The sequence below is a fragment of the Aulonocara stuartgranti genome (assembly GCF_965226115.1).
Source record: "Aulonocara stuartgranti genome assembly, chromosome: 7".
Lineage (NCBI taxonomy): Eukaryota > Metazoa > Chordata > Actinopteri > Cichliformes > Cichlidae > Aulonocara > Aulonocara stuartgranti.
Genome location: NC_138945.1, coordinates 49756572 through 49828660, shown reverse-complemented (window position 1 = coordinate 49828660; position 72089 = coordinate 49756572). Strand labels below are relative to the sequence as shown.

Below are 72089 nucleotides of genomic sequence, written 5' to 3'. Positions count from 1 at the left end.
TGATTCAATGCAGAGAGGTCTATTAATACATAGTGAGTGAGAAAGGTGACTGGAAAGGAAAAACTCAATGCATCATGGGAATCCCCCGGCAGCCTACATCTATTGCAGCATAACTAAGGGAGGATTCAGGGTCACCTGGTCCAGCCCTAACTATATGCTTTAGAAAAAAGGAAAGTTTTAAGCCTAATCTTAAAAGTAGAGATAGTGTCTGTCTCCCGAATCCAAACTGGAAGCTGGTTCCACAGAAGAGGGGCCTGAAAACTGAAGGCTCTCCCTCCCATTCTACTTTTAAATACTCTAGGAACAACAAGTAGGCCTGCAGAGCGAGAGCGGAGCGCTCTAATAGGGTGATATGGTACTACAAGGTCATTAAGATAAGATGGGGCCTGATTATTTAAGACCTTGTATGTGAGGAGCAGGATTTTGAATTCAATTCTGGATTTAACAGGAAGCCAATGAAGGGAAGCCAAAACAGGAGAAATATGCTCTCTCTTTCTAGTCCCTGTCAGGACTCTTGCTGCAGCATTTTGGATTAGCTGAAGGCTTTTCAGTTAGTTTTTTGGACATCCTGATAATAATGAATTACAGTAGTCCAGCCTGGAAGTAATAAATGCATGAACTAGTTTTTCAGCGTCACTCTGAGACAGGATATTTCTAATTTTAGAGATGTTGCGCAAATGGAAGAAAGCAGTCTTACATATTTGTTTAATATGTGCGTTGAAGGACATGTCCTGGTCAAAAATGACTCCAAGGTTCCTCACCGCGTTACTGGAGGCCAAGGTAATGCCATCCAGAGTAAGAATCTGATTAGATACCATATTTCTAAGATTTTCAGGGCCGAGTACAATAACCTCAGTTTTATCTGAATTAAGAAGCAGAAAGTTAGCGGCCATCCAGGTCTTTATGTCTTTAAGACATTCCTGCAGTTTAACTAATTGGTGTGTGTTATCTGGCTTCATGGACAGATAGAGCTGGGTGTCATCTGCATAGCAGTGAAAATGTATGCTATGTCTTCTAATGATACTGCCTAAGGGAAGCATGTATAATGTAAACAGAATTGGTCCTAGCACTGAACCCTGTGGAACTCCATAATTAACCTCAGTGTGTGAAGAGGACTGTCCATTTACATGCACGAATTGGAGTCTATTAGATAGATATGATACAAACCACTGCAGCGCAGTACTTGTAATACCTACAGCATGTTCTAATCGCTCTAATAGGATATTATGATCAACAGTATCGAACGCTGCACTGAGGTCTAGCAGGACAAGCACAGAGATGAGTCCACTGTCAGAGGCCATAAGAAGATCATTTGTAACCTTCACTAAAGCTGTTTCTGTGCTGTGCTGAGCTCTGAAACCTGACTGAAACTCTTCAAATAAACCATTCCTCTGCAGATGATCTGTTAGCTGTTTGACAACTACTCTTTCAAGGATTTTTGATATGAAAGGAAGGTTGGAGATTGGCCTATAATTAGCTAAGACTGCTGGGTCTAGAGATGGCTTTTTGAGTAAAGGTTTAACTACAGCCAGCTTGAAGGCCTGTGGTACATAGCCGATTATTAGAGATAGGTTGATCATATTTAAGATCGAAGAATTAATTAATGGCAGGACTTCTTTGAGCAGTTTTGTAGGAATGGGGTCTAAAAGACACGTTGATGGTTTGGAGGAAGTAATTATTGAAGTTAACTCAGAAAGATCAATTGGAGAAAAAGAGTCTAACTTAATATCAATGGTACTAAGAGTAACTGTAGATAATATTACATCTGTGGGATGATTATTGGTAATTTTTTCTCTAATGATAAAAATTTTATTTGTGAAGAAGTTCATGAAGTCATTACTAGTTAACGTTAAAGGGATGGTTGGCTCAAAAGAGCTCTGACTTTTTGTCAGCCTGGCTACAGTGCTGAAGAGAAACCTAGGGTTGTTCTTATTTTCTTCAATCAGTGATGAATAGTAAGATGTTCTGGCTTTGCGGAGGGCTTTCTTATAAAGCAGCAAACTATTTCTCCAGGCTAAATGATGATCCTCTAGATTTGTGACACGCCATTTCCTCTCCAGATTACGAGTCATCTGCTTTAGGGTACGTGTTTGAGAATTATACCACGGAGTCAGGTACTTCTGATTTGAGGCCTTAGTTTTCACAGGAGCTACAGTATCCAGAGTCGTACGTAGTGAGGAGGTGAAATTATTAACAAGATAATCGACCTCTGTTGGGGTAGCGTTCAGATAGCAGCTTTGCTCTGTGTTGGCACAGGGCATTGGAGATGATAACAGTGGGTGGATTATATTCTTAAACTTAGTTACCGTGCTTTCAGAAAGACATCTACTTTGATAAAGTCTACTCTTCACCGCTGTGTAATCAATTATTGTAAAAGTAAATGTTATCAGGAAATGATCAGACAGGAGAGGGTTTTCAGGAAACACTGTTAAATGTTCAGGTTCGATGCCATATGTTAAAACAAGATCTAGAGTGTGATTAAAGTGGTGGGTGGGTTCTTTTACATTTTGAGAGAAACCAATTGAGTCTAATAACAGATTAAATGCCATGTTGAGGCTGTCATCTGATGACACAATATACTTCTAGACCAACTGCATTGAGTTCAGGAGACCAGTAGCATATACAAACACCATCATGGATGAAGAGATCCCTTCCAAATCACAACCTGGGAAGTTCACCTTCGATATCAATGTTTGTGAATGGACTTGGAAAGATTGTCTGAGTTTAATATTTGCCACACGCGGAGTTATAACAGCAATTGAGGAGACTGAGAAAAAAATAAGACAATGAACACATCACAACCATGAACTGCAGTAGATTGTGGCAAAGGCAGACAGAGGTGGAGAGGTGAAGGGAGAAGAAAACATGGAACAATTAAGGCTGTTTTTAGTGTGGTCACACATTAATATTGGGTTAAGGATTGTCCTAAAAAGCAGGAATCTCAGGCCGACTGACTCGGGGTGGAGTTTGAGAAAGGGAAGGGTCCTCAGCATCGCAACAAAAGGTTAAAGATAAAAAATAAGACACGCACACAGATAATTGCATTAGCCCACCTACTGTCACACACAGCCAATGAAAGCTACTCATAAACATGGCAATTTCTCTCATTACTGTTAAAAATATACACACACACTTGCTACCAAATACTGAGTTCATCAGCTGCTGACAGAGACCTGCCACAGTTTACTCTCCAGATTACAGGACATCAGCTTGAGTTTTTAGTAGACTCTGGCGCTACTGTAAGGACACATGAATGTAGATTGTCGTAGCTGACATATGGTGCCTCAAGTGGCCTGTCTGAGTAAGGCAAGAGAAAATCAAAAAGGACAGAACCCACGCACGTTCTCTGGGGTGTGTGTATTTGTGAAGAAGAGGAGAGAAGTAGCTGTCTCCCGCATGTTGTCAGGGCCAGCCACATTAAGAAAGCCTCACAGTTCGACTGAGCCCAAAAGGGGTACCAGAGAGGTCAGTGAAACAGAAGTCTCGAGAGTTTTGCTCCTTGCGTGAAGCTTGGCTTTGTGTAGCCGCGAGCCACAACGGGTGACGCTGCGGACCATAATCAAAGTAGATAACGTGGGGACAGGGCGTTGGAGCGAGAGCAAACTTTAGCTGCACTTTTCTTTTAGGCCCACCACCGTTTCTAGTTGGATTAGGCTGAGTTTGGCCGTTAATTGAACGTTTGGTGCAGGGCAGCATGTAAGCATGTAGTAAGTACCAGGGTCAATTGTACTAGGGGGGTCACGGACCCACATCCTATCACCCTCAGTCGTTCAGGGCAACTTGTACATACCCACACCCCTACATAGCGGGAGCTGGTAGCACCTACACTACCAATCAGTGATCAGTTAATAAATTAAGTGGTTAATATATTTTGATGCATGCTCAATCATCCAGGTAAGTAAATAAGTAAAGGCGCTGTCAATTGGTGTTCGCTCTCTCTGCGGTAGAGTATCACTTCCTTTTCCTGCTCAAACACAGTGGTGTTTTTGAGTAGCTTACCTGCTTAGCAATTTAATTAAAAACTTTTAGATACCTTTTTTTTCATAGTATAATCTTCGCGTGCTTCATCCGAAGCACACTTTCTGTGTACTCACTACCTAATTTAAAGCCAAAGTATTCACTCACTGTGAAGTCGCTAGCACCATGGCTACTTCACCTGTCCCTCCTGCACTTTCTTGCTCATTGTGTCAGATGTTTAGTTACTCCTCAGCCTCTGTAGCCAGATGGGCTACTCGCCTTCCGTTTTTTTTTCTTCTCTCATTCTCTCTCTCTCGCTCGCTCTACCACCCTTGCTCTCTTTCCGCTGCACTCGCTCCTTGTATCAGGTGATTGGGTTAATTGGGAACCCACCTGCACATTGATTGCAGGGTGGCGCTAGCCCGTATAAAGCTAAGCCGATGTTTTGTTGGATTAATCCCTCCTGAGCTTCTGGTGCGATACAGCAGTAAATGCTGGCGTACTGCGACAGACTGATCAGCAAGAGCCGATTATATGACAGCTACAGGTATGCTCTCGCTTAACCTCAGATTCCCTCCGAATACTGGAATTGGTGTTAATATACTTTTCCGGCCTGTTGTAGCGCAGCAGTCTGTTTAAATCTGCCATTCGGGCTGTGCAATGCTCCTGGTACCTTCCAGCGCCTAATGCAGAGGATGTTCGGGGATCAGCAGTGCCAGTCATTACTGCTGTACCTAGACGACATCATTGTGTTCTCCTCGTCTGTCTCTCAGCACCTGCAACGGCTAGAGATGGTGATGGCAAGGCTGCAGCAACAGGGGCTCAAGGCTAAGTTAGAAAAGTGTGCCTTTTTCCAGCAGAAGGTTAACTACTTGGGCCATGTAATCTCCTGTGAGGGTGTCTCGACCGATCCAGCCAAGGTTGACGCAGTAGCCAAATGGCAGTGTCCTCGTTCCGTGTCAGAGTTGCGATCCTTTTTGGGTTTCGCCAGCTATTACCGGCGCTTTGTGGAGGGGTTCGCCGCATTGGCGGCTCCCCTGCATCAAGTGGTGGCTAAATCGGCTGGCACAAAGACAAAGAAGGGCTCGGGACAGAGTTTGAGTGCTATTTGGACCCCTCAGTGTGAGGAGAGCTTTGAGGCCCTGAAAGCAAAGCTTGTGTCTGCACCTGTGCTAGCATATGCTGACTTTACGCGCCCATTTATCTTGGAGATTGACGCCAGCCACAGTGGTTTAGGTGCAGTTCTCTCCCAAGATGTAGAAGGTGTCGTTAGGCCAGTGGCTTATGCTAGTCGAGGTCTTCGGCCACATGAGCGCAATATGGACAATTACAGCTCCATGAAGCTGGAGTTTCTTGCGCTCAAGTGGGCCATGGCCGAGAAGTTCCGGGAGTACCTGCTGGGGCAGAAGTGTGTGGTTTACACCGATAATAATCCACTCAGTTACCTCTCTTCAGCTAAGCTGGGTGCCACCGAGCAGAGGTGGGCCTCCCAGCTGGCGGCATTCGATTTTGAGATCAAGTATCGCTCAGGTCGCAGTAATAGGAATGCTGATGCTCTCTCTCGACAGTATGAGACGAGCTCCAGCTTGGCCGAGGGTGTGTTGCCTGGGACTTGTGTCCCGACTTCACTTCAGCAGGCTCAGTGTCCAGCCGTTTCGCCTTCCGTTACTCAGTTGGAGATTGGGGCCTTTCCATCTCACTCCCTGGAGGATATTCGTGCTTTGCAGGAGGCTGACCCCCTCCTCAAGGATTTCTTGGTATACTGAAGGAGGCACACCCCGCCCTCTTCGGAGGAAAGGAGTCAGGTCCCCAAACCAGTCATGGTTCTGCTGCGTCAGTGGGATCGTCTGGTGGAGAAGGATGGCATCCTTTTTCGCCGTATCTTGCGTCCAGGTGGAGGTGAGGAAGCCCTCCAACTTGTTCTTCCAGAGGCTCTAAAGCCTGAGACCTTGAGGCAGCTGCACCAGGACCATGGGCACCAAGGTATTGAGCGTACCACTGAACTGGTCAGGCAGCGTTGCTATTGGCCCGGGATGTCCTCTGACATCAAGCAATGGGTTCAGCGTTGTGAACGCTGTCAGGTCGCAAAGGACTCAGAGTTGGGGTCTCATAGTTATATGGGTCATCTGTTGGCGTCTAGGCCAAATGAAATCCTGGCCATAGACTTCACGGTGTTGGAACCTTCCCGTAGTGGAGTTGAAAACGTCTTGGTTATGACTGACGTTTTTAGCAAATACACTGTTGCAGTCCCTACCCGGGACCAGCGGGCCTCTACTGTGCCCCAGGCCCTGTTAACAGAGTGGTTTTTTAAGTTTGGCATTCCAAGCCGCCTCCACTCTGACCAGGGTAGAAATTTTGAGAGTTTGGTGATGCAACAGTTATGCGAGTTGTATCGGGTAGCCAAGTCCCGTACAACCCCTTACCACCCAGCGGGTAATGGGCAGTGCGAACGGTTTAACCGAACCCTCCATAACCTCCTCCGGACTCTGCCATCATCTCGGAAACGCGACTGGGCTGCATGCTTACCGCATGTGCTCTTTTGCTATAATAGCACGCCGCATCAGGGCACTGGAGAGTCACCGTTTTTCTTGATGTTTGGCAGGGATCCTAGGCTGCCTATTGATTTCCTTCTAGGCCGCGTTCAGGACCCAGTGCCTGGAGAGGTACAGGACTGGGTGGCCGAGCACCAAGCCAGGTTAATGGTGGCTTTTGAGGGAGCTCGGGCACGGTTGTCGCTGGCCGCTGACCGTCGTAAGGAGCGGCATGACCAGAGAGTCCACCCTGTTCCTTTAAAGGTCGGTCAGCTGGTGTATCTTCGAGATCACAGCGCCCGGGGCCGGCACAAGATCCAGGACCTTTGGAGCTCTGTGGTCTATCAGGTGTTGAGGGCACCCCAAGAGAACGGGGCTGTTTATACCATTGCCCCCGTGGGAGACTTGGAGAAGGTTCGACATGTCCATCGTGACATGTTAAAGGCACAGGTCAGCCTAGGGCCGCCTACACCTGGTCCACCGGTTCCACCCCCACCTGTACCTGCTGACTCAGAGCAGACCTCTCTGAGTGACGACGAGTTGTGGCTCCTTGTCCCTGAGGTACCCTCACACCCTGTAGCACCTGTGGTGTCACTTCCCGATGCCTCTAGAGTTCCATCGGTGGAGCTCAGGTCCACTCCCAGTGTGATTGTAGCACCCTCGACCTCTGCTCCCCCAGGTTCTTCCTCAGGCTCTGTTGAACAGTCTGAGGTGAGTGGGCCACATTTGCGGAGAACAGCACGTTCAACAGCTGGTCAGCACTCAAATGTTTATCACTTGCCACGTCCTGTTGAATCCGCGTCAGTTGCTAATGCTCAGCTTGCCATATTCAGGCCATGGTGTTAGGTTCCTTGAGTTATTGTCGGGGCGCCAATACAAAAAAGGGGGGGTAGATGTAGCCAGATGGGCTACTCGCCTTCCGTTTTTTTTTCTTCTCTCATTCTCTCTCTCTCGCTCACTCTACCACCCTCGCTCTCTTTCCGCTGCACTCGCTCCTTGTATCAGGTGATTGGGTTAATTGGGAACCCACCTGCACATTGATTGCAGGGTGGCGCTAGCCCGTATAAAGCTAAGCCGATGTTTTGTTGGATTAATCCCTCCTGAGCTTCTGGTGCGATACAGCAGTAAATGCTGGCGTACTGCGACAGACTGATCAGCAAGAGCCGATTATATGACAGCTACAGGTATGCTCTCGCTTAACCTCAGATTCCCTCCGAATACTGGAATTGGTGTTAATATACTTTTCCGGCCTGTTGTAGCGCAGCAGTCTGTTTAATTCTGCCATTGCGGAGAGAGGTGTTCGTGGTATCTCCACCAATGAGAGTATAGTGCCTCCGGTCCTGGGGTAAGCCGTTAGAACTACTTTTATTAGCATTCATAGCTATAAGAGTTTAAGGTTACATTTATCTGTTTCAGGGCTTCACTGCTGTACTCACCTCTCCATGGTAAATTGCCCAACCTAAATTGGAAGAGTGGACTGCCTTCTCAGCTGCTGTTGTGAACTCCTCCTTGGTGGAGTCTGCTGTCTTGTCTTGTTTTGTCTTATCTTGTTTTTATTAAGTAGGCTTACCTTTTTTTGGGTTCGCCTGGTGTTCTATTTTACCCTGGACTGTTGCTCGTACCCACGCTTCTGTGATCGGGCTGAAGTGATTCCCTGCCCGAGTGTCGTGCTGGGACTCTAAATCGCCTGGGTGGCCGGTCTCAGCCGGTGGGGAGCCAGACCGGCCTACGCCTGAGAATAATTATTACCAGCACGAGTGGTAGTTTGACCCGTGGGGAATAAGCCTTTCCTCTGTGTGTGTGCGCGTGTTTGTGATTTCTTTTATTAAAGTTATTAAAGTGTGTTTTAGTCTTTTTATGATTTGTAGCGAGCCTGACGCTCAGTGTCCTTTTATTCTTTTAACATACTTTTCTGTGTTTTATTTCAGTGAAGGAGGACGAGCCAGTGGCCCTGGGACCTCAGGTGGTGGGTCGTTTTCACACTTTCTTTTGTACAGCACTGGGTGGTCTGAAGTGATTCTTTTGGTGTGATTTTCTTTTGGTTCCACGGCTGCTGGTAAGTCCAAGTTCCACGGTTGTTTATGTTTACTGTAGGACACTGTCAATAATGATGCTACATCTTGACTTTTAATATTTTATTTATAAAATATTATTTATAATATTTTATTCATTTCTATAAATAAAACTGTTTTAATATTGGAAGCCAACCTGCCTCAGTGTGCATCCTTGAATCTGTGCGGTCTTCTTTTATTCCTTTTCTTTATTTTTCTTAAATATATTTCCTGGGGGTGTAATTCCCCTAGGTGGCGTTGTCAAGTTTATTTATTTTGTTCATAACCCCGCCGACCACTTGGTCACACCTCCTTTAGCAGTAATGATACTTGTAACAAATGTAGCATATTTGCAGCTCTGGAGGCCAGGATTACTGAATTGGAGACTCAGCTTTGCACCCTTCATTCACCCGTAGCTAGTCATGCCCCTGTAGCTGGTGCAGCCGAAGATAGCGTAGGCCAGTGTTTCCCAACCACTGTGCCCCGGCACATAGGTGTGCCATGGGAAATTATTTAATTTTAATGAACTGGTCCAAAAATAAAATTTAATAATTACTACAAATGATAAAATCATTGTTGGGCATCTGTGCTTTCAATGCAGTGACTTGTAGAGTAATTACTCTTTTATGTCAGTGGGTGGCAGTGGGTAGCGCAATATCACCTTGTTAAGTTAAGACACAGTAAGTGATGCGCGTGGTACGTGGCAACTGCAAGACGTACAACAAAGATGGATAAATATTTGAAAACAAAAACTGCAGACTCCGAACTGGGCCCTGGACAAAATTCTAATCCAGAAGAGCCTAGTACGAGCGGTAGTCAAAAGAAAGCAAAAACAGTGAGCTCGAGGCAATACAGCAAAAGTTACCTTTCGTTCGGATTTACTTTCACTGGACTGCACCAACTCAGTTATGTTTGGTGTGTGGAGAAAAGCTCTCAAACAGTGCTTTTGGTCCCAAGCAAGCTTAAATGCCATCTCCACACAAAACATCCCTCACTTCAAAACAAGAACAGACTATTTTGTTCACCTGCGTGAACACGCTGAGAAACAGGTAACTTTAATGAGAAAAAACACAAAGGTGTCTGAAAGAGCTCTCAAAGCTGAACTTTTAGCCAAATCCAAAAAAAACACACATACCGTAGCAGAGACATTAATACTACCTGCCTGCAAAGCCATTGTGAATAAGATGCTGGGCCCGGACACGGTTAAAGAAATAGCCAAAGTCCCGCTCTCACAAAACAATTGCCAGACGTATTGATGACATGTCTGCAGACATCGAAAGTGTGGTTTTGGAGAAGATACGCTTCAGTGGGAAGTTTTCATTGCAACTTGATGAGTCTACGGACATTAGTGGACATTCCCAATTCTTGGCCAATGTGTGTTTTGTGGATGGGGACTCCATCAGAGAAAACCTTCTGTTTTGCAAGGCACTGCCAGAAAAAACAACATGAGAGGAAATTGTTTGGGTAACATCCGAATATCTTGAACAAGGAGGACTTAAGTGGGAAAACTGTATGAGTGTCTGCACTAATGGAGCAGCAGCCATGGTCGGGCGCACCAAAGGTTTCTTAGCAGAGTGAAAGCAATACACCCAGATGTTATTGTTACGCACTGTTTTCTGCACCGTGGGGAGCTTGTTGCCAAAACTTTACCAGCAGACCTAGCTCCTGTGTTGAATGATGTCGTGCGCATGGTAAACTTCGTCAAGACAAGACCTCTGAAAAGAAAACTAAAAACGGAGAGATTTAGAGCTGTTGAGGAAGAGCTTCGTGTATGCCTTTCTTCAATTCCTGCCAGAATATCATCTTTGTGTTCATCTAGACAGGCCCAGGTTTCACACTGAGTATAAACAAACTGAGAGATTAACTTGCCATTATATGTACTATATTAGGCTACAATGTGTCATTTTGGAGTAAGTTTGGTTGGTGGTGTGCCACAGGATATATTTAATCTATAAAATATGCCGCAACTTAAAGGTTGAAAAACACTGGTGTAGGCTCTGCTAGCTGTTTCCCGGCAGATCCCAAGCAGCTGGGGAAAGAGGGCAACTGGGTGACGGTGAGGAGGAAGCATAGTCTTAAAAAGAAGCCCCAGGTACACCACCAACCTGTTCATCTGTCTAACCGTTTTTCCCCACTCGGCGACACACCCGCCGGGAGTCAAACTCTGGTAATTGGTGATTCTGTTCTGAGTGTGTGAAGCTAGAGACACTGGCAACCATAGTCAATTGTCTTCCAGGGGCCAGAGCAGGTGACATTGAGGGAAATTTAAAACTGCTGGCTAAGGGTAAACGTGAATTCAGTAAAATCATAATTCACGTCGGCAGCAATGGCACCCGGTTACGCCAATCAGAGGTCACTAAAATCAATATTGAATCGGTGTGTACCTTTGCAAAAACAATGTCGGACTAGTTTTCTCTGGTCCCCTCCCCAATCAGACCAGGAATGACATGTTTAGCCACATGTTCTCTTTAAATTGCTGGCTGTCTGAGTGGTGTCCAAAAAACAATGTGGACTTCATAGATAACTGGCAAACCTTCTGGAGGAAACCTGGTCTTGTTAGGAGAGACAGCATCCATCCCACTTTGGATGGAGCAGCTTTCATTTCTAGAAATATGGACAAATTTATTAACCCCCCCCCCCCCAAAAAAAAAAATTAGACTATCCAGAGTTGGGACCAGGAAGCAGAGTCGCAGATTTACACGCCTCTCTGCAGCTTCTCACCTCCTGTTACACCCCCCCCCCCCCCCAAAAAAAAACAAAACCCCAAAAAAAAACCATTTACACTGACACTATGTCAGCTCACAATCAGACAGAAAACAAACTAAAAACCAGCAATAAACAACTTAAACATAAAAAATCACAAAGAAAGAGCAATACAGTTTACACATCTGAACCAAAGAGTAAAACAGTGAAATTTGGATTATTAAACATTAGGTCTCTGTTAGTACATGACTTAATAATTGATCAACAAATTGATTGACTTTGACTTACAGAAACCTGGTTGCAGCAGGATGATTATGTTGGTTTAAATGTATCATTCTAACTACCAGAAATCTCGAAGCACAATTCAATTCAATTTTATTTATATAGCGCCAAATCACAACAACAGTCGCCTCAAGGGGCTTTATATTGTACAATAGATCGTACAATAATAGGTATAGAGAAAAACCCAACAGTCATATGACCCCCTATGAGCAAGCACTTTGGCGACAGTGGGAAGGAAAAACTCCCTTTTATCAGGAAGAAACCTTCGGCAGAACGAGGCTCAGGGAGGGGCGGCCATCTGCTGCAACCGGTTGGGGTGAGAGAAGGAAGACAGGATGAAAGACATGCTGTGGAAGAGAGACAGCGATTAATAACAGATATGATTCAATGCAGAGAGGTCTATTAACACATAGTGAGTGAGAAAGGTGACTGGAAAGGAAAAACTCAATGCATCATGGGAACTCCCCGGCAGCCTACGTCTATTGCAGCATAACTAAGGGTGGATTCAGGGTCACCACAATAATTGATTACACAGCAGTGGAGAGTAGACTTTATCAAAGTAGATGTCTTTCTGAAAGCACCGTAACTAAGCTTAAGAATATAATCCACCCACTGTTATCATCTTCAATGCCCTGTACCAACATAGAGCAGAGCGGCTACCTGAACACTACTCCAACAGAGGTCGATTATCTTGTTAATAATTTTACCTCCTCACTACGTACGACTCTGGATACTGTAGCTCCAGTGAAAACTACGGCCTCAAATCAGAAGTACCTGACTCTGTGGTATAATTCTCAAACACGCAGATAACTCGTAAGCTGGAGAGGAAATGGCGTGTCACAAATTTAGAAGATCATCATTTAGCCTGGAGAAGTAGTTTGTTGCTTTATAAGAAAGCCCTCCGCAAAGCCAGAACATCTTACTATTCATCACTGATTGAAGAAAATAAGAACAACCCCAGGTTTCTCTTCAGCACTGTAGCCAGGCTGACAAAAAGTCAGAGCTCTTTTGAGCCAACCATCCCTTTAACGTTAACTAGTAATGACTTCATGAACCTCTTCACAAATAAAAGTTTTATCATTAGAGAAAAAATTACCAATAATCATCCCATAGATATAATATTATCTACAGCTACTTAGTATCATTAATATTCATTTAGACTCTTTTTCTCTAATTGATCTTTCTGAGTTAACTTCAGTAATTACTTCCTCAAAACCATCAACGTGTCTTTTAGACCCCATTCCTACAAAACTGCTCAAAGAAGTCCTACACATTAACTAATGCTTTAATCTTAAATATGATCAACCTATCTCTAATAATTGGCTATGTACCACAGGCCTTCAAATTGGCAGTAGTTAAACCGTTACTTAAAAAGCCATCTCTAGACCCAGCAGACTTAGTTAATTGTAGGCCAATCTCTAACCTTCCTTTTATGTCAAAATTTTTTGAAAGAGTAGTTGTCAAACACCTAACAGATCATTTGCAGAGGAATGGCTTATTTGAAGAGTTTTAGGCAGGTTTCAGAGCTCATCACAGCACAGAAACTGTGATGAGCTCTGGATCCCGCCACTGGATCCCGGGCAGGCCGCCTGGGGAGCAGCGCCGCCGCTACTGGACCCGGGGCTCGCCACCGGAGGGGCAGCAGTGCCGCCGCCACTGGAGCAGTGGCAGGCCCCCAGAACTGTTTTGCTGCTGCTACCGGACCCGTGGCCGTCCGCCGGTGTTCCAGATCTACTGGCGTTTAGATCAACTGGCGTTGGTCGAACAGATGTGTGGCAGACTTGCGTTTCAGGAGCTGCTACCGACAAACCAGCAAAAAAACGCCAAATGTGTCACCTGTGACACTTGTGAGGTTGTCTCAAACACACTCTGTCAGTCTTGATGCTGTTGAACAACAAAATGTTTAAAAATGTGGCGAGTTCACCTGGTGATATCCTCATGCGCGACGCATAATAAATATATGATATCATTTCATTCTTTTCAAAGGTTTATTTGCATGACGCACAAACAGACACAATTGAAAGGTACAAATGTGCATGACACGACCAGAGGTGGCGCTGGTTGACTCGACTCCATGTTAGTGCACAAAGTAAACAGCACGCTGTAGTTGTGAAGCAAAAACGCTGAATTCGGAGAAATAAACCGTGCGAGGGGAACGATGACGACGACAAGAGTCTCCCGATCGTTTACTCTTTGTGTCCTGTGAACAACAACGGCGTGGTGTTACTTGTTTGCTGTTTTCGCGATCGCGTCGCGCATGAGGATATCACCAGGTAAACTCGCCACATTTTTAAGCATTTTGTTGTTCAACAGCATCAAGACTGACGGAGTGTGTTTGAGACAACCTCACAAATGTCACAGACAGGGGCGGAGCGTGGGGGTGGCTTACGGGGCTTAAGCCCGGGTTGTTTTGTCAGAAGCCCGGGGTATTTTGGAGTGTAATTTTTTCATAGTTAGATGCCTGGCTGACAACTGTATAAAACAAAAAGTACACACAATATTCGAAGCACATAGTGCACACTGTGGGAATTTACGACTGTGCGTGAATCCCCCCCTGATATTGGTATGATCCAAGCTCAGGCACTAAGCGACTGAGCGAGGGGGCGGGGGGAGCTGCTGCCCGTGAGTGCACTGTTGGAGAGACGGAGCCAGCCATACTAAGGAGAGCTTAAGTTTGACCAGGTACCAAAGCAAATCATTCGTACCGTACAAATAATGTAAATATGACGGTGCATCACGAAAGATTGATATGAAACTGATCACTTGACCAATATTATTTTACTTGCTCTTCAAGTGAATCAACAAATGGCGAAATGAAAAGCCGAACAAATGCTATTTTTTAGAGAGTCTTAGCTTACGTGTGTTTATTTCATATTTTCAGTTCTTACCCTCCCCGACTAATTCGGTTTCAGTTATGTACTGAAACATAAGAATGGACATTAGAGGCTTCTTTCAAAGAAAAAACTCAGGTAAATGTTATTTTATATATTATGCTTTGTATGTTGTTCAGTATATTTCTATGCAAAACAAGAGGGATTTCAGTACACAGCAGGATATTCACATTTGTAACCAGATATTTACACTTTAGGGAGAAAACATAAAACATTTTTACTGTACAACATCAATTTAGAGTAAACTTTTGTTTTAGATAAATATTGAAATATATTTTGAATTAGTTAAATGTCAGAATAAAGAGAGACAGAGCTGTCTATTTTTTATCACTTTCATTAAATTTAGGAGTACATGTACACTAAGTTTATTGTTAATTAATAAGAAAACTCCAGACGATTCCATTCTGAGCTGAAGAAGCTTCTGATAGGTTAGTAGAGTCCATGTGAGTAAATTGGTGGCACAGCTGTGGATGCATATAAGGCAAAACACAGAGCCTGTTTCTTTGACATGGGAAAATCAAGAGATGTCAACCAAAACACCAGGAAAAGAATCGTGGAGCTCCATAAGTGTGGCTCAATTTGAATACAATTTGGTGCCATTTGCAATTAAAAAACACAGACAGTTTCTCTCTTTACTCTTAAAGTTAACAAATATGTTTTTATATTTATCAATCTAAAAAAATAAACATTTAGTCTGATTTGATGTTACAATTAAAAAAGTGTTTGTGTTTTGATCTGAAGAGTTTGTAAATATCTGGTTTCAACTGTATATTTGATGATTGTCAGCACAAAGAGGGAGAGAGAGGAGCAGAGATTGAGATGGAGAATGAGGACAGAACAGAGATGAACAAGAGCAGGTGAGACACACATGTTAGTCAAATGGTTGCTTACTAAAAGTATCACTGTATCATAGGTACTCATGTATCTCGTACCTAGTGTTTCTTTTTAGGTTTGCTATTTTTCAAATTCTATATTTATTAAGTTCTGCAGGCTTGTTTGCACAACAAGGCTAAATAATTATATAAACTTTTCTCAATCTAAATATTGTACTTTGGTAGAATTAAATAAATAAGTGTAGTGCAGGTCTATGATGATTTTTAGTGCTACTATCATCTAGTTCTGATTGTGGTTATGTCTTGGTTAAGTCCTCAGTAATCCTGCTTTTGAACTGTTGTAGTCCTGTTTTAATTCTGGATCAGTTCTGGGTCTGGTTGAATTGGGGTTTAGTCCCTGTGTCTTGATACAGCCCCGACTTCGTTCTGTCTTGCTGCTCAATTAAAAAACTAGTTTAAGGTGTCCTGCATGTGTGATATATATATTTCCCTATATGAAGTCATTCTTTTTTGAACAAAACTCAAAACAGAGCCTATTAATCTTTCAGTCATTTCTACACCCCCCCCCCCCCCCCCCCCCTCAAAAAAAAAAAAAATCCCACATGCATACTACCCTTTAGGGCTAAGCCCCGGGTGTTTCAAATGTCTGGCTCCTCCTCTGGTAGGTAAGAACCTGGTTAAAAAAAACAAAGATTAGGTACAAACCAAACCAACTTTTTACAACAATGTGAATGTACTATTGCTGTGTACATATATTACTATTACTGAAGGTCCGCGATTCCGAACTGTAGTAATGGGACCTCTGACTAATACGGGGGGGTCCCTGTCGGCTCGTAGCCGAAAAATAGCTTTACTTTGTTGTGTGGGTCAACTTTTCTTGCGAGAGACAGAGAGAGGCGTTGAAAGACTGCTCCAACGGAACTTATTGTTTTCGGAGGAAAACACGAACACAGCGTACAGTCGAGTCTTAATAGCTTACTTACAACTGGGCTCGTCAGGCACTCTTCTTGGCTGAAGTGGTTATTATTATATTTACATGCTTCCAGCTCCCGTTTTTTTTTTTTTTTTTTTTTAAGTGACATCAGAAACAGCAGCATGTGACATCACGTGATGGCGGAGCTTCAGTTCATCCTTTGTCATCTTTTTTTTTTTTTTTTTTTTTAATAGGACAGGGGGAAAGAATGAAAGAAAACCAAAGGGGAGAAGAGACGGTGAGAAGGGGGGGAAGAGAGAGAAAAAAACAAACAACAAAAGAAACAAACTCCTGGGTCACCTGTATGGAGAAAAAAAAAACAAACAAACAGAGGAGACAGCAAACAACAAAGAGCAACATAATAATAGAAAAAAAAAAAAAGCACCATCACAAACTACCTAGTCATAAATATCAATAGTTACTAAATAATAGACGATATTGTTCAGCACGCAAGATAGACAGCGCACAGTGTGCTTTGAGGCAGCAGCCAAGAAAGCTTTAGTCCGCGTCTGTGAATACCCATGTGTACACCTGTGTGCATACCTGTGTGGATCAGCATGCTTGCATTCCAAAGGTTTCTCCATGTAATGATCTGTTAGGGAGTGTGGGGAGCCACAGCCCTGTCCTTTATGGTATCAAGCGGGTATGGAGGAGATCAAAACTCCAGACATCCAGAGGCCCCCAGAACACAAGAGACCAAGGAAGACCCACAGAGGGGCAGCTGCACCACTGTCTCAGTTAGAGCTAAGGAGAGTCCCAGATGAGGGCTCATTCAGCATCCGCGGAGCAAAAGCCAGGGGGAGTTGCAGTGACGCGCCCGTGAGCTCCGCCGGCAGCCAGCTGTGCCTGAGTGACCGAGCCCCAGGCCGAGAGGCCGGGGGCACCCCACCTCCGAAATGGCCCGAGCGAGCCCCAATAAGCGGCCGCCAAGGAGTGAGCCGGTGTGTACCCGGACGCCCACCCCCAGATACAAAGAACCACCAACGCACCGACACCTGAGGGAGTCCGCCACCGGCAGGGGAAGTGGTGGTGGGTGGAGATAGGCCTCCAAACCTTGGAAGGCCCGAGATGTCCCCAGAGAGGTGGCGTCTGATACCCAACCTGACATATAGATACAAAAATACAGGCACACACAAACACAAACATCCATTCCCACCCTCATGCTCTCATGTGCACTTCACACTCAACCGACGTGGAGACAAATATAAAGAGACGCTGTATACGCAATCACACTCCCCAAGCGTACTCTACATACCGGGTCTAGGTACCCCTGCCCCTGGAGGGGGGAACTGCACCCAGACCCAGGTGGTGTTACCCTTTTCCCTGCGGTGGGGAGAGGCAGACCACCCCGACTCCGCAGCAGCAGGGAGGCCCCACACCCCAGACCGCAGCCGGACGGCCAACTCCTCCCAGCCCCCCCTGCTCCAGCAGGCCGCAGAGAACGGGGGTGAGAAAAGACTCCAAACCTCCCTCCACCCGCTCATAGTAGTGTTGATGCATGTGTGTTCTAAGGTGCAATTAAAACCCAGGAGGGCATGGAGCTACCTGCCAGAGAGCAGCAGGTAAGCGCATAGTCCCTCCTGTTAGCCCTCAATGTCTACATGTATTTAAAATTGAGAGGTGGGCAATGAAGCCAGGGGTGAGGTGTACACCCTGATGGTAACTTGGACTCCGTGTATTGTGCCCACCCCCAAGATCCTATATGTATGTGTAATGAGGGTGTGAGTAATGTGAATGTCTAAGTTGTGGGATAAAATTGAGGCAGAGGCAGCCAGAAGGGGACAGAGGGGGGGGGGGGGGGGGGGGGTAGCCTCCTCTGCATCCTGGTGACATACCCCTACTCCAAGGCCCTGCATGTGTGGGTGGTTGTGGTGGAGCGGGAGGAGGGAGGCAGCTGGAGATGGGGAGGAAAGGAAGGGAGGGGCAGTGACCCCTCCCTGGGGCCAGCTCCCCCGCTGACCCCAGTAGGCACTCCCACACTCCGTGACCCGCCAGGGAAAAGGGGGCCCAGGCCCATCCAGACCGGGGCCCAGCGCGGCAGCGCCCCCCGGCCCCACAGAGCCCGGGACAGTCCACCCAACCCCACCACAGAGAAAACTGCACCCACCCCACCATCCACTCGTCTTCCAGACTACATGAGACAATAGACGCCCAGGCTGAGATCTTCCTCCACCTCTCCTGTATCTCCCCCTCCTGCAGAGAGTTCCTGAGGGGAGGAAAGCTCCTGCAAGGTGTAACAATCTCCCCCACCGGTTGAAGAGCCCCACAGGCGATTCGACACACCGGCGGCACCCTGCGCCAGGGATGGGCTCCCATGCACACACCCGCCCACAACCCCGGCAACACACAAACCAGGACCCAAGGCCCCGAGGCCCAGCCAGGGCCCCGGCCCAGAGATGGAGCGCCCCCAGACCCTCACGCCCATCCCGGACCCACCCAGGGGCAGACAGGCTACCAGGTCAGTAACCCACGTCCATCACCACAGACCCTCCCCTAGCCCCGCTGCACGCAGCCACGAGGAAATGGTCAGAAAAGAGCCCCCAACCGGACATGACCGCTACCCCGGGTTGAGCCCCCCAAGGAAGATGCCTCCGGGGAATCCCCCGACGCCCTAAGCCTGTCCCTACCCCCACACCAATCACAACATTGAAGGCGGGACCAAACTATGACCCCCCACCCCCACTAGGTGATGGAGCCGATCAAAGGAGCCCAGAGCAATTGATCTGATGTGGTGGCCGAGGCTGTATCAAAACTAATGTAATCTAATAGATAATTTCTATATTGGTTAGAATTAAGATTGTTTTTAATTTCCCAGTTCATGAGGATAGTTTTCTTGGCTATGCATAGGGCAGTGAAAACCATATGGGCTATATTGTTTTCTGAAGTGACATTATCTAAGCTGCCCAACAAACACACTAAGGGGGAAGTTGGAATGTTACATTTCAGACACTTTGATAAGTCTTCACATATCTCGTGCCAAAACTTCTGCACTGGTGGACAGAACCAAAGAGCGTGAATGTAATTGTCTGGTGTATTGTTTTGACAGTGTGAGCAGTTGTTGGAAGATGTAAAGCCCATCTTGAACATCCGATGACCTGTATAGTGCACTCTATGTAGTATTTTGTATTGTATTAATTGCAGACTGGGATTTTTAATCAATTTAAAAGTTTTTAAGCATACCTGAGACCAGAAGTTTTGGTCTAAACTGACTGATAAATCTGCTTCCCACTTTGCAATAGGAAGGGATATTGATTCATCTAATTTAGAAAGTGTTCTATATATTTTAGATAATAATTTGGGGGATTTAAGAGTAAGGAAATGTGCCGCACTTGGTGGTGTTTGTAATTCAACTTGACTGAGGTTAAATTTCTTTTTTATAATGGATTTAATTTGTTGATATTCTAAAAAAAATTTCTTGTTGATCCCATATTGTGCAACTAGTCTGTCAAATGGGATCAATTCTGTTCCCTCCAATATATGTTCTAAGTATTTAATTCCTTTACAACTCCATTCTGGGAAGTTAATCATATTATTGTTTTGTAATATGTCAGGGTTGTTCCAGATAGGAGTACGTTTGCATGGGATTAGTGAAGACTCCGTTATTTTTAGAAACTCCCACCATGCTGTCAGAGAGGAGCTGATGTTGATACTTTTAAAACATTCATGTCTTTTGATGTTTGAGCTAATAAATGGTAGGTCTGAAATCTCTAGATCCTTGCATAGTGCCTGTTCAACATCTAGCCAGGGCTCATCTAGGAAGGTATGTTTTGACCATTCTGAGATGAACTGAAGCCTGTTGGCTAAGAAGTATTGGTGAAAATTAGGCAGATCTAATCCTCCTCTATCCTTGGTTCTTTGTAGCGTTTTTAAGCTGATACGCGGGGGTTTATCTTTCCAAAGGAATTTGGAAATATATGAATCCAGAGATCTGAACCAATCTTGAGATGGGTTGTTAGGGATCATCAAAAATAAGTAATTTATTTTTGGCAAGATCATCATTTTTATAGTGGCGACCCTTCCCATGAGTGATATGGGTAAAGATTTCCATCTAGTCAGATCGCCTTCTACTTTCTTTAGAAGTGGGATGTGATTTAATTTAGTTAAGTCTGAAAGCTTAGGAGAAACATTAATACCTAAATATTTAATATTTCCTGATTGCAATGGGGCAGAGGAAGAATTATGGAAGAAGCAGTTAATGGGGAGAACTGTAGATTTTGGCCAGTTAATTGAATAATCTGAAACTCTTGAAAACCAGTTTATTAGAGTAATTACCTCAGAGAGGTTGGTTTGTGTGTTTTGCAGAAAAAGCAACACATCATCCGCATAGAGACTGATTTTATGTTCTATGTTCTTACATTTTATGCCCTTAATTGTTGTAGCCTGTCTAAATGCTGCTGCTAGAGGTTCGATAAAAATTGCAAAAAGTGAAGGGGAGAGTGGGCATCCCTGCCTGGTGCCCCTCAGGAGACAGAAGCTGGAGGATGTCTGGTCATTTGTTCTGATACGAGCTGTTGGGGAATTGTATAATATTCTTATCCAGTTTATAAAAGAGTTTCCGAAACCAAATTTGTGTAAAGTTGCGAATAAAAATTTCCAGTTAACTCTGTCAAATGCTTTTTCTGCATCTAGAGATAATATTATGGTTTCAATGTTTTTATCGTATGAGTAGTCTATTAAATTAAGTAATCTACGAGTGTTTGTTGAGGAGTGCCGACCTTTTATGAAACCAGTTTGGTCAGGGTGAATTAAGAGGGGGGTTATTTTCTCTAATCTCTTTGAGAGAGCTTTGCAGATTATTTTAAGGTCTTCATTTAAAAGAGAAATTGGACGATAGCTTGAGGGAAATAAAGGGTCTTTGCCTGGTTTTAGCAGGAGACTAATGTTGGCAGAGTTCATATTTGGTGGTAGTCTGCCATTTTCCTCGATTTCCTGCAACATTCCGTGGAATACTGGTGCCAGAATTGTCCAGAATTCTTTGTAGAATTCTGCAGGGAAGCCGTCTGGACCTGGAGCCTTATTATTGGGCATACTTATCAGGGCTTCCTGGAATTCACTTGGTGTCAGTGGCGAATCCAGTTCCATTGCTTGACTGTCTAGTAATTTTGGGAGATTTACGTTGTCAAGAAACCGATTAATTTCATTTTTAGATGGGTTTATTTGTGGTAAGTATAAAGTTTCATAGAAATCCCTAAAAATGTTGTTTATTCTTCCAGGGTCATATATTGTGTTCCCTGATAAATCTTTAGCAGCACATATAGTTGTTTTTTCTTTATTTATTTTTAACTGGTTAGCTAGATATCGACCTGATTTGTTACTGTGTTCAAAATTCTGCAAGCTAAGTCTTTGTATAAGGAATTGTGTTTTTTTATTAATAGTTTCATTTAATTCTAGTTTTGTCTTGCATATTTTGTTCAATGTTTCCTGATCTTGGTTGCACGCGTAGGCTTCTTCTAGTGATTTGATGGTTTTTTCTAATTCCTGAATGTTTTTGTTTTCTTCTTTCTTTTTGTGTGATGAGAAAGAAATTATTTTACCTCTCATCACAGCTTTTCCTGCTTCCCATAGAACAGACGCAGATATTCCGGGAGTGTCATTAAAGTCTAAGTATGAAGTCCATTCCTTTTTAAAATATTTAATAAAGTCTTCATCTTTAAGCAGTGATGTATTAAATCTCCAGTTTTTACTTGGCGTAGTATTATTCCTGTGCATTAGTTTTAAAGATACAGGAGCATGATCACTGACAGCTATAGGATGAATCTCAGTGTCTGAAATGTCACCCAGCTCCCGTTTTTCCTCGATGACAGCTTGTACCTTTCCACTCCCCTTTTTCTCCCTCCTCGCGCTCACAGACCCATAGTGTATGGCAGTCCATTCTCCCTGCAACACGGACTACACTGCCCATGATGCTACATTCTTTAGAGCTATGCTTGTTGCATTCTGCCTGTTAGCTTAGCACAACAACAATGAAAAGGCGCTCTCTCACACAGTCGCAGAGAGAGAGAGAGAGAGCGTTGCCCTGTAACCATGGCAACCGTAACGCTGCCGCCTGGATGAACAGAACGTAGCTGTCAAACAAAACCCAAACAGTCCTGACCCGCGGCAAAATGAAACAGGAAAGTACCGCAGTGTAATCCATTTATTTCAACAAAGTAACTGTATTCTGAATACCACCTTTTTAAACGGTAACTGTAACGGAATACAGTTACTCATATTTTGTATTTTAAATACGTAACGGCGGTACATGTATTCCGTTACTCCCCAACACTGGATACATTGTATGGGAAAAATCTTAGTGGAGTTTTGTTATCTAAACTCCCCCACCTACCTGCACATTTTAAACCATTAATGGTGTCTCTACTGCTAAAGACGGAGCAGCACTTCAAAATAAGAATCAATAATGATAACTTCTCTTACCTCATCAGAAAGCCACCCTGACCCAAGCAGTGTTCGAAAAGAGGAATCATATAGCTTGTATGGTCCAAGAACTGCCTCTAAGCGCCCAGTATCCTTGCCAGCCCATAGCCTCTTTACTAAAAGAAAAATATGATAAGTCAGCTCAGGCATGAGAATTTTAGTGGGAAACCTGGGTAAAGGCCAACGGGCCACAACAGGAAAAAAAGTCAACACAATAAACATGCAGTTTCACACAGAGAAATAGGACAGGTACAGGGGATGGACAAAATAGAAAATTACTGTCAGACAGGTCCATTGCCAGACTTCCACAAACTCTGTACATTGTATGTTGCATTACATCCAATTTGAGTTGAAGACAGCATATATACAGATGCCTAGGTATTTAGATCTCTGTTTTTATACCAGATCTTTACTTTTTAGGAAGCTGGCATCAGGAAGCACTTAGAGATAAAGCATTACATTTTTGTTTGACAGTGAAGGTGGGAGGAAATGATCAGACATGTCCACTCTCTGTAAACCAGACAGCTAAACTGACCAACAGATCAAGAGAAGACGACAAAATGAATTTTAAACTTTTAACAGCAAACATGCAAACAAAGTCATACAACAGTGAATCAAGTTGGAACGCCAAACTGGCAACAAATGACTAACTGGTCAAAAAGAGATGTTGACTATGCCACCTTCATTTTCTATGCTTTGTTTCAGCGCCTTGTAGAAGATACAAAGTTACTGTAACTTCACAGAAGGATGGAGGACAGCTAAAATTTTCAAATTTTAATTAACAATTAAAATCACAAAGGTAAATAATGCATGTGAAACATGAACTGAAAAACTAACAATAATAACTAATGTTTAAAACTAATTATACTATTATAAAGCTTTGAGCACAAAATGCCTCAAAGATAGACTCCTATCATTTTTTTATTATTATTAACACTTTTTACTCTTGATACACTTGCACAGGTGAACACATTATACTGAAAGGTCTTCTCACCATTGATAACTTTGCAGAAAGACACAAATACAAATAAGTAGTTAGTCACTTACTTTATCTGTAAAATGTGTCTTGAATTTAGAAATTAAGCAGAAAAGATTAAATCTGCAGGCAGTATCGATATGCACGCTTTCTAACAACAGAATTCTTTAAAGACTTACCGGGACTTAAACAGGAACTTCAGAAGATCCGTTGCTTCTCTCCCACACATTAAATATTTGTTTGTGGTGTGGACCTTAGACCTCAAAGAAAACAGTGTGGCATCCAGATACATATTCCAGTCATTCTGTTAACTGTTGACTAATTTTCTGAGGGCTCTACATGTAGACATAAAAAAATAAACACAATAGTGACAGTGTCTTAAAAGCTATTGAAAATTTACATACAAATAAAGCATACTTTTTTATGTTGTCATTTGTCTTTTCATCAAGGCCATTTGTCTGCGGGTGATATGCTGCTGTGACAATCAATCTATTTTAATTAAGCTGCAAAGACTCGAGCTTCAAAGACAAAAGAAAAAAGTTTCTCAAACACAATCACACAAAACCTTTGGCCTGGCAGCTACCTTTAAGTATGGAAAAGTACACTTAGCACTTACTTCGTTAACAAATTCTCTTCCTTGGTCAGATAAAATTCTTTTTGGGCAGCCATGTCCATATATGACTAAGCACAACTGATGAGTTACCACTGCAGCACATTTGCTTTTTAACGGAAAAACCTCAACCCATTTTGAAAAATAGTCTGTTGCAGTTAGAATGTATTGATGTCACTCGAGGTTTTTGGAGGAGGTCCAGTTAGATCGATTCCAATTAGCTGCCAGACATCTGACACCTGTCAATGATGAAAGAATCACATTTTTAATATGTACATTATAACATTACTATTTTATACTAAAATGCTGCTAATATTTACCTTGGTATACTGTAGTGATTGCACAGCAGCCAAAGGTTTTCCTATTTTTTGGCGCTGGTCACAAGCCAAGATACATAATTACAAGTATTCTATAACAAAGACTCATTCTAGCTACAGTGTTAATTACTGCACATCATCCTGAAATGTGGGACAGATCTTCAGGATAACTATGCATTATTTTTGTGTATTGTCAACATACCTTACTTTTTTTTTATAAATGAAAACTTCAAAAACACATACCCAATTCCCAATGTCATCTGACATGCCATACCAGTAAAATCTGGAACACATTGCAGAGTCTTGCCAGTGTGTCCACCAATAGAACTTGAATGAAACTCCTGAAATGGTCCCATCGCTTTTGTCTTTTACATTTAAGAAATGTAAATTAATTGTTAACGCTGTATGCCAGTTTACAGAAGTGTAGAAGTACTAAATCAAGACTTGAAATATGACTTCAACTGGAGTATTTTTGCACAAAAAATAAAATGCATGTTAGCTTGAAAAGTTAACAAATTGACAACAGCATAAGGAAAACAAGTATCAACTGTAATAAAGAAGTAAAACATATAATACTAACCTTTTTTCATACGCACGAGATTGGAGAGGATCAAATAATAGGCGTATACTATTAACACCGAAAACATGGACACTTTGAGGTAGGACAGTTTGATAGGGTGTTTTGTCAGAACACTGGCTCTGTTTTAGAAGAAATTACATGTAAAAACTCTTAACATAAAAAAAATAACAGAGGACTTGATATTTTTTTAAGTAATCAGATCATTTTATGCACCCTTATGAGCAACACTTCCATCATAGCTAAATGAACCCTCGTTAATTTGATCATGTTTGACTCATTTCCTGGGATCCATCTATTCCTGGGATAGATGACAGTGTGAAGGAATTCCCAAACCTGGGTGCATGACTTAACTTGAATCACAAACAAAAAGCATGTGCTTCAGTATTTACCAGAGTTTGAACACATTTTACATTGTAGGCGACATACAGCCCAATTTTCTCTTAATTGGGTCAGACCAGTGAAACTCCCCTTTCAGTAAATGGAAAAAAAACTTTTCTGTCATTTAATTGTTTATTGCTTAATTAATTTGTATAGTATTATTAGCCATAAGGTTAAAAATATAGTTAAATATCCCAAAATGTATGCTTGTGCTTATTTGTGGTGAGGAGCCAATCAAAGAGTTATGATTTATAAATGGCTTCAAGTGCACATCTAACATTTCAATCAGCAGTGTTATCAATTTCATTGGAATCTGTTGTTATTATGCAAATGTTGCTCTATTTTATAACCACTGGATAAGTCTTCATCGTTTATTGAACAACTCTTTTGTACATTCATGTGGAGAACACTTTAAAATGACACACTTTTAAAGCTTGTTTTAACCAGTTTGAGGTGATTAAGCTTTGTGACATGGCATTAGTTGGATAATGGAAAGATGGGAACACTGTGGGCATAAAGGGATGGACATGGTTAGGTATAATACTCAGGTAGACTGTGGTGTTTAAATAATGCTCAGTTAGTAATAAGGAGCCCCAAGTGTGCCAAGAAAATATCCCCGATATAATCTTGCCACAAACAGCCTGAACCATTGTTAAAAGTCAGGATAGATCAGTGCCTTTGTTTAATCTGTGCAAACGGTAGCCTCACTTATAGTTTGCAAGGTTTGACAGGTTGTGTATTTAGAGATGCTCTTCTGCATACTTTTTTAAAAGTTATATTTGCTGTTCTATCAGCTCAGTCACACTGGCCATTCTCCTGTGAACTGCTGCTCAATGGATATTTTCTCTTTTTCAGACCCTTCCAGGTAAACTCAACAGGTGTTTGTGTGAAACTCAGCAGTTTGTAAAATACTCGGACCAGTCCGTCTGGCACCAAGAACTGTGCCACGATCACTCTCATCTTCAACATGTCTGCATGTCTAAAACATTTGAGCAGCTGACATATGATTGAATCATTACATAATTGCATTAAATATCATTTGAACAGGTAGGTGGCCTCTGAGAGTATATAAGACCACAGTTCACATGCCAAATGAGGTGCTTTATATTCGTTAACACATGAACTATTTGATCTTAAACCCTAAGTTTATTGTTTACTTACAGTTGAAATACTTTAAACACATATTTTTTTAATATACTTATATAAGTCAAATTCAAATGTGATTTTTGGTGTACAGGGTGAATCACTCTTGGAGTGAAGGCCCAGCCCCACAAGTGAACTTAACAGACTTCATGTATTCTGTAATTTGAGTCCAAATCTAGTTTAACTACTTTTGATTTATTATTATATTTGCTGTAAATTTTGATTTTAAAGCATCATTATGTGTTTGAAGTGTCTAACCAACACAAACCTTAGGAAATGTAGGATTTATCCCAGCGGTCCCCAAACATTTTCGTGCCACGGATCGGTTTATGTCCAACAATATTTTCACGGACTGGCCTTTAAGGTGTCATGGATAAATACAACAAAATAAAACCAGTACTGGGACCAAAAAGAAAAGAAGATTTATTCATAACACACAGGAAAAGACCCAGGGAAATGGAGTTAAACAACAGTGAAGTAACATCTGACAGCTGTTTCCTTTAAAGAAAAATCATGGACCTGCTCACAAAATTGCTCAAAGCAGAAAACAAGCATTAACATTTCTGAGGATTGTTGTGTGTCTGTGTTTATAATTTGGTTATTAAAGGGATACGGAGTCTGACTCCCCTCTGAACCTTGTGGCTGTTTTTATGTGTCTGTTAACTTGAACACAAAATGTAGAAAGTTTGAATTCTTGAGATTTTGTGTGATGGAGCAGTGAACTAAGTGATTGACATCCTGTTAAAAACTAATTTAATTACATTTTGAGTACAGATTGCAGTGGTGCTATCAGAGAAATGTACTTTAAAATATAAATATCTGCAGTATTTGAATAAATCTGTGAGCTTTACACAGTACACTGTTGGTACAGATTCATCAAACTTTGTGATGATTTCACTTCTAACTATACATCATATATTCAATTATCACAGGAAACCATGTAAACCCTGAAGCTGCAGAATAACTTGATCCCACTACTGTTGCAATGTTTCTCTCTGCAGTATAGTTCAGCTTAATCAGATATTAAATCACAGAAGTCAGTATTTTAATGTTGTAACTGGCTGAGCTGAAGCTGATCTAAAAGTATAGGAAATATGTTGAATTAAATCAAATTACAAGTTCTCATGTACCTTGTTAATGGTATTAAATATTATATATTTGATAAAGATTGCAGATTCTTGAATATACACTCAACAAAAATATAAACGCAACACTTTTGTTTTTGCTCCCATTCCCCATGGGAGCAAAAACTATTTCTATTTCTTCCTTGACGTCCATTTCACTGACAGAGTTGGTTCATGAAGAATGATAAAGTGATTCTGTCTGTGATCCATTTGCCCAGTTATACATAATATAATAAACAGGTTTCAATTGACGATCGTACTGTATATACACTCAACAAAAATATAAACGCAACACCTTTGTTACTGCTCCCATTCCCCATGGGATGGACGTAGAGACCTAAAATTCATTCCAGATACACAATATAACCATCCCTCCCAAACAGTGGTCACAAATCAGTCCAAATGTGTGGTAGTGGGCACATCTGCCATATTGAGATAATCCATCCCACCTCACAGGTGTGCCACATCAGGATGCTGATCTGACATCATGAGTAGTGCACAGGTGTACCTCAGACTGCCCACAACAAAAGGCCACCCTGGAATGTGCAGTTTTTTGCGCTATTGGGGGTCTGGGGACCCAGAACCGGTCAGTATCTGGCGTGACCACCATATTCCTCATGCAGTGCAACACATCGTCGCATGGAGTCTATCAGATTGTCAATTGTGGCCTGTGGAATGTTGGTCCACTCCACTTCAATGGCTGTGCGAGGTTGTTGGATATTCGTGGGAACTGGTACACGCTGTCGTATACGCCGGTCAAGCACATCCCGAACATGCTCAATGGGTGACATGTCCGGTGAGTATGCTGGCCATGCAAGAACTGGGACATTCTCAGCTGCCATCTGCCCTGAACAATGTGAACCATGATTCATCCGTGAAGCGCACACCTCTCCAACGTGCCAGACGCCATCGGATGTGAGCATTTGCCCACACAAGTCTGTTACGGCGACGAGCTGGAGTCAGGTCAAGACCCCGATGAGGACGACGGGCATGCAGTTGAGCGTCCCTGAGACGGTTTCTGACAGTTTGTGCAGAAATTGTTTGGTTGTGCAAACCAATTGTTCCAGCAGCTGTCTGGGTGGCTGGTCTCAGACGATCTTGGAGGTGAACCTGCTGGATGTGGAGGTCCTGGGCTGGTGTGGTTACACGAGGTCTGCGGTTGTGAGGCCGGTTGGATGTGCTACCATATTCTCTGAAACGCCTGTGGAGACGGCTTATGGTTGAGAAATGAACATTCAATGCACGGGCGACAGATCTGGTTGACATTCCTGCTGTCAGCATGCCAGTTGCACGCTCCCTCATTGCTTGTGGCATCTGTGGCATTTTGCTGTGAGACAAAACTGCACATTCCAGGGTGGCCTTTTGTTGTGGGCAGTCTGAGGTACACCTGTGCACTACTCATGATGTCAGATCAGCATCCTGATGTGGCACACCTGTGAGGTGGGATGGATTATCTCAATATGGCAGATGTGCCCACTACCACACATTTGGACTGATTTGTGACCACTGTTTGGGAGGGATGGTTATATTGTGTATCTGGAATGAATTTTAGGTCTCTACGTCCATCCCATGGGGAATGGGAGCAGTAACAAAGGTGTTGCATTTATATTTTTGTTGAGTGTACATCAGTGACCTCCTGACCCAGTATGAACCTTCCAGATCCCTCAGGTCATCTGGATCCGGTTTTTTATCAGTTCCCAGAGTCAGAACCAGACACGGAGAAGCTGCATTCAGCTTTTATGCTCCTTATATCTGGAACAAACTCCCAGAAAGCCTCAGATCAGCTGAAACACTCAGTTTATTTAAATCCAGGTTGAAGACTCACCTATTCTCAGCTGCATTTGAATAAAGCACCAAATCCACACTTTTAAGCTTAAATTTCAAAACTTGTATTTTAACTACTGATTTTATCTACTGTTTTTTTTAATCAATTTTAAATCATGCTTTTTATTGTTTTTGTTTTTTAATGTCTGTGCAAAGCACTTTGAATCACCTTGTTGTTGAATTGTGCTATATAAATAAACTTGCCTTTCCTTGCCTCACATATCACCTTTAAAAACTATTTACTTTGCCTTGTTTGGTATCATTCTTTCACCACAACCTCATGTGTGTGAATTTATAGTTATGTTTTCATTTTGACATACTGTATTAACACAACTGATCTGAAATCAGACAAAAAAATATAAAATCAGAGTAACAACCACAAACATGTTTGCTGAATCATATTTCATAACTTTAAATGCAAATATAAATTGTCAATTTTAAAATCATATGCACAAGTTTTGCAGTATTTGCAGCCATTTACCTTTTACACTTTTTTATAACCATTTCAAACTGTTTACATAACAATCAGCTGTTCTGCATTCGATAAGATGTCACACAAATTATTTGTGCCACTCCAAAAAAACAATTTCTGCCACTATAAAGGAGAACATCACAGCCTGATACCTGCAGGTCTGACAGCAGCAGGTGTATCACTCCTGTTCTCTACCTGGAGACAACAATCACCTCATTGTTCTGACACACAACACAAAAACTATCCTCAACACTACACACTATAACTACACAAGACAACACATTAACTACACACTCCAAACACGCTAAACGTCACAAATCTCTCACATCTCTAAACTCGCTCTCTCTCTTTTTCTGCTGTCCCTCTTCCTAAACAACCAAATGTCATGTTGCCATATCATTTTTGATTGGTCGACATGGTAAATTTTTCCACCAACACGAAAGGGCTGTTTTTTGTTTTGTTTTTTTATTTTGGGGTCATAAGCAGAGAGTGCTTGCTGGGGCTGTCCTTAGACGTTAAACGTGATGAAACTATTGAGGAAAAAACAGCGTATATATTGTTTATCATGACTCTGGTTTTACGTGGCCTATCAACACAATTTAAAAACTGGTATATATCACCTTGTTGCTTTGTAATCTTGAAGTGGTCATGTGATTTGCTTGCCACGACCACTTTATTCTTCCTCAGTCAAACAGCAGCACTCAAACTGCGATTGTTTTGCCCCCTACCTCCAGGTGTTGTGCCAAAAAGTGATTGTGGGAGCGCGCGCAGCTGCTTAAAGCTGTAGCGCCCAGATTACTTACAGCTACTTCCATGGAACTGATATAAGGTGCGGTAAGCTGAACGCAGCTTCCACCTGTTTGTTTGTTGAAAAACAGCATTTTCCTGTTAGTAACGGTAACGGCGTTGTAACGATAGGAATAGTAATTAGTTAGATTACTTGTTACTGAAAAACGTAACGCCGTTACTTGTAACGCCGTTATCCCCATCACTGGTCCCTAGGGACCAACATACTAATTACATAAAATGTCCAAAACCTAAAATTCTAAGGATTATTCCTGTGTAAATGTATCATGTCTCATTTTTTTATAAAAAGTTGTTGTGTTAATTCCTTGGATCAAAAATTGTAAAAGTGAATTCCATGCCACCATTGCTCTATACTGCACTGTCCTCTGCATTTAGATTAGTTTGACAAGGAGGTAACAAAAAATGCCTGTCTGTCGACTAGCGTAGCGTTTTGATGTATATCGCAAAAAAATAACAGTTTGCTATAATGAATTTCTGGTGCTTTTGCTATAACGATTTTTCTAATATAATTAACTATGGAATAATTAATCCTGCCTTTTACACATAGCCAAACCAGCCTTGTGTTCATTTATTTAACACTTGTACTAAATTAATAATAATAATAATACGTTTTATTTACAGGCGCCTTTCAGACCCTCAAGGTCACCTTACAAAAACACATGAGCAATAGCAGCAAAAAATATATTAAACATGGTAAAATAAAATTTAGATATAGACAGTCATAAAAGTATAAGAGCAAATATAAAAACTGAGCAAGGTAAAAATGGACTAAGACAGATCAGGTGTATGCAGTTCTAAATAGAAATTGGCAGTTTAGAACTAAACAAGCGGCTTCCTTTTGAGCCATTTGCAACTTATACAAATTTCTTTCAGTTGTGTTTCACCAAAGCACTGAACAGTAATCTAAATATGGCAAAACTAATGATTCAACGAGTGTTTTCATAACACATACTGAAACATTTTTTGACAGATTTTTGAGCGCCATGTACCACATAAAATCAGGTCGATGTCACTAAGCACAACCGGGAATTAGGGATGGGTATCGTTTAGGTTTTATCCAATACCAGTGCCAAACCGGTACTTTTGAAACGGTGCTGGTGCTAAAACGGTGCTCAAACCGGTGCTTAAAGAATGGAGAACACAAACTTTGTCCAAAAGCCTCTTATGTTTTTATTTTTAGCAGTCTTTTTTTTTTATGGTGACTCCACCGTTGAAAATGGATGGAGATCTTTGGCTATAAATTTTGTCACTGCCCTATGAATTTCGGCCACTTTTTCTTTGGTCATTTTAGCCTTTTTGGCCAGGGTGAAGGGAGTATCTGCCATCAAACAAGAAGACAGCCGCATGTAACTACGACGGTGTTTGCTAGTTCACCTTACATGCATTAATTTAATAACGTGGTTAGCCTACTCTACGTAAATTACACACGAACAACATTAAGCTACTCACCCAGAGAAGAGAAGATGCTGCCATCATCATCCTCATCATTTCTGCTACACTGGCAGGGCTAGGGGCCAGGACTCTCCTCTTCGGGTTCTTGGGGGATGTTGCTAACTCCGCGTCTGATAACAGGCAACCCACCCGCAGTAGATGTGCTCGATGTGAGGTCTTGCAGTAAGTTATTAAGCGTTAGTAAGCGTTTCTCGGCTTTTAAAAAAAACACTATGCGTCGCCAGGTGTTTCATCAGATTCGAGGTGTTACCTCCTTTGCACAGTATCACCTTAAAGCACTTGTTGCAGGCTGCTGAGTTTGCATCTTATGCTGTGAAGTACAGCCAGACTTTTGACTGCTTTGCCTTGGGCATTTTTAATCTGTAGTGCTGCTCTAAAAGAATGTACGTACCTGGGCCCGCCTACTATCCTTGGAAAGGTAAAATGATTGGCTGAATCCAAAGTGTATGACATCTCAGGAAAAAAAAAAGCACCGAAATAAAGCACCGAAATGTGCGCTGCTTTAGGTCATCCATGTTTTCTACAGTCATTAGTTCAGATGGACAGGTCCCAGTGGGTTCACCATACACTTGCTGTAAGTACACATTTGTTCAGTAGTTGTCAAAAACATAAACATTTTTAAATATTTATTCATATTTGTTACTGTTATGATGTAACAGGGGGTGTACAGGGTTTTGTCCACCAGGGGGCAACAGTTTTTGGAGAGCAGTGTCGGTTTTTGTTGTGCATGCCCCAGTGGTGTAAATAAAGGAGTGACTGTGAGGTCGACATAGTCTCCATGATTTCCTATTGCACATGATATCACAATTATTTTAGCCAAACTCAAATATCTTTTTATTTACTGATTATGTTCTGATCAGTATGAGCATAATTAACTATCAGCAAAAATATCATATGAATCATAATTCTGTGTTTAACTCTTACAACATTTAACACTATTTTTCCTGCTCAAAAGTACAATCATGGGTAGGCAACACAGTTAGTATCTTCTCAAACTCAGACAGGACTAAACAGGTCAATAGTGGATCATGTCTACACACAAAAACTAGAATAGACTGCACAGAAATTTTCACTACTCAGATCTCTCTGCTAACATATAATCAGACTTATATCTAACCCTTACTAGCAGATTGGGAAAAGCTCTGTTTTTGCACGCTGACCACTTTCAACACATTATTAACACAAGGCTGCTTTTCAAGTCCTTTTATTCCCTCAGCTGTGATGGCAAGGGGCAGTCAGGGGGACTTCAGTGTCTCTTTGCTCCACATTTCACAACAGTCCACATAAAGGTTGCATGCTTGAGTGTTTTTGTGATCTTAAAGAGGAGATCACGATGTTCCTGCTCAACAGCAGGCAAGACCCCCCCCCCCCCCAAAAAAAAAAACCAAATACAGCTCCACAGTCAGTGTCTACTTTCTGAGCAATATATTCAACCATCTGAAAAAAGAGTGTTTGTGGTCAATGAGATGGATTTGCAAAGCCAATGAAGGTGAGGGAGAGAAAGTTCACAACCTAATCAAACTTGCTGACATGCAGTCATATGTAGCCATGGCACAGAAGCTGCAAAGTTGCTTGCAGTCATGCTCATTATGTTTGAATCAACATACAGTTGTGATTCAGGCTTTTCTCACATGAACTCAATAAAAATCAGCTCCCATTCAATGTACAGAACAACAAAATGGATAAATAACTTTTCCGACTATTGTAAACAGGGTAACTGTAGCCTAAATATTAACATTACTGGATGTGTATCAGGCCATGCCTGACTTACAGGTAAAATTATGTTCCATCAGGGTATAATGTAATGAGTTTCTGCAGTGATGGCTTTGGTATGATTGAATCATTAACGTTGTGCACATTCAGATGTCCGATATGAGCAAAATTTATTGGGTTTTTTTTTTGTTGTTTTTTTAACTATTACTGCTACTTCAGATTCAGTTCAGTTATTTTTATGCACTTATTCTTGTGTATGCTTTCAGATGTGATCAAGTTTAAAAGTGAAGCAATAAATAAATATGACTTTTTTCATTAGTTCCTTTATATGGGTTTGAAGTTTATAATTACTTGTTGCTTACAGGCTGCTTCAAATGTCTGGCCCAGGGACATTTCTAGGTTTCTAGGATAACTCACCACTCTGGCCTTTTACCCACTCGTGGTATGAAAAAAATCTATGTCACCAGTTGATGACATCCAGTTCCTCCAATTTATAATTAATCAGAAATGTGTAAAGTACAGTAAAATAGAGAGACCTTTATTGAAATGTGAAGCTTTTTAATTCTTAATTATTTACTGACAGGATTTCTGCATCAAGTGACAAAGTCTCAAAATAAAACTCACCAGTAAAGAAATTGAGATGACTTCCATTTAAGACGTACCAGGAGCTGCAAAGTTTGGGACGTTAACGTACATCATTCCCCTTATCAAAGTGGCAGTCGTAGCTGCACATGAATGAAACATTGTCAGTTCATTCTCTGACACGGAATACACACAACTTGGTCTCTTTGCCCACTCTTGGTATATAAAACTTGTTGGGAAAAAAAAGACAAAACAAACAAACAAACATGTAAAACAGTAATATAGAGGGACCTTTATTGAAATATGAAGCTTTTCAATTCTCAATGATTTGCTGACAGGATATTGTTATCAAGTAACAAAGTATGAAAATAAAACTTATCAGTAAAGAAATAGAGAAGACTTCCATTTAAGATTTCTGTCAAATGTCTTCTTTTCCAGATGATGTGATTAAAAGGTTCTAGAAGGTTGTAAAATTTATTCTAAGCAGGAAAACACAAATGTGACCTCACAAACTGTATAATCTATAAAATGATTATAAAGTAATTAATTGTTATAGTTGTATCTGTAACTGTTACTGTAACTGTAATAGGAAGCTGCTTGAGCTGCTTGAGCTGTAATAACACTGAATGTAATAATGGTAATCAGGATTACAGTGGTAACTATGATTGTGGCAACAATGTTGAGATTGCGAGCAGTGGAGCCATAACTTCGTGCACCATCCATATCTCCAACCATCTTCCTGTCTCTGGCCTGGAAGGATGAAAGTATTTTATACACTTTAAAAACTGGAGTCCAACACATGTTCAATTCCAGAGAGACTCAGAACATCAGATGTTAAACATAATCCTTTCATAGTCACAGAAAATATTAAGATTCTTGTTTGCAAGCACAGATTTTTTTTAAACATGCAAAATGCAAAAGACGGTAGCTTATATAGTTTTACAGTTACAGTGAATCAGCTGTTCTGTGTTTATAGTTTATTTTGTCCTGTACTGTCTCAGCAAAGCCACTTCATTGCACTGTCCACTACACTCTCTTACACTCAGACATTTTAATGTCATCTGATATCTTCCGTGTTGCTTTTACTACTTTTGGTAAGACGATTGTTTGATTTATTGCTTAAATAAATTCAGGTGGTTAATTTCATGAAGACAGAATATTAATTTCCTTTTGTTGTTTTTTATTGAATATTTTTTGTTTTTCCACTTTATTTTAAGATTTTATCATGCTGAACTCTTTCCGGTATCATATTCTTTTTTTTCATGTAATGGTCTATTAAATTTTATTTTGATTTTTTTTGTACTTTGTATGCATATTTTTTTATACTCTTATTTCATTTAACTGAACTCCTTTCTTTTGTGTAATTTTAACCTTTTACCATATTGCATGTTAATTTATTGAAAACATATATATTTGTTTTTGTTTATATATTTTTTTTTATTCCACATCGTCTTTAAGGTTCTGGCTTCTGTAACACATCAATTTCCCCAAATTTTAGATAACTTTGTCTTCTTTTATCAGCAAGCACATAAAAGATGTGATTTCTAACAAAGTAAAATGTGTCACAGTAAACTCACCTTGATGGAATAAATGAGAGCTGCAAGTCCAAAGCAGAAAGGATTTGCGTAGACAAGGGAAAAAAGCGACCAGATGATATGGTCTTTGGGGCGCTCAGTGATGACTTGTTGCCCTGCGGTGATGTTCACAGCAGTGTGCTGGACCACTCCAGGCTGACCAGGGAGTCCGCCATAACTCACAGCCTGCAATGGAACGGCTTCAGTTGGGTAACCTTGAGGATACATCGCTCAAACTGTTCTCAGCTGCAATTTAGAGAGGAGAAAGGTGTAAACAAGAACAAGAGAGTCACCAGAAGTTGTGGCTTTTAAAGCTTTTTTGGGGGGGGGGAGCAGGAAGCCGATAAAAACCTGACCTACAACATTCATCACTACAAAATAAAGTACGATACAAAGAATGTATCAAACGGTCACATCTAAATATGAACATGCAAAGAAAGCACTACCAGTCATGAAACCTTTTACATACATAGCATTGCCATTTATAGTTTGAGAAATAACCTTTATTGACTGGATTTAAATGTTATTTTGACATTGTGTTCCTGATATGATGAAACTATCTTTTCTTATTATTGCACAGGGCAAATCGGTTTTCACAGCTGTACTTCACTGTACTTGCACTTTCTTAAATCATCAACTTTGCACATCAGATGGAAGACATGAGGAAATATTTGCATGCAAGCCATACAAGAGTGGGTGGAACTCTCTAAATTAATTCGTTAACACTGGACATTAGCAAGGAAGAGATAATGCAATTTCATATTCTAAAGCAACACGTGGAATCATTCTGTTCAAAAATGATCAAGAAAATGATCAAGAAAAATACCAAGTGCAAAGCTCATGTAAATGCAGATTTTTTTTTTTTTTTAAAAAGCATTATCAAGAGCTTTGCTGCATTCAAATGGTGGGAGTGAATTCAAGGTTTCTGTTTGCATTAGTTATGTTCTGAGTAGTGCTGGACTTCTTTAAGATTATAATTAAATAATTGCTGATGTCTGACATGACGCTCACATTTTCAGCAAACTGGAGGTCAGGCCTCCAGGAGGGCATTGTAAGGAACAACCAGCCTGAGACTCACACATGCAGGTATAAAGCTTGAGGGAGACAGCAGCATCAGTTCTTCCAGCTGGTGACGAGATGTGTCTGGGTAATAAAAGACTTGACCATAGATAAAAGCATGGAAATACAGATCTCTCTTAAAATCATAACACGGTGTTTTCAGCACCACATTACTATTGAAGACACTGGAAGGTGGCTGGAAATCTGGAGGGTGCGTCATGTATTATTGAAAAATGCAAAACTGTCATGCCCGTAGGAGCAGTCGTGCAAGAGAATGTTTCTGGATGGCTCTTTGGCTACGCCCTCAGGCAGGGCCACCAGCATCACACCTGAATTCCATCACAGGTAATCACAGGAGTACTACTTCAGCCAGCACGGTCTGCTGCTACACGCCAGTCTGTTTAGTCACTATAGTGGTAACTAGGCTCGCCTATGGTCTGTATCTGCTTTAGTCTTTTGGCTCGTGTTAATTCTGCTATAGTTCGCTGCGGAATTTGTGTTGAGTCTGCTTTTGGCTCCTTTCGTGAGAACCTCTGTTCATGACACAAACAGCACAGGAAAAAGATGTACTGTGTTAAACCCAGCATCACTTCTCTCCACAGTAGCAGTTGGTGAACCACATGATTTTATAGCAGTCAGTTCACCCATATCTGACCTACAGGATGCACTGCTGGTTAACTTTAAATCTAAATGTCTTTGTGGGTGATTTGGCCTCACGCAACCTGTAATATGATATTTAATCTGATACTCGGGTTTTTCCTTTTTTCCCTTTGTATAAGGATAATTATTGTTGCTGAATGACATATTTTTAATGTATGCATTTGCCCATATATACACAATAGTGATTGTAATAATGAAAATTAGAAATATATTGGCAACCAGAATGGTGCAACGGTAAACCCACGGGCAGTGGAGCCATAACATAACACATGATCCAGACTTAGAAACAGGCAGCAATAATGAGAAAAACAACCAAGATTAGTGAGAAAGCACTTAAAACTAGCATGACTGCTATGAAGATGATCAAAGAGAGAGACTCAGAGTTGTTGAGGTGTCTTTCTTCAATTCCTGCAAGAACATTGTGTTTAAGTAAACAATCCTAGGTTAGGTAAATTGAGTAGACTGAGAGTAGATTTACATTATATTTCAATTAAAATGCACATGTTTGTTTGGTGGTGGTTAATTGTGATTTTTCCAATGTGAAATATGTGCTGTGGCCAGAGATGGACAGTAACACGTTAATGCGTTATTATAATCCAATTACTTTTTTCAAGTAATGAGTAAACCAAAGGATTACCATTGCAAAAAAGTAATTTGATTATTGTTACTTTCCCGTAAGCACGCTGTGTTACTGCATTACTAAACCGTGATTTTGTTTCTGAGAGTGTCTCATGACAATGACACACGAACCCGCCATGTCCGTGGCAGAAACAGTGTGTAGATCAACAATGGATAATATGAAGTGTGGGAGAGAGTACGGCCATGCAGCATTTAAAGCTTGGAAGTACTTTGAGTTTGATTTCGTGAAAAGATGCTGGAATATGCAGAAAATGTTAAACAAATTTCTTCCAGTCAAAGATTGTTGCATATAATTTAATTTTTGCTTAATGCAATGTGCATAAAGTTAAAATATTAAAACTAATAAAACAAGTTTTAAAAACAGACTTTTTCATTTGATTCAATTTTATATGATGGATTATGAAGAAAAAATAGACTTGGGCTGAAAGATCTATTGCTTTATTACGTATTCAGGTTTTTAAAAAGTAAATAAGTAATAAAGTAACTAATTACTTTTGAAAATAAGTAATCTGTAAAGTAACAGGATTACGTTCTTGGAGAAGTAATCAGTAATTAGTAACTAATTTCTTTTTTCAAGTAACTTGACCAACCCTGGCTGTGGCTCCAAAAGGTTGGGAATCACTCTATTAGGATATGTTAGGCAAGAAAAAATGCACACACACGCACAAGTACAATGGAAGTCCCAAAAGGTTGATTCTGTTCATGCACAATGACTGTAATTAGCACTACTGAATGAAATGGGCTGGGAGGTCAGTTCTTTGATCATTAATATCCAAATTCTCATGACCATTGATCAACAACTACTGGTCAAAGTCCAGTGATCAAAGACCATTGATCAAATCAATAATGAGGATGAACACATCCTGGACAGGGAGAGGGAGAGATCTCTGAGGGATGGAGATAGCTAGTAGGAAAGATAAGGGAGAGGGAGAAGATGAGACCGCCTCCGTCAAGAGCCGAGAGAGAAGACAGATTGAGAAATATAGAGAATGATAGGTAGAGTTGCATTGTGTTGTTTTGGATCTAGAGAAAGCAGATGATAGGGTCCCAAGAGAGGAACTGTGGTACTGCATGAAAGAACAGGAGCGGAAGAGAAGTATGTATATGTGTAGAATTTTTTTTTTTAATCTTCTCTATAAGTAATAAAAATAAATAAATAATTATTTGCAAAAGAAATAAGTGACTATAGAACAATGTCTTTGAAAGAAGTAAGATAATATAACACCAGTAAACAAAGAGTCTTTTAATGATGTGCAAAGTACATCTTGAATGTGTATAATCTGTATATCATGTGCATTTTCAGTCTGTAGCACATGCAGCCAGTTACTCAGCGGTTAGCACAGTCACCACAATAGAAAAGGTAACAGTTTGTGTACGTGCTTCTGCAGGTTTTACCAACACACAGGAACTTTAAAAGTCATGCACTTGTTGCATTTGGTGCAACCTGTTTTTTCTTCACAGTTTCCAACCACAATGGAAATTAAATCTCACCATAAACCTTCATACTTTTTTTTTGCTGTGGTTTGATGGCTAAGTAGTGATGTTTGAGTGGATGCACAAAGCACAAACATGTTTACTAAAACATGAAATACTGAAAGAGCTTCTTTCTACTGCACAGAATTCCAAGAACTAGACTTTATCAACCCCTTTTTATGCTTTATGTTAACCATAACTTAACCATATTTCACTTGGAAGAAGATATCTTCTCCCAACATACTCTCAGTTAAATTTCTCCATGTTGTATTTTGTGAACACAAGCTCTTCCACATGTGAGGGGAGTCTGGAGTGATGTGGGGACACAATATCTCCTGCTGTGCTAAAGATCCTCTCAGAGGGGACACTTGTTGGGGGGCAGGTGAGATATTTCATTGCCATATAAGCCAGGGCTTTCTGTGGCTGCATCATTTTTGACCAAAAGATCACTGCAGGATCTGAGGTCAGTGATTCAGTGCTGTCCTCAGCTAAGCAGTTCTCAACTATCTTATCTTAAGCACCATATGAGGCAGATTTGGCTTTTGGTTTAGCAAGATTGTGCACTGCCCCCCAAAAGAGGCTTTTTTGCCCACTGGTCTCACTCTCAACTGAAGATGAGCTGGCAACTTCAGGTACCCCAGAAACATCATCCGCTTGGAGTTCTGCATCCACCTCTGCAGCCACATCTGCCTTGAGCCTGTCAAATTCTGATGTACTAAGTAGTGACATGGGCAAGCTCTTAAATTGGGGATCCAGTAGGGTGGCTTTAAAGTAATGACCTGAGGAGTATCAAAGACAACCTGGAAACGCTGAGCCAACTGAGACTGCAATGTGGTCACCAAGTGCCTCTGGAAGAGCCTGTACATCCACATTCACCTTTAAGTTTGTTAAGGCAGTCTTGAGAGCCTGCACACAAGGGATAACAGAAGACAGAGAAGCCACATCCTCACACAGGGTGTGTGTGGCCTCCTCAAATGGTTGTCAATGGTTTTCACAGTGGCCTGTGTTGTGGAAGTTTTCCATTAAATAAAGCCTGCAGACAAGTGGTGAGCGGTAGCTAACATTCTTTAATCAAAACAAAGCACAGAAAACCAAGCTTGGTGGAGAGGATGCATGATTGCGGGGCAGACGGTCAGCAGAGTCTCTCTCTGAGCCTAGCATGGCTCTCAGTGAAATACCTTCTCCAGGAACAAAGAGACAAAAGACTCTTCCTGTGGAGTTGTCTGCTTTCCCCAACTTCCTTTCCAGACCCCCACCATCTGTTTAGCTGCATGAGTGTGAGACATGCTAAAATCCAGTGGCACTAAGGCATTATACAATAAAATAATGTGAATAATACATAAATAAAAGAAATTCTTATATAATTGCACTAGTTCCCATTGATGGTATGACATTACCATCAATGATGGTGTGGTCGTCTCTGCTTGTCATCATGCCGCTGGAGCATGTGGAAGGAGGAATTCCACCTGGTTGACACATCATGCACCAAAGTGTTCTTGGAAAGGCCAAGCTCTTCCTGGATTTTGTGAAGTTTGTTCACAGCTTTGTTTGATCTGTGTACAAACCCAATGATCTTGGGAGCAATCAATATCACATTGATCACTCCCTGGCACTCTTTTAGACCAGCTGTTACCGCTATTTGTAAGGTGTGAGACATACACATAATGTGCACCACAGCCATTGGTGCAACCATGTTAGTGGCATTATCTGTGACAAAATACTCAAAATAATTTATGCTCCAACACTATCTTGCCATTGTTTCACAGCGGCCTGGAGGTGAGGTAGAATGTTGGCTGCTGTGTGATCTCCATTAAGAACCTCCATCTTGAGAAGTGCTGTCACACGTTTATCTTCATCTATTCATAGGGGACTCTGTTTGCTTTCTATCCAGTGGCCATTGAGAGAAAGATATGCATTTGTGGAAATTTTGCTCATCCAGATCTCAGACGTGCAGTGCACAAATTTCACCTCAATTTTTGAGAGAGCTTCTTTTACTTTTGTTTTCGCTTCTTGGTAAAGTTGTGGTATAACTGTGCGAGAGAAATGCCAATGAGATTGGTATCGAGGTGCAACCACATTGAGAAGTTTGTGAAAATCTTTATCCTCCACTACTGAGTAGTAGGGATGGGTATCGAAAACCGGTTCTTGTTGAGAACCGGTTCCCACTGTTTCAATTCCTTGGAATCGTTTGCCATTTTTGCAAACGATTCCCTTATTGATTCCAGTCGCCCCGAATGACGTCACCACGTTGCGGAGCGTCATTTACCTGGCAGGAAACACGGCGCCTAAGCGGCTCAAACGCTCAAAAGTTTGATTATACTTTATGAGAACCGATGACAACAGGGCAACTTGCAAAGTAGATATTTCATTTAAGGGAGGAAACACTACGAATATGCAAAAGCATTTGCTCACAAAACACGCGATGACACGCGTTTTTAATTCCGCTCCGGACTCGTGACTCTCAACCCAGCAGCAGCGGTAACGTTTGCACGTCCTCTCCCGTTAATGCGGCAGGTAAATAATCAACTAACAGTGCATATTATGTTAGCGCGATCTGCCTTATTACAAGACCTGCCATTACTGTACATGTAGGTGACCATGATGAGAGAGACAGAGTCTGGCTGGCGCTCGCTGGCAGTTCTCGCTGCAGTCTACCGGTAGCGTCTCCTTTCAGGCCAGGATAGACTAATGTCACCGAGCAGTGTCTAAGTTTGTGGTCAAAGGCTTGCACCCATTTGCCACAGCAGATGCCCCCGATTTTTGGTAAGTGAATGTGTTTAATTGTAGGCAAGGACATTACTGGATATTCTTGTGTAATTGCCACAGAACAATTTATGTTATACTTTGTTATTGCTACAGAAGAATATTTATTTTATTATTTTACATTTACAATTTTTTTTCCCCGGGGACCCTGTGACACCCCATTGAAGAGCCATAGGCTGGATCTCTTAAGATCTCACTGTTGGGTTTGTAAGGCCATGTTACTCCTAAATTTCTATCTTGTTCAAAGAGAAGATATAAAACAAAGTTCTAAGCTAATCGACCTTAGTGTTCTCCTTTTTAAAAAAAAAAAAAAGAATCGATAAGAGAATCGATAAAGAATCGAATCGTTAAACAGAATCGAAAATGGAATCGGAATCGTTAAAATCTTATCAATACCCATCCCTACTGAGTAGGGCATCACATGAAGGCAAATCATTTCTCCCACTGTGTTTGTTATTTGCTTTGCACTGAGGTGGATAGCAGATGTTGTCAGATGTTTGAGATCTGCCTCTGCTAATTTGAATTTTGTACAAGTTACATATCACTTTGGTTTTATCTGCAGGACTGACTGTGAAATGCTTCCACACAGAGATTGAGCAAGTTGTTTAGGGTCAGTGGAGGACCAAGAGATGGCTCAGCAGAAGCCACACTCTTTTCTATTTGGTTGAATAGGTTAAATAGCTTATAACCTACATCTTGCTGTCTGCAAAAGCCAGAATAACTTAAACGTACCATGCCTGTGAAGGTTAAACGTACCATATATCGCCCACAACTGCATACAATTTGAAACAACTACACAAGCATTGTTTTAACCTTTTTAACCGAACGTTAACGTTACTCTGTCAGCAGCAATGACTGTTTTCTACAGTCATTGGTCAGCAGCCTATTGTCTAAAGCTAACACAGCTACATAAACAGAGCGAACATGAGAGCACACCAGTGCAGACGTCGATAATGCAGCGCAATGGATTAATCTCCCGATCAAACTCCGCTTCCTGAAAGTTGTAAACTCCCTCCAGAACCCGGTTAAGGTACAAAAATCAATTCAACAAAACTAGTGATGCAGTTCATTCTTTTTTCGCTCAGCCATGCCTTCTCTGTTGCTGAGTGCAGCAGCGTGTGTCAGTTACGTCTTTACACGTCACTCACTCGCTCAGTCATCGGGCATGCATTGCGGTCTCATGAGGAAACGCAGCTTTTGATATAAAGTTTCTCTTGTTCGCGAATATAAATATCTTTAAAATATTTGTTCGAATTAAGTATTCGTAAAAAAACCAAAAAAAACCAAAAACAAATCAAAAGCAAAAGCAAAAGAAAAAAAATACGTTATTTGCGCCTTTCCGAATACCGTATTCAGGTTCGGCTCCATACCTCCTATTTGTCACTTTTTTAATTTTTAAATTCATTTTAAGTTCCAGTGTGAAATATGTCACACCCAAAGTCTTGTGCAGTGCACAAGACTTTGACAGAAACTTGTGCACTGCACTCTCACCCAGTCACAGTTTGTAGCTCTCGACCACATGCTTACAAATCCTGTTAAATCACTGTTACCTGTGTGAGACTGTCTTCATCTGAGCTGTTGTAAGGAGCAGCATGGAAACACTTTGAACTTGAACTGAAGCTGGGTCTGTGGGGCACTGACGCTGTTGGGATCATTTGTTTGGAGTGCCACCTGGTAGTCAAGCAGATGAAATACCAGTGAGATGGAGAAGAAGGAAAAACAGTGTTGTTGAGGCTTGAGTTTTGCAAGACAAAATACTTAGTAGGGTAGGTCTGATCAATAAATACAGTAATGACACAATTAATTACCTAACAAACACAGCTGCCACTTAACACACTGTACAGTATGTTAAGTTTTCAAATTAATGATTTATTCGTAGTTTTCAGTGGACAATGTAAAATACTGTGGTTTAGGGCAGCGGTCCCCAACCTTTTGTGCACCACGGACCGGTTTACGTCCATCAATATTTTCACGGATCGGCCTTTAAGGTGTGGTGGATAAATACAACAAAATAAAACCAGTACCAGTACCAAAAAAAGAAAATTTATTCATAACACACGGGGAAAGACCCAGGAAAACTGATAAAAAATAATGATAAAAACCGATACGAACCCTGAAAACCATAAATTTCACACCCGAGCCTCAACCAAAGTCGGTCTGTGAGTTGGTACCAAACGGCTCACAGACTGGTACCATGGCCGGGGTGTTGGGGAGCACTGGATTAGGGGATGTAATGCACCTCTTATCATAAATGGCCAAATCTAATCTCATAATAAAAATTTTTAACTTAAAAAGTTAATTTAATAAAGGTTCATTGTGTCGTAATATTTATACAGACCAAATGCTGACATCTCCTGGCCATCAGTTACTATTAAATTTCAGTGGCAGGAAGAACTTAACACAAAATTCTTATGTTGAGAAGATTCACTGCTGACATTTTGTTTAGTAAAGCTAATAACAGGCAAACTGAAGATTTTATATACAATGATGACAATGATACAACAATCTCCGTATAAGTAAGAACTTAATAAGAAGTCAGAAATAAGAACTGAGTATTAAATCAGTACTACCTGAAATGCAATACTGCATGGATTTAGATTAAAGGATTGTTTTCTGAGCTACAGTAACTAGACCGGGCAGCATGGTGTCGCAGTGGTTGACACTGCCTCAAAGCTAAGTTCGATTCCACCCTTTCTGCTTTGATTTTGCATGCTCTCCCCATGTTTGCGTGGGTTCTCTCTGGGAACGCCAGCTTTAAACTCATCTAAAAAACTTCAAGAAAAAATCTGCCATGCAGCATCTTGTCAAGACTGGGCTCGATGCCAAGTGACAAGCTGGTGGAGTTGAGGGCCAGCTGCTCCACCTCTACAAAATAGTTAAAGCAGATTCTGATGTACACAATTTTATCAACTGGCATCACTGGGTATTCTTATTGTGAACAAAACTGGACCATGCACAATGCAGTCAGACAAATACCGTTCCCCTGGCAACCACCAAACCCAGAAACGTGATTCGTCACTCCACAGAAAACGTCTCCAGTGTTCTAGAGTCCAGTGGCGACATGCTTTACACCACTTCATTTAACGCTTTGCATTGTATTTAGTGATGTAAGGTGCAGATGCAGCTGCCCAGCTGAAACTGAGACTGCAGAAAGCTGCCAACCTCTGCGCTCTATGCACCTTGGCATCTGCTAACCCCGCCCTGTGATTTTATTTGGTTTACCACTTTGTGGCTGAGTTACTGTCATTCCCAGTCACTTCCACTTTGTTATGATTCCACTAACAGCTGACTGTGGAATATTTAGTAGCAAGGAAATTTCACAACTGGACTTGTTGCACAGGTGTCATCCTATCACAGTATGCTGGAATTCAAATCACTTCATTTTTTCAAAAACGTTTTTTGAAGCGGTCTGCATGCCAGCTGTTTGATTTTATACACCTCTGACCATGGAGGTGATTGGAACACCTGAATCCAATGATTTGAATGGTTGCCTGAATACTTTTGCCAATATATGTGCAGGTATAACATTCCTGTTTTTAAAAAAATCAGACTCTTTCATGATAACTCTTAAAAGGGGTGCTACTACACCTCTATAACCTGCTCATCTAGTAATGATTTTCAAGCAGGGCAATGAAAACAAAAGCTGTTAAAAGCTAATCTTTTTGATTTCAGGTAACTTTTTGTGATTCTGGACAGAATGCTGTTTTTTACTGATATGAACAGCCTGCATCTTTGTAAATAGATCATAGATCATACTGCAATTGCAATATCACAATAATTGGACTCACTTAGTAAATCTGCCCCATAGTGTATAAAATGTGTCTTGTGTTTTACTGATGTGATCCAGTGTAACTCACTGCTGTAAAATTCCCTCTATCCATCACTTTCTCCAGCTGGACTGTACTGAGGTAAAAATGAATCCTGAAGACTGTAGTACAACAGAAAGATTTTACTAAAGAACAGTTATTACAGAGAAGTTTAAGCACACTTTGATCAGTCAGTGTAGATCAAAATCTTGAGCTTACATAGCATATTGCATTCTACATGCAAAGCAACTCAACAGCAAGTATTTATTTAACAAACAGTTATTAAAAACGCTGAAATATACCAGGAGTTCATGAAATGAAAAGAAAAATGTTACAACGAACATTCACACGATCTGTGCAACTTTGTTTATTATGTCCATTGTTTTCATGAATGGCCGGATGGTCTGTTGCAATGACTTATGGGACACCTTTTTCTTCTTCATTTTCATAAAGGATGCTCCAGTGTATCCTATGCTAAAGGAAGCAATAAAGGAAGCACCAAATCACCTTTCCTTAGTAATTGGGTAACTGGAACAGCTTTTATTACTACTGCCACAGTTCCTAACTGAGAGACTAAGCAAAATGAACTATTGGAGCACACCTTTAGTTTTTAAATTAAACAGTGGGTCTGAAGCTGTGTTTTTTCTTGTACCGAATATGAGGCTTAATAACAAGTCACAGAAGCAAGCAACTTAATCTCTGTTAAAATGATAATAGTATGGTTCTCTGTGAGCATAAGCAGGTGCATTTGCAAACAAAGCACTGATTATAATAAAGAAAATCGTGAGTACAATGACAAACAGGACTGTGGCAGCAATGTTAAGCCCACGGGCAATGAACCCATGATGTTGTGCACCCTCCAGATCTCCGGCCACCTTCCGGTCTCTGGCCTAGAAGGACAGAAACATATAGTTTGTAATGGTGTAATTATAATTTAATTATCTTTATCCCATTGTAAACTGAAACTGCAAATGTTAAGCATAGCCTAAGTTTCATTATTTGACAAAGTTAAGCTTCATGTTTTTAGTAAATGCAAACAATTATAATAATAATCCCAGGTGCTCTTTCACTGGTGGGGTTTTTTTGTGCCCATATATTTTCTTTGTTACTATCAGTGTAGGAAATGATGTAAACTGTATAACAAATGTAAGATATTTCTTTCAGTGTTGTAGTTTTTAAAAAAGAAATTTGCACTTCAGCTTTGGTTGTGTTCGATGCCATGATCATGTAGCTTGATTTATATGGTAAGATATGATAGGCAGGTAGGTACAATGTATATATTCACACACACACCTTGATAGAATAAATGAGAGCTGCAAGTCCAAGACAACAAGGGTTTAAGTAGGCAAAGCAGAGGAGGGACCAGATAATATGGTCCTTTGGAGGCTCAGTGACGATGTTCACACTGGTGTGCTGAACCAATACAGATCCTCCAGGCTGTCCAGAGGGCCCATCATAGGTCCTCACCTGCATTGGAACATAAGCTGGAGGTTTCATTGCTCTCACTAGTCTGAGCTCCGCTGCAGTTTGGAGAGAGGAAAGATATTGAAAAGAGTTACTGACATTGATGATTTCATTTTTGAAGTCTTTGGGCAAAGCAGTTGTCTCTGTTAGAAACTGAACAGTAACAGCTGTGTCTTTGGGGTCCAGGTATTTCCAAAATGTTGCATTGTCCTTGCAACGGAATTTTTCTAAATCTGTGAATCCTGAAATCTGACTTCACTAAATAAATTAATAAATAAATAATGTAAATAATATGACTGTGAATAAATGTTTTGGGACAAAGCACACGTTTTTTTGAGGATTTTGTACTCACAGTTGGTGACACAAACTAAGTTAGCATGCAGTGACATCAAAAATTTCCTTAAGCACAGTGATAAAATCTCTCTTCTGCTTTTTACATGAAGCCATTAAACAGATCCCCCCCCAACCCTAACATCTTGATTGTTTTTCTATAAGTGAGCACAGAACAAATGCAGAAGTCTTCTTCTGAAAACTGTACAAAAAAAAAAAAAAAAATGAAAACTGTACTAACCTTACCAATACTGCACCACCAATTACATTAATTACAACCAAAGAGAAACATTAAGATTCTTATGTCACAACTTCAATATATGGCAGAGAAACTTCAAGAAAAAGTCTTTCACAAGATTCCCCCATTGTGCAACAGCCTCATCATGAAAACAGACAGCATTGCTACACACACACACACACAGCTACACAGACACAAAAGGAAATGGAAATTAAAAAGTTTTCCTACTTTGAAGTTCATCATGCCTCTCCTCAGACTCTACTAAGACAACCCGATCTTCAGTTCCAGTATCACGAAACATGTCGGTCATTGGACTCAGCCGTCTGTAATTATGTGAAGTTAACAGCGTGCTCAGCATACAGGAGTTGAAAGCAGACGTTGGTGGTTTAGTTTCACATTTGTGTTGTGCTGTGTGGGTTCAGGAATTTGCGTCATTGGCATGATCAAACAGGATAAGGAAGGAAGTTCAACACAGCCTTTGTTGTTACAGTGACAATCAGATACAGAAGGTAAAACAAATATTGAACACTTTTCTAAGTAAATATATTTTGAAAGGTGGTATTGACATGAAATTCTCACCAGATGTGAGTACCAATCCATCCAGTAGATGTCCATAAATTATGTGCTCTAATGAGAAACACTACAGGGAAAGAATTTTGAACACATGAGGAAATGGAGATCTGGAATCAGCATGGAAAATTGTTTCAAAGAAAATAAGTAATGAGGTAAAGCATCTTGAAGAACATTTAAACTTTACTGAGCAACATTTAGACAAGCCTGTAAAATACTCTGAGGATATTGTCTGGTCAGATGAGACCAGATGAGATGCTTGTCATGAACTGGCTGTGCACAGGCAGGTGAGGACCCAAACGCAAAACTCATGGAAACAGAATTGAACTCAAAAATCACTGCTTTATTGCAGGCTTAACAATGATACAAAACTAGACTGGGAATGCTAAACTGAGGACCGAGGAAACACAGGGAAAAATCACACAGCTTCAGGGATGAGACATTGACGACGCGACACAGAACTGAGGGAGACGTGGACATAAATTCACAGACGGTTAACGGGGAACACAGGTGACAGTGATAATCATAGCGAGACATGGCAGGAGCAAACACAACACTGACGCACACTGACGGGAGACTATCAAAGTAAAACAGGAAGTATACAGAGACGCAGACCAGAGAGGGGGAGAGAACACAGACACAGCGGGCTGAGGAAAACATGAAATAAAACACAAGGAGGAGAAACGAGACTCACAGATACACAGAGGGGGCACACAGGGGGTAAAGTAACGAGGGGAAATCTAATAAGCAACATCTTAACAGAACAACTTAGAAACCATGGAATAAATAAAGAACAAAATACAAAAACACAAGAAAACTAAGAACGCTGGGTCAAAATGAGCCAGGACCATGACAATGCTACAATACACACCGTGTTTTGGAGGTCAGAAGGCACTGCATATCATCCCAAAAATACCAGACCAACAGTGAAGTCTGGAGGTACGAACATGATGGTGTGGGGATGTTCTTCAACAAATGGGACCAACATGCTTCGTATAATTGAAACTACAAAGAAAAGGTTAATAGTGTCACTTTATTTGTAGGCTCCAAATGGCATCATCCTCTGATCAACACTGACTGTATTTTAGAATAGAATAGAATAGAATAGAATAGAATGCCTTTATTGTCACTATACAGATGTACAATGAGATACAGAGCATCTCAAACTCAGTGCTAACATGTGGGAGAAGAAATGGGGGCGAGGTGCACAGTTTCTGCAGCACTATATACATATGAACAGTATTTAGAAAAAAAAAAAAATATATATATATATATACATATATAAAATCCACAAAATAAACAAATCCGGGAAAAAGGAAACAAATATGTAAATAAATAGTCTTGTGCATATACAGTTTGGGTTATTACTCTGTGGTGCTTTATAGAGGGAAGTCTTGAAATAGGCGGTGGAACTGTGTTATTGGTGCATGTGTGAGTTCAGGGTGGTTATGGCTTCTGTTCTTGAGTCTGTGGGTCTTTGTGCTGATGCACCTGTAGTGCTTCGCTGAGGGAAGCAGGTTGAACAGGTCAAAGCCAGGGTGGGGAAATGTTGTTGATTATGTTCATTGCCTGCTGAGACAGCGGGAGGAATAAATGTCCATCAGGGAGGGGAGAGGGCAGCCGATGATCTTCTGAGCTAACTTGACTACTCAACTGAAGCCTCACTCTATACCCCTTAGTGCAGCTGCCATACCTTACTGTGATGCAGTATGTTAGCAGGCTCTTAATGGAGGTGTGGTAGAGGGTCAGCAGCAGGTTGGAGTCTGTTTTGTACTTCTTGAGGACTCTCAGGAAGTTCAGCCGCTGCTGGCCTTCTTGACGGCCGCTGTGATGTTGTCTGTCCAGGAGATCTCAGCAGAGATGAGGATGACAAGAAACCAGAAGTTGTGGACCCTTTCCACAAAGGGGGGGGGGGGGGCCAAGTCAGTGCTGTGCCTTCTGAAGATGAAAATGATCTCTTTGGTTTTCTTGGTGTTCACATTTTGATGGAGGGGGAAATTTAGGAGCAGAAAAAGATTTAAATACTGTCATTGCTGGCATTTTATTCAGTAAGGCTCATTCTACAAAAACTATACATTTCTATATAAAGTGCACAGCTCCGCTTTCTCAGGAGATAACGCAGAGCTGTACTACAGCAGAGTGACAATCACATACCTTAATATTTAAAACTTTTTGATGCGCATGGAGTCAAAGCATTTGTCAAAGGACTTGTTGAAACACTATTCTATTTCATTACAAAGAAAATTAAGACGTCAAGTAATAATACTGCAAAAATGCATGGATGAAAACTATATTTTTATTATATTTATATTTTTATACCAGGTTAATTTCAGGTACCAGACCTGAATGACGTCTCACCTGACGTATCACGCTGGTCAGACGTCCTCATCCCAAAATATAACATACCGACGCTACGTGACAAATCGCCGGTATGTTACACTTGTGGAAACATTAGAACCATTTGGAATTAATCTACACTTGTGCATTTATTTTACTTTCTCATCATGAATCACTTTGGAAAACCCTATCTAATATGATTAAAGTTGTGGTTAAGGTTAAGAATAAGGTTATGAACTGAGGACTGAGCCTGTCATCAGCCGGGAGACAAGAAGGGCACTGCCCGTCCCCCAACAGCGTGCCCCGTGTGACCCCGGAAAATTCCTGGGAAGTGTTCTTCTATGGGCTCAAATTGTGGTCATAAATTTTTTGTACTCGTAAATCAGGATTTGTATGTCTAAAAAGAATTTTTTGTGTGTGTGTAAAAAAGATTTGTGTGTGTGTAAAAAAGATTTGTGTGAGGACTTAGCCAAAAAATACATGTGAAACTCTGCACTCAAGTTTCAAGTTACAAGTATGAATTTTGACCCTATTTTTCTTCCTTTCATCTGATTGGCCAATGTCATGTCAATTACAAATTTAACAATCCAATCAGAGAACAGATGGGTTTGGCTATTGGAGGGCAGTGTTGCCACTTTAGCGACTTTGTCGCTATATTTAGCGAGTTTTCAGACCCCCTTAGCGACTTTTTTTCTAAAAAGCGACTAGTGACAAATCTGGCGACTTTTTCTGGTGTTATTGGAGACTTATTTATGATGACTTTTTGACCTGAAAGCGGGTATCGCTTTTACTCTCAACAAGCAGCAGGTGCTGCCGTGGGCACCTCGCCCGTTCCAAAGCGCTCACGGGCGGAGGATAGTCCTCCCCCAGCTGCTATCAGAGCAGAAGATGTTCACACCTACGCATCCGAACTGCAAATGAACCGCGCATGAGCGAAGCCGCTGCTCCCGCACTGTAACGCAGTAAATTCTTCTTTTACTGTTATGCTGTTTTGTAGATCACGAGGTTTAAAACTACTTATAAACACACACACACACACACAAAGTAAGTCCACCAGAGTGCCTATTTCGGGTCACTTTTGCCGGTCCAAGCCCGGATAAAGGAGCAGGGTTGGAATTGTGACATTAAAAAAAACAATAATTGCTAAAATAAATTTAATTTGTAGTTCTAAATAAATTCTAAATGCATTTAGGACGTTTTTACTCACTTTATGTCTCTTCCACGATGTTATTTCTCTCTCCAACAACGTAGGTTACAATTATATTAGCATGACCAATTATATGCAAATTACGCAATGACGTCATTTAGTGTTTGACTCCTAACCTCTCTGTCCATGCTCCTCCCCTTCCCTCTCATACAGGGTTTCATGCTACTATTGCACTTACATACTTAAAGTGAGAGGTACCCCCTTTTAGGTTCCAATCCCAAAACAGTGACTTAAAATTACTTTATGTAAACACATATATTTTCACATTTATTAATACTGAAAAGATGACTTATGTAATGAATCTATGAATTATAAAACAAACATGAACTCAATCGTAAATAAAAATATAAAGCAGACGTCTGGCGCTTACAAGTAGTTTTAAACCTTGTGATCCACAAAGCAGCATAAGAGTAAAATAAGAACTGACTGTGTTACAGTCAGTGCGGGAGCAGCGGCTTTGCTCATGCGCGATTCATTTGCAGTTTGGACGCAGGGGTGTGAACATCTCCTGCCCTGATAGCAGCTGGGGGAGGACTATCCTCCGTCTGTAAGCGCTTTGGTATGGGTCAAGTTCCCAACGGCAGCACCGCTGCTTGTTGAGAGTAATAATAATAATAATAATATACAATATACAATGTAGCTTGCCATCGCCAGTGTGTGAATGTGTGTGTGAATGGGTGAATGACTGAATGTAGTGTGAAGCGCTTTGGGGTCCTTAGGGACTAGAAAAGTGCTATACAAATGCAGGCCATTTACCATTTTTACTTGTATTCACACTATTCACACGTATTTTTTGGCAAAGTCCTCACAAAAATCTTTTTTACGCACACACAAATTCTTTTTACACATACAAATCCTGATTTACAAGTACAAAATATTTATGAGCCCTGGTTTTTTTGTGAGATTTCATCCTGTGTTGTTTATTATTTGTGTGTACTTTGTGTCCCCTGTTTGCTTTGTTATTCTAAGTAAATAAAATGAAATTTAATCTGTTATGTTATTTAATAAATGTATTTTTATGTGTTTATATGAAAATAAAACTTTATTTATATATTTATTAATGAACAAAAATGAAATAGAAAAAACTGAAATGAAAAAAAAATACATTAAAACTCCTCAAATAAAATAATCAATGATGCGTGTGCTTGTACTGCCATGTTTTGGCCAAGATTTGGCTTTCCTCAGGTGAGAAGCACATGAAAAGAGAAAAAAAAAAGTGAAGTTGTGGCTGTTGAAGGGCTCTCAATAGAGATGTGCACTGTCCGAAGGTCTGAGACAGAGTTAGGAATAAGATTATGGGTAGGGTTAAGTTAGGATTAAGGTTAGGGTTAGGGCTGGAATACATGGCTGGAATGTGTGTTACCACCAGGAGTATCATTCTATTGGATTCCATCCAAAATACGGTGCATATCATAGGGGTGCGTAAGGTTATCTTTATTTATCTTTACATTTTCTAACTAATTTTGTAGTTTGTAACTCAGTTATTTTATAATTAATATAATAATATTAAATGGATATTTTAGCAGTGGACCATTAGACCAGACTGTTTGACGCAATCCCTTTTTTTTTTTTTTGCCTGTCCTATTTGGTTCTTTAGCCGTCAGAATTGTTGTCTGACAGCCAGGAAGGATTTACTTTAACAAGTGGAGCATCACGGCCTTGCCATATTGGTCCATTTGATCGACCTTTGTTGTTACTATTTATTTTTGTTTTATTTTATTTTCAGTTGTTACAGATGGGACAGACATGGATTGGGGATTGGAAAGGGAGAAAGAAAGATGAAGGAAAAGAAAAACAGAGGAGAAGCAGGACAGTGAGAAAGGGCACTTACAAAGAAAGAAATCTCCCGGATCACCCGTTGAGAGAAAAAAAAAAGGAAAAAAGAGAAAACAAGCAAAGAAAGAGCAACATTATAAACACAACACCATCACAATATTCTAGCTAACAGTAAATAACAGTTAATACTAAATATTGAATGTTGTTGTGGAGCATGCAGGATCGACAGCGCACAATTTGCTTTGAGGTAGAAGCCAAGAAAAGTGTACTTTGTGTCTATGAACAGTGAACACCCGTGTGCACACCTGTATGGATGAGCACGCTTGTATTCAAAAGGTTTCTCCATGTAACGATCTGCTAGAGGGTATGGGGAGCCATAGCCCAGTTCCCCAGGGCATGAAGCAGGTATGGAGGAGATCCAGGCCCAAGAGTGTGAGACCCCAAGGAGGACCACCGGAGGGGCATCCGTGCCACCCTCCTGGGAAGAGTGAGAGGATGGCAGAGGAATGGAGAAGAAGTGGACTGGTTCCAGTTTTTAAGGACAAGGGAGATGTGCAAAACTGTGCCATATATTGAAGCTGCAGGAAAGAGTTGGTGAAAAAAGTTTACGGAGAGAGAGGTGACCATCAGTGAGTAGTAGTATGGCTTCATAAGTAAATAGGAAGACCACAGAAAAGATTCAAGGGTATAGTGTATAGAGGGTTGGTGTAACAGAGGAGGATGCAAGGGATGGGGTGAGATGGAGAAAGATGATCTGCTGTTGAAACTCCTAAAGTGGGCAGTGAAAGAAGAAGATTCCCAAGTGTGATACATTTATTGAGTTAAGATGGTCAGTTTAGTGTAACGACCAAAAAATCTACTCAACTGGAAATAAACCTGAAAACAACAATTCCTCAGAAGTAGACTATTTCCATTCTAAGATATTAAACTACAATATTCATTTCTAAAAAGGAAGAAGGAATTGCTATCGAGGCTACAAGAGCTCCTGGAAATCAATGGAATCTAAAAAACAAACAAAAAACCCAACCCTAGGAAATACATTTTTAATGAGTTACAGTCCAACACCATTTAAATCTCAAAGATTATATTTATTATAACATAGCATACAAATCAACTCTTAATTCTCTAAATCGAACAAATTCTAAGGGGATGAAATGTCCACACTGTTTCTGTGGAATATTAGTGAGTGGAAAATGAAACATCTCAATAAAAAGATTTTCCTGCCATGAATGAGCTGAGATCCCTGTCAGTGAATATGCAGCATGATCCACAGCTACAGAAAAAAGGTTTTTGTGAACAAAGAAGAATTCCGTATACTGTCATTCATTGTTCCGTATGTAATTTAGCAGACGCCAAATGCAGTGTGCTTATTTTTCACCTGGGTGTAGATAGATAGGCACAAACATTAATTTAATTGGCTAAAAATCATCTTTATATGCATTTACCTTCACTGAAATATGAAAAAACAATATATATGAAATGTGATCTTTTCCAAACAAAAGACTTGCCAACAGAGACAAATCATAGTCAAAATCTCATAATGAAGACTGATAATAAAATTGATGTTAATATTTATCATCCAAATCCAAAGTCACAGCAGCAAGCAATGCACTGCAATCTGTTAAAAGGAAGCGTTTTGTCAGGGTTTGTTACTTTGAGAGTTTAATGATATACCCCTTCCAATACAACTATCATCGTAATGATGAAAAACAGGAGTCCAAGGGCAACCAGGATTGTGGAGGTGATGTTAAGCTGGCGAGCAGTGGCCCCATAATGCCGTGCACCCTCCAAATCTCCAACCACCTTCCGGTCTCTGGCCTAAAAGGACAGAAACATATAGATTGTAAAAGTGTAGTTGGATATTAACTTGATCTATATGGTCAAATCAATATAATGTAGGTCATAGTAAGCAGACAGTTAAAAACTGATATATTTATTCATGCACACACACAGACACAAACACTCAGAAGAATAACAGATGCTCAAAAAACTGATTTAATTAACCTCACCTTGATAGAATAAATGAGAGCTGCAAGTCCAAGACAACAGGGGTTTGAGTAGGCAAAGCAGAGGAGGGACCAGATAATATGGTCCTTTGGAGGCTCAGTGACGATGTTCACACTGGTGTGCTGAACCAATACAGATCCTCCAGGCTGTCCAGAGGGCCCATCATAGGTCCTCACCTGCATTGGAACATAAGCTGGAGGTTTCATTGCTCTCACTGCTCTGAGCTCAGCTGCAGTTTGGAGAGAGGAAAGATATTGAAAAGAGTTACTGACATTGATCATTTCATTTTTGAAGTCTTTGGGCAGTGAGAGAGTTAAAGCAGTTGTCTCTGTTAGAAACTGAACAGTAACAGTTGTGTCTTTGGGGTCCAGGCTTTTCCAAAAGGTTGTTGTGTCCTCGCAACTGAATTTTTCTTAAATCTTTGAATTATGAATGAAAAATCTGCTTACGCACAGTGATAAAATCTCTCTTCTGCTTCTTACATTTAACAGGTCTGACATGCTGGATGAAATATGCTGAGTGTCAGAGGGCTTGAGCACATAAACATCACCTACCGCCCCTCCCCCAATTCTGAAGCCTACATTTAACACAGAACAAATGCAGATGTCGTCTTCTGAAAACTGTACTAACCACCACAGCCACAAAAATTCAATTTTGATTACAACCAAAGAGAAACATAAAGATTCTTATGTCACATCTTCAATATATGGCAGAGAAACTTCAAGAAACAGTCTTTCACAAGATTCCCCCATTGTGCAACAGCCTCATCGTGAAAACAGACAGCATTGCTACACACACACAGCTACACAGACACAAAAGGAAATGGAAATTAAAAAGTTTTCCTACTTTGAAGTTCATCGTGCCTCTCCTCAGACTCTACTAAGACAACCCGATCTTCGTTTCCAGTATCACGAAACATGTCGGTCATTGCTCTCAGCCGTCTCTAATTATGTGAGCGTAACAGCGTGCTCAGCATACAGGAATTGAAAGCAGACGTTGGTTTCGTTTTACATTTGTGTTGTGCTGTGTGGGTTCAGGAATTTGCGTCATTGGCATGATCAAACAGGATAAGGAAGGAAGTTCAACACAGCCTTTGTTGTTACAGTGATGGTCAGAGATACAGAAGGTAAAACAAACATTGAACACTTTTCTAAGTAAATATATTTTGAAAGGTGGTATTGACATGAAATTCTCAGCAGATGTCAGTACCAATCCATCCAGTAGATGTCCATAAATTATTTGTTCTAATGAGAAACAGTACAGGGAAAGAATTTTGAACACACGATGAAATGGAGATGCAAAAAAGGCAAGTAAAATCATGACACTGGAGGTCAGGACACAGAGGAGTGAAAAGAATTACCAGAAGAGTTATCCAGTTGCCAAGAAAGTAGTGCACCTGTGGAGCACTACAGAAAGATCTGGAATCAGCATGGAAAATTGTTTCAAAGACAATAAGTAATGAGGTCAACCACTGTGACCTTTATGCACCATGCAAGATTCCATTGCTGAAGAAAAAGTTCCAAGTTGAAGAGCGTTTAAACTTTGCTAAACAACATTTAGACAAGCCTGTGAAATACTATGAGAATATAATCTGGTCAGATGAGACCAGATGAGATGCTACAATACACACCATGTTTGGAGGTCAAAAGGCACTCCATATCACTCCACAAACACCAGACCAAGTGGAATCTGGAGGTTAGAATATGATGGTGTAGGGATGTTTTTCAGCAAGCGGGACTGACAGGCTTCGTATAATTGAAGGAAGGATGAAATTAAAAATATACATAGACTATCTTGATAAAAATCTGCTCACTTTCAGCTTTTTTTAGAGAAAGAAAATAAAGCCAAAGTCACTTGACCTGAATCCAGCTGAAAGTCTGTGGAAAGAGCTAAAGCTACATTTTTCAATGCCTCTGCAAAATGGGTTAAAAAACATAAACAACTGTGGGATACTGTTTGTCCATGATTTGAACCGGGGGAACAAATTGTGGTAGGATGAGCGCGATATCATTTGTATCCCACTGTAACTTTACTGTATAAAGAGCTAACAGCTCCAAAACGTCAGGAGTAGTTAGTTATTACAAGAAGTGCTTGTGAACTAAAAATCAAGAATGTGGGATACTGTTTGTCCGTGATTTGGAGAGCCCATGCTCCCGACGCAGGGAAACCCAATTCTGCAGGGGAGACCTACCTTAGCACTTGTGCAGGTGAAGCCAGAGGGAAGATATGCTTCACCATATTTTCTAGTCTTTGGCTTGGACCTCTGCCTTAGAGTTAAAGTGGGGTTTGGCTGGTGGGAGCACCCTAAGATTGGACATATAGGGAATATAATTGCATAGAAATAAGTGATCATGATAATTTGTACTGTCAGCTAAACTGTGCTGATGCTGCTCTGTGTTTCTTTGCCCTTTGTGAACTTAGCCAGCTCAACTCAATAAGATCTAACTCAGTGTTAGCCCCGTGATTTATTATCTTTCCAGGATATACCAGGCCTTTCGCCCTGTACAAGTTCATGTGTCAGACATGATTTTTCCCTGGGAAATACAGTAATGTACATTTTCATTTAAAGCACTAAAAAGGTTCGTTTGTTGATATTTTTGAGCTGTTGAAATGATCTGCCAACTCACCAAATATCACCAAACACCATTTTTCTTTATTGTTATATTTTCTTTTTTTTTTTCTTTTTTTTTTCTCTAAATGACATCAGAAACAGCAGTATGCGACATTACGTGATGGCAGAGCTTCAGTTCATCCTTTGTCATTTTTTTTTTTTTTTTTTTTTTAAATAAATAGGACAGGGGGAATGAATGAGAGAGAGAGGGGGAGAGAAAGAAAGAAAACCAAAGGGGAGAAGAGACGGTGAGAAGGGGGGGAAGAGAGACAAAAAAAAAAAAAGAACTCCTGGGTCACCTGTATGGAGAAAAAAAACAAACAAACAAACAAACAAAAACAAACAGAGGAGACAGCAAACAACAAAGAGCAACATAATAATAGAGAAAACAAAGCACCATCACAATAAACTAGCTAGTCATAGATATCAGTATTTACTAAATAATAAACGATATTGTGCAGCACGCAAGATAGACAGCGCACAGTGTGCTTTGAGGCAGCAGCCAAGAAAGCTTTAGTCCGCGTCTGTGAATACCCATGTGTGCATACCTGTGTGGATCAGCATGCTTGCATTCCAAAGGTTTCTCCATGTAATGATCTGCTAGGGAGTGTGGGGGGGCCACAGCCCCGTCCTCCAGGGTGTGAAGCGGGTATGGAGGAGATCAAAACTCCAGACATCCAGAGGCCCCCAGAACACAAGAGACCATGGAAGACCAACAGAGGGGCAGCCGCGCCACTGTTCCAGTAAGAGCTGAGGAGAGTCCCAGATGAGGGCTCGCCCAGCAGCCGCGGAGCAGAAGTCAGGGGGAGTTGCAGTGACGCGCCCGTGAGCTCCGCCGGCCCCCAGCTGCGCCTGAGTGACCGAGCCCTAGGCCGAGAGGCCGGGGGCACCCCACCTCCAAAGGGGCCCGAGCGAGCCCCAGGCCCCAGGCCCCGACAAGCGGCCGCCAAGGAGTGAGCCGGTGTGTACCCGGACGCCCACCCCCAGACACAAAGAACCACCAACACACCGACACCTGAGGGAGTCCGCCACCGGCAGGGGAAGTGGTGGTGGGTGGAGATAGGCCTCCAAACCTTGGAGGGCCTGAGGTGTCTCCAGAGAGGTGGCGTCTGATACCCAACCTGACATATAGACACAGACATACAGGCACACACAGACACAAACATCCATTCCCACCCTCATGCTCTCATATGCACTCACTCCACACTCAACCAACGTGGAGACAGACATAAAGAGACGCTGTACACACAATCACACTCCCCAAGCGTACTCTACAAACCGGGTCTAGGTACCCTTGCCCCTGGAGGGGGGAATTGCACCCAGACCCAGGTGGTGTTACCCTTTTCCCTGCGGTGGGGAGAGGCAGACCACCCCGACTCCGCAGTAGCAGGGAGGCCCCACACCCCAGACCGCAGTCGGACGGCCAACTCCTCCTACTAGCCCTCCCGCTCCAGCAGGCCGCAGAGAATGGGGGTGGGAGAAGACTCCAAACCTCCCTCCACCCGCTCATTGTAGTGTTGATGCATATGTGTTCTAAGGTGCAATTAAAACCCAGGAGGGCATGTAGCTACCTGCCAAGGAGCAGCAGGTAAGCGCATAGTCCCTCCTGCTAACCCTCAATGACTAAGTGTATTTAAAATTGAGAGGTGGGCAACGACGTCAGGGGTGAGGTATACACCCTGATGGTGATTTGGACTCCGTGATTGTGCCCACCCCCAAGATCCTATATGTATGTGTAATGAGAGTGTGAATAATGTGAATGTCTAAGTTGTGGGATAAAATTGAGGCAGAGGCAGCCAGAAGGGGACAGGGGGGGGGGGGGGGGGTAGCCTCCTCTGCACCCTGGTGACATACCCCCACTCCAAGGCCCTGCATGTGTGGGTGGTTGTGGAGGAGCGGGAAGAGGGAGGCGGCTGGAGATGGGGAGGGAAGGAAGGGAGGGGCAGGTTATATTGTTATATTTTCTAACTAATTTTGTAGTTTATAACTCCATGAGTTTATAATTAAAGTAATAATATCAAATGGACATTTTAGAAGTGAATCTTTAGACCAGACTGTTTAACGCAATCTTAGAGAGTGCGAGTTTGGCCACTTGGTGGTGAAACAGATAAAATACAAATGAGATGGAGAAGAAGCAAAATACAGTTGTTGAGGCCTGACTTTTGCAAGACAAAACACTCATAGTAGGGTAGGTGTGATCAATAAATACAATAAAGACATAATTAATTACCAAACAAACACAACTGCCACTTAACACACTGTGTTGTTATGTTAAGTTTGTAGTTTTCAGGGGACAATGTTAAATACTGTGGTTTAAGGTAGAGATGGTCTGATACCACGTTTTTATGTCCGATACTGATATCATAAATTTGGATATCTGTCGATACCAATATGAAGCCGATATAGTGTATTTTTTAATCAATAAAACTGTTTTTAATATCTTGCTGCATTTTGTATAAGTTCATACTTAAGCTTTAAAAAACAAAACACTGAAGCTATTCTGTTATATCTGTATTCAAAAACACACTGCACCCAAAATATTTCATAGTTCAGTAATGCTGATCAAGCTGATAAACTTAAACCTACACCATCCTCCCTATTCTGGTATTTTAAAGAGTACTTAGCAGAACTATTAAACAACCTAACTGATAGCGTTGCCAACTCCCTGCAAAAAAAAATAGGGAACCACCCCCCACCCTCCGCCTCGTGATGACATAATCAACTTTAATTTAATGTACCTGTAAAAAAGAAATGCACAGAAATCAATTATTTTCTACAATATTTAAATAGATTCAACATCTTTCTTTAACAGAATTGCAGACTGCACAGATGGTACCTTCCCAAAGGAAAAAGTACTATAGCTTACTAGGGTATATAGAATTAGAATAGAATAGAATAGAATTCAACTTTATTGTCATTGCACATGCACAGGTACAGGGCAACGAAATGCAGTTTGCATCCATCCAGAAGTGCTTTAGTGATATAGATATATTACAATATATATTAGCAATAATATAGATATGTGAGTATATTACAGAAATGGGTCTATTATGGTATGTTATAATGTACACGGTATGAAGTATGTTGTGAATATTCTATAACTATAAGTATGTACAGGCTGTAGTGAGTACAAGCTATGTACAGGATATGAACAGGATATAAATATGAAAAACTATACAGAATATGAAATAAATAACTTTACAGAATCTGGGATATACAGCTATACAGAAATGGGAACTATGCAAGTTGTAAACAGTTGTAGGATTAAAGATTATCGAATGTACAGAATGATTATTTACACAGAGCTATACAGTAGTGCAGTTAAGATAAGTGAGGGTGTAGATAGTTTCTACAGAGGCTATATAAAGTGCTAGTGGTTGTGAGTGGTGGTTCAGTCCATGTTATTATTGTGTTTGAGGGTACAGTTGTCCATTGTGGGTGTGTGTATGTTCAGTCCATGAGTTTAACGTGGGTCAGATGTCAGGAGGCAGAGTTCAGGAGTCTGACAGCTGTGGGGAAGAAGCTGTTCCGGTACCTGGTGGTCTTAGTCCGGAGGCTCCTGTGGCGCCTCCCAGAGGGCAGGAGGGTGAAGAGTCCATGTGATGGGTGACTGGGGTCTTTGATGATTTTCCCAGCCCTTTTCAGACACCGCTTCCTGTAGATGTCTTTTATGGCAGGAAGTGGTGCTCCGGCGATGCGCTGGGCAGTTTTCACGACCCTCTGCAACGCCTTCCGGTCCGAGGCAGAGCAGTTCCCGTACCAGACTGTTATACAGTTGGTCAGGATGCTCTCGATGGTGCAGCAATAGAAGTTCACCAGGATGTCTGAGGACAGGTGGTTCTTCCTCAGAGTCCTCAAGAAGAAGAGGCGCTGGTGAGCCTTCTTGACCAGCTTGGAGCAGTTGGTCGTCCAGGTGAGATCCTCGGAGATGTGGACTCCCAGGAACTTGAAGCTGCTCACACGCTCCACAGCCGTCCCCTTAATGTGGATGGGTGGATGTGGGTCAGCATTCCTCCTGTAGTCCACGATGAGCTCCTTGGTCTTCTCGGTGTTAAGCAGCAGGTTGTTTCTGTCGCACCACTCAGCCAGACGATCCACCTCCTCCCTGTAGGCGGCCTCATCGTTGTCACTGATGAGGCCAATCACCGTGGTGTCATCTGCAAACTTAATGATGGTGTTGGAACCATCAGTAGGTCTGCAGTCGTGGGTGAAGAGGGAGTAGAGGAAAGGGCTCATCACACAGCCTTGTGGTACATTGTGTTCATTGTGATGGTAGATGAGCAGCGGTTATCCAGCCGGACATGTTGGGGGCGGTTGGTCAGGAAGTCCAGTAACCATTTGCAGATGAGGGAACTGATACCCAGGTCTGTCAGTTTCCTGATGAGTTGTGAGGGGAGGATTGTATTGAATGCTGAACTGAAGTCTATAAACAGCATTCTGGCGTAGGTGTTGTTGTTGTCCAGGTGTGAGAGGACAGAGTGCATTGCGATGGAGACTGCATCCTCTGTGCTCCTGTTCCGGCGGTATGCGAATTGGTGGGGGTCCAGGGTGGGGGGGAGACAGGATTTGAAGTGTGCTAGGACCAGTCGCTCTAAGCACTTAGTGATGATGGGGGTGAGTGCTACTGGGCGGTAATCATTGAGGCAAGATGGGTTGGAGTTTTTGGGTATCGGGACGATGGAGGTGGATTTGAAGCAGGCCGGTACCACAGCGTGGGCCAAGGACAGATTGAATATGTCTGTGAGCACTCCTGCAAGCTCCCCAGAACACGCTCTGAGAACACGCCCGTGGATGCCATCAGGGCCTGCAGCCTTGTGGACATTGATCCTGCTCAGCACCGCTCCTACATCGGTGGGGGAGAGAGTCATAGGTTGGTGGTCTGGCGTCATGTCTGCTTTGGTTGTGGGGTTCCCTCGCTCAAAACGAGCATAAAAGTTGTTGAGCTCGTTTAGGAAGGAGACATCAGAGGATGCGGGAGAGGGTTTGGTGGTCCTGTAGTCTGTGATGGTCTGGAGTCCTTGCCACATGCGTCGGGGGTTGGAGTTGGAGAAGTGTTCTTCTACCTTCTTTTTGTAATGGTGTTTGGCTTTTTTGATGCCCTTCTTTAGATTAGCCCTGGCTGTACTGTAGGCGTGTGCATCTCCTGACCTAAAGGCAGTGTTGCGGGCCTTCAGGAGGAGACAAACATCCCGGTTCATCCAAGGCTTCTGGTTGGGGTACATGGTGATCCGTTTCTGGGTGGTGACACTGTCTGTGGTTTTGGAGATGTAATCCAGTACAGATGAGGCGTACTGGTCCAGGTCTGTGTGGGTGAACATATTCCAGTCTGTGTTTTTAAATCTGTCCTGGAGCACTGCGTCTGTCCCCTCTGGCCACACTTTAATTGTCCTCACAGCAGGTTTCACACGTTGGATGAGTGGTGAATACCGAGGTGTGAGGAACAGGGAGAGATGGTCCGATTGTCCAATGTGGGGGAGGGGTGTGGCTTTGTAGGCTCCAGCCAGGTTGGAATACACATGGTCTAAAGTCTTGTCTCCTCTGGTGTGGCAGGAGACATGTTGGTGGAATCTGGGGAGGACTGTCTTTAAGTTGGTGTGGTTGAAGTCGCCAGCAACAATAAAAGCAGCCTCGGGGTGTTTATTCTGGTGTTTGTTAATGGCTGCAGAAAGTTCTTTCATGGCCAACCTAGTATGATCGAAGTGAATTCTCTGGGGAGATAATAAGGTCTGCATTTGACCATTAAAAACTCCGCATTAGGTGAGCAGTGACTCTCAGTAGTAGTGGAGTTCATGCACCAAGCATTGTTAATATAAATGCACAAACCTCCACCTCTGGTCTTGCCGGAGTCATCTGCTAGCCTGTCGGCTCGGTGTGTGTGGCGTCCTGCTAACTCGATAGCATTGTCCGGGCAGCTGTTGTTCAGCCATGTTTCGGTGAAAAACATGACATTTGAGTCCATAATCCGTCTGTTGTTAGTGATGGAGAGCCGTATCTCATCCATTTTGTTTGCCAGAGAACGGACATTGGCGAGAAAAATACTGGGTAAAGGCAGCCGGTGTGGTGTTAGCTTTAGCTTAGCCCGTAGCCCTCCGCGCCTACCTCGCCTTTGTTTACGATCTCGGCGCCGTCTGCGTGCACTTCCGCCCAGCCGGGGAGAGTGGGCAGCCTCCGGTGTTCTGGAGATCTCTGGGGTGAGTCGGAGATCGGCGATAAAACTGTTGGAGTTGTGAGTCCAGATGTCCAGAAGCTCTTGTCTGCTGTAGGTCAGCAACGCACAGCAATTCTGGACGAATAATCCAGTTAAAAGTAGATAAAAAACCGCTAAATAGCAGATTCTGGAGAGACACTGAGCCTCGCGTTGTTCACGCGCCGCCATCTTGGTTAAAAATATTAGACTTAATAGTTAATATATACAGTAATAGACTTCTATACATTTTACATCAGATTAAAACTTTGGGTGTAATATTCAGATAATACTCCTCCACATACTCCTCCGACAAGCTAAGGTTATGAGCTGAGTTACGCCATGTCGCAAGTTTTGTGAGGTGCTTTTGTGATATTTAATAGATCGGATTACAGTTCTTTATTTCCCTCCGATATACGATGTAGTAATTTAGGTCAGTATCGATACTGATACCGATACGCAATATCGGATCGGTCCATCCCTAGTTTAGGGTATGTAATGAACCTCTTACCATAAATGGCCAAATCTAATCTCATAATAAAACTTTTTTTAACTTAAGAAATTGATCTGATAAAGGTTCATTGTGTCATAATATTTATACAGACCAAATGCTGACATCCCCTGGCCATCAGTTACTATTAAATCTAAGTGGAGGGAAGAATGTAAGCAAGCAAGAAATTTATTAATATATCACTTTCGGAACAGCTCCCAGCTGAAAACAAAGTGATGTACATTTGATATGCCAAAAACGATACAATGAATAAAGATAAGCAAGAAGTCACATGTAAAATGATGGTTAGAATTAATTTTAAAATAATAAAATCAGCACAAATAGCAAAAATAAAATAGTATAAAATGATAATTAGAACTGCATTCAAGACAATAAAATCAGCACATTAGATTACACTAAAACAACAAACTCAGGGTCATACTGTGTCATACGCCAACAAGTAAAAATTGGTTTTAAGACGTGTTTTAAAAGAGCACAATGAAGGGGCCTCTCTAATGTGCTGGGGCAGATTGTTCCAGAGATTAGGAGACCCAGGGGGTGATTAAGGACGAAGAAGCTCAGAGAGGTAAGGTGGGGCAAGACTGTTTAAACATTTAAAAAGAAATATTAGAATTTTACAATGAACTCTAAGATGTACAGGCAGCCAGTGGAGTGAAGCGAAGATGGGAGTTATGTGCTCTCTTTTGCGAGTTCTGTTAAAAGTAGTGCAACAGGCTTTGAACCACCTGCAGATGAGAGAGAAGAAACTAACTCCAAAATACAGTGCATTAGAGTAATCTAAACGAGATGAAATAAAAGCATGGATTACTGTTTCAAAATCCGGCCTGGATAAAGCGCCTTAAATGATAAAAACTGTACTTGACAGTAGCCCTAATTTGAGTGTTCAATTTAAAATTACTGTCCATCATAAAACCCAGGTTAGTAACAACAGGTTTAAAATACTCTGCCAGGGGTCCCAAATCAATAGTGGTCCGATAGAACCAAACATAGTCAAATCTATAAGAGTGGTGACTTAGTGCTATGGAGGTTTTTAAAACCTTTTTGGGACACATCTAAAATACCATTCTCATTTTTAAAAAATCCATCAATTGGCAATAAACAATTTTCTCTAAGATTTGGAGACAGGATCACTTGGAGAACCACTGGTGGCCGACCACATTTACATGATCTGCGCAACTTTGTTTATTATATTCATTGTTTTCATGAATGGCCAAATGGTCTGTTGCAATGAATTATGGGATGCCTTTTTCCCCTCCCTTTTTATAAAGGATGCTCCAGTGCTAACGGAAGCAACAAAGGAAGCACCGAAGCACCTTTCCTTAGTATTTGGATAATCGGAGCAGCTTTTATAATGACCGCCACAGTTCCTAACTGAGAGACTAAGCAAAATTAACTATTAGAACACACCCCTATTTCTGAAATTAAACAATGGGTCTGAAGCTGTGTTTTTCTTTACAGAATTTGAGGCTTAATAACAAGTCAAAGAAGCAACTAACTTAATCTCGGTGTAAATGATAATAGTACGGTTCTCTGTGAGCATAATCAGATAGATTTGCAGTCACAGAACCTTAATTAAGATTAAAATCACAAATCCAATGACAAACAGGACGGTGGCGGCAATGTTAAGCCCACGGGCAGTGAGCCCATGACGTCGTGCACCCTCCAGATCTCCGGCCACCTTCCGGTCTCTGGCCTAGAAGGACAGAAACATATAGATTGTAATAGTGTAATCATCTTTATCCCAATGTAAATTGAAACTGAAAATGTTAAGCATAGCCTAAGTTTCATTTTCTGGAAAAGTTACGCTTCCTGTTTTTAGTAAACACAAGCAATTATAATAATAATCCCAGTTGCCCGTTTTTTGTGCCCATATAGTTTCCTTGTTACTATCAGTGTAGGAAATAATGTAAACTGTATAACATATTTAAGATATTTCTTTCATCAAATCATTTATCTCTATTTTTATCTTTATTGTGCTGTGTACATTGTTGTGCTTCAGCCCAAACTGCTCTTATGACTCTTGCAATGGTCTTAGTTAGGACTGAGTTTTCCTTGTAAAGTATTAGAACACACTTTTCCATTGATTTAGTCAGTTTTTTGCACTTCAGTTTTGGTGTTTGTTGTGTTAGATGCCATGATCATGTAGCTTGATTTATATGGTAAATCAATGTATATTAAGATATGGTAGGCAGGCAGGTATATATTCGCATACAAACACACCTTGATAGAATAAATGAGAGCTGCAAGTCCAAGACAACAACAAGGGTGTGAGTGGAGAAAGCAGAGGAGGGACCAGATAAAATGGTCCTTTGGAGGCTCAGTGACGATGTTCACACTGGTGTGCTGAACCAATACAGATCCTCCAGGCTGTCCAGAGGGCCCATCATAGGTCCTCACCTGCATTGGAACATAAGCTGGAGGTTTCATTGCTCTCACTGGTCTGAGCTCAGCTGCAGTTTGGAGAGAGGAAAGATATTGAAAAGAGTTACTGACATTGATCATTTCATTTTTGAAGTCTTTGGGCAGTGAGGGAGTTAAAGCAGTTGTCTCTGTTAGAAACTGAACAGTAACAGCTGTGTCTTTGGGGTCCAGGGGTCCAACTTTCCAAAAAGGTTGCTATGTCCTCTCACCTGATTTTTTTTTTTTTTAAATCTTTGAATTGTGAAATCTGAATTCAATGAATAAATTGATAAATATAAATAAATAATGTAAATGATATGAATATGAAACATGCTTTGGGACAGAACACACGATTTTCTGAGGATTCTGCACTCACAGTCGGTGATACAAACTAAGTTAGCATGCAGTGACATCAAAAATTTGCTTACGCACAGTGATAAAATCTCTCTTCTGCTTTTTACATGAAGCCATTCTGCAGGGGAGGTAGGTCTCCCCTGCAGAATGGTCTGACTTAGTGGATGAATCTGCTGAGTGTCAGTGGGCTTGAGCACATAAACATCACCTATCGCCCTTCCCCCAATTCTGAAGCCTACATTTACTATCTTGATTGCTTTTCTGTAAGTGAGCACAGAACAAATGCAGATTACTTCTTCTGAAAACTGTACTACCCTCACCAATACTGCACTACCAATTACACCAATTACAACCAAAGACAAACAAAGAAGATTCTTATGTCACAACTTCAATATATGGCAGAGAAACTTCAAGAAACAGTCTTTCACAAGATTCCTCCATTGTGCAACAGCCTCATCGTGAAAACAGACAGCATTGCCACACACTCACAGCTACACAGACACAAAATGAAATGGAAATTAAAAAGTTTTCCTACTTTGAAGTTCATCGTGCCTCTCCTCAGACTCTACTAAAACAACTGAATCTTCAGTTCCAGTATCACGAAACATGTCGGTCATTGCCCTCAGCTGTCTGTAATTATGTGAGGTCCGTACTCAAATTCCATTAACAGCCAAGTTCCCAGTATACAGGAGTTGAAAGCAGACGTTGGTGGTTAGTTTCACATTTGTGCTGTGCTGTGCTTGGTTCAGCTATTTGCGTCATTCACATAATCAAAAGAAGGAAGTTTGATAAAAAATAAATATTGAACGCTTTACCAATTTTCTAAGTAAATATATTTTGAACGGTGGTATTGACATCAAATTCTCACCAGATGTAGGCAACTATCCAGCCAGTAGATGTCCATAAGTTTTATGTTATAATGAAAAACAGTATAGTGAAAAAATCTGAGCCTATGAGAAAATGGAGATGCAAAAAAGGCAAGCAAAATCAAGACACTGGAGGTCAGGACACAGAGGAGTGAAAAGAAATATCAGAAGAGTTTAAGAACTTTTAAGCTTTGCTGAACAAGATTTAGACAAATCTGTGAAATACTCTGAGAATATAATCTGGTCAGATGAGACCAGATGAGATGTGTTGTGGAACTTTTCCATTTAATAAGGCCTGCAGACAAGCGGTGAGCGGTAGCTAACATTCTTTAATCAAAACAAGAACAGGTGAGGGAATGCATCATCACGGGGCAGACGATCAGCAGAGTCCCGCCCGGAGCCTAGTATGGCTCTCTGTTAAATACCCTTACAGGAACAAAAAGCAGTAGACAGCTGTTTCACACCTTTGATTTTTCCCCCCAAAGAAAGTTTCACCTCTTACAGTGGAGAAAGAGACAAAAGACCTCGTAACCAGTTTCCCTCATTCTCCTTCTTATCTCGATAGTCCCACAAGAGATGCTCAAGGGTCTCATCTTCATCACAATTTACCAGAAGACACCCGAGAGATGAGCCACACCACATCCCTCATATTCTCAGCAATGATCTTATCTTGAATATTTTTAACTATCAATAAATTTTCTCCCATTTCTGCATGTCTATATTGAATTATACCTTCATTTTTAATATCATTAATTGTATTATACTTTTCCTTTGTACTAATCTTCAAAATATCGAGATTATGTTGGCCTTGGTTCATTAAAGTCCTTGTCTTTAAATTAACTTTGTCTGTGTGTGTTTCAGGTACTGCACTCTCAAAGACTGAATGAACCAGCATTGCAGTCAAGGGGCCTTGTGAGCATCACATGGAAGGTTGAAGCCGCCCACTGCAGCTGTATGGCCGGAGTCGTGGAGACCTGCACCCATGTCACTGCTCTTCTGTTTAAAGTAGAAGCAACAGTGCGGATCTGTGGCACAAGGACTGTTACAGATGAACCTGCATACTGGGTTTTGCCTGGTAATATGACCAAGATACAGACAGAGGTCGGCCATAAGATAGACTTCTCTTCTTCAGCTGCCCAAAAAAAGGCTCTCAATCAAAACATAAACAGACCATCCGTATTGAAAGGTAAAAGGAGCCGTCCTCAAAAAAGAAAAATCCCACCTGCTACTGTGGAGGAGTTGTCACCGCCATTGGATACTTTGCTGGAACACAGTAAAGCTGTGGGTTGTGGGAATGACCCATAATGTTTTATCTAGGGGTCTGGATTTATGCATGAAGTGCACTGCCATGTAAATAATTTGCATTTACTGAACATGTACTGACTGAGTACCACTGTTCAAAAGATGAATGAAGAAACAAACTGATTTTTGCCCTTTTTTTAAATTAAAACCACTATATAGAACATAACATCAGTAACAATGTAGAATCCATGTCATTTATATTTTACAAATGACAAAATGTTTACATAAAAATCATGACAGCGTTTATATGATATCACCCACTACTAACATTACTTAATTTACTGTATCGTTTTAAAAATTACATTAATTATACAGCACAAGACTTATAATATATATTATATATTAATATTTAATATTAATATTATATATCAATATTTAACAAGAACAAGTTTCATTGTCCCTGGTTTTACTACCACACCGTTCACCAAAATGCAGCAAACCTTCACCATTTTTATCCAGAAGGGTCACCTCTTCACCCTCACATGGAAGAAGTAATCTGATTGGCATGGTGGTATGTTTGAAGCAGGAATTTCGGAGTGCCCCTTGCTGGAACCCAGTCACGATGTGTTTCATCAATTGCTATGACCTCAGAGTGCATCGAAAATAAAACTAATAGGCTATATGAACATATTTAGAACTTACCGGAATGAAAATGTCTGGAGCACCAACAGATATTTGGAGATGGAAGAGAACTGAATACCAGCTCGTCTCACAGCTGCTATCCAGACTAGTGATGGGAATTCCGGCTGAAGCCTTGGTCAGTGGATCTGCACTTCTCTGGCAGGGGCTCATCAATGTAGGATCTTACTTCCAGTATTGCATCTGCTGAGGGATTCCTTCTAGTAGTGTTTCTAGTTGCTCGTTCTTCAAAGAACACTATTAAGCATTAGTTATTCATCTGTTAAGCATTAGTTAATGGTTACTTAATTATCTCTACAGCATCTACAAAGTATTTCTCATAATCAGTTAATAGTTTACAAGCACTGCTTTAAACACTTTATTCGTGATGAATAAGCTAATGTATAACACTCCTTATTAATTATTTTTTCTTGTTCTAAAACTCATTGATTAATCATTTATAAACACTACTCTGCATCAGTTACAAACCTGTCATTTCAGGATGTTCAATGGTATACAAAATCATTGGTAAAAGGTAAGTAGATGGTTAGCATATATAACCCAGAGTAAAATCTGTTTTACTAGAATTTAGTAATTTCCTGCCATTGAACGCATCACAAATACATGACTCCAACCACATGACTTTGCTCAGCCGATCGGCTAATTGGCTGCTGCCAGTCCAAACAATTTGATTTTGATTTTTGATTTGACCGATAGTTGTTGAATA

General features: G+C 41.2%; 3 protein-coding genes and 1 long non-coding RNA gene across 4 annotated transcripts; all 4 read right to left on the bottom strand.

Moving 5' to 3' along the window:
- Positions 1–46715: 46715 nt before the first annotated feature.
- On the bottom strand, positions 46716–49062 carry LOC309711672 (interferon-induced transmembrane protein 3-like). Its single transcript, XM_082542104.1, has 3 exons — positions 48848–49062; positions 47881–48107; positions 46716–47477 (listed from the first exon to the last, which is right to left on the bottom strand). The coding sequence occupies exons 1-3, from the start codon at positions 48975–48977 to the stop codon at positions 47280–47282; spliced, it is 555 nt and encodes a 184-aa protein (XP_082398230.1). The 5' UTR covers positions 48978–49062; the 3' UTR covers positions 46716–47279.
- A 136-nt stretch (positions 49063–49198) lies between these two features.
- On the bottom strand, positions 49199–52784 carry LOC309711679. The gene is made up of 3 exons (XR_014278066.1): positions 52734–52784; positions 50061–50194; positions 49199–49259 (listed from the first exon to the last, which is right to left on the bottom strand). It is a non-coding gene; the product is annotated as an uncharacterized lncRNA (long non-coding RNA).
- A 2520-nt stretch (positions 52785–55304) lies between these two features.
- On the bottom strand, positions 55305–57515 carry LOC309711673 (interferon-induced transmembrane protein 1-like). The gene is made up of 3 exons (XM_082542105.1): positions 57363–57515; positions 56519–56745; positions 55305–56327 (listed from the first exon to the last, which is right to left on the bottom strand). The coding sequence occupies exons 1-3, from the start codon at positions 57442–57444 to the stop codon at positions 56172–56174; spliced, it is 465 nt and encodes a 154-aa protein (XP_082398231.1). The 5' UTR covers positions 57445–57515; the 3' UTR covers positions 55305–56171.
- Positions 57516–65972: 8457 nt separating this feature from the next.
- On the bottom strand, positions 65973–69297 carry LOC309711674 (interferon-induced transmembrane protein 3-like). The gene is made up of 3 exons (XM_082542106.1): positions 69112–69297; positions 68043–68272; positions 65973–67515 (listed from the first exon to the last, which is right to left on the bottom strand). The coding sequence occupies exons 1-3, from the start codon at positions 69191–69193 to the stop codon at positions 67381–67383; spliced, it is 447 nt and encodes a 148-aa protein (XP_082398232.1). The 5' UTR covers positions 69194–69297; the 3' UTR covers positions 65973–67380.
- Between the last annotated feature and the right edge of the window lie 2792 nt (positions 69298–72089).

Excerpts from the sequence above, each read along its gene's own strand:
- LOC309711674 (XM_082542106.1), bottom strand. The coding sequence starts at position 69,193 with ATGACCGACATGTTTCGTGATACTGGAACTGAAGATTCAGTTGTTTTA. Across the intron at positions 68,273-69,111 it reads GAGGCACGATGAACTTCAAA|CTGAGCTCAGACCAGTGAGA; the intron begins GTAGGAAAACTT and ends TCCAAACTGCAG. Across the intron at positions 67,516-68,042 it reads CTCTCATTTATTCTATCAAG|GCCAGAGACCGGAAGGTGGC; the intron begins GTGTGTTTGTAT and ends CTGTCCTTCTAG.
- LOC309711673 (XM_082542105.1), bottom strand. The coding sequence starts at position 57,444 with ATGACCGACATGTTTCGTGATACTGGAAACGAAGATCGGGTTGTCTTA. Across the intron at positions 56,746-57,362 it reads GAGGCACGATGAACTTCAAA|CTGAGCTCAGAGCAGTGAGA; the intron begins GTAGGAAAACTT and ends TCCAAACTGCAG. Across the intron at positions 56,328-56,518 it reads CTCTCATTTATTCTATCAAG|GCCAGAGACCGGAAGGTGGT; the intron begins GTGAGGTTAATT and ends CTGTCCTTTTAG.
- LOC309711672 (XM_082542104.1), bottom strand. The coding sequence starts at position 48,977 with ATGCTGAGCACGCTGTTAACTTCACATAATTACAGACGGCTGAGTCCA. Across the intron at positions 48,108-48,847 it reads GAGGCATGATGAACTTCAAA|CGGAGCTCAGACTAGTGAGA; the intron begins GTAGGAAAACTT and ends TCCAAACTGCAG. Across the intron at positions 47,478-47,880 it reads CTCTCATTTATTCTATCAAG|GCCAGAGACCGGAAGGTGGC; the intron begins GTGTGTGTGTGA and ends CTGTCCTTCTAG.